Consider the following 72,089-nt stretch of genomic DNA (forward strand, 5'->3'; position numbering starts at 1 on the left):
GTTCTGTGAAGCACTTGGGGGTTCAAGGTGCTCACCACACATCTAGGTAAGTTCCTTGGAGGGGTCTAGTTTCCAAAATGGGGTCACTTGTGGGGGTTTCTACTGTTTAGGCACACAGGGGTTCAGCAAATGTAACATGACGCCCGCAGACTATTCCATCAAAGTCAGCATTTCAAAATGTCACTACTTCCCTGCTGAGCCCCAACATGTGCCCAAACAGTGGTTCCCCCCCACATATGGGGTTCCAGCGTACTCAGGACAAACTGGACAACAAATTTTGGGGTCTAATTTATCCTGGTACCCTTGTGAAAATAAAAAATTGCCAACTAAAAAATTTTTTTTTTTAGGAAAAAAAAAGATTTTTGATTTTCACTGCTCTGCATTATAAACTTCTGTGAATCACCTGGGTGTTCAAAGTGGTCACTATGCATCTAGATAAGTTCCTTAGGGGGTCTAGTTTCCAAAATGGGGTCATTTGTGGGGGAGCTCCAAAGCTAAGGCACACAGGGGATCTCCAAACACGACATGGTGTCCGCTAACGATTGGAGCTAATTTTCATTTCAAAAAGTCAAATGGCGCTCATTCCCTTCTGCGCCCTGCCGTGCGCCCAAACAGAGCCCCCCCCCACATATGGGGTACCAGCGTACTCAGGACAATCTGGATAACAACTTTTGTGGTCCAATTTCTCCTGTTACCCTTGTGAAAATAAAAAATAGCGTGATAAAAAATCATTTTTGAGGAAAAAAAATGATTTCTTATTTTCACTGCTCTACGTTATAAACTTTTGTGAAGCACTTGCGGGTTCAAAGTGCTCACTACACATCTAGATAAGTTCCTTAAGGGGTCTAGTTTCCAAAATGGTGTCAGTTGTGGGGGAGCTCCAATGTTTAGGCACACAGGGGCTCTCCAAACGCGACATGGTGTCCGATAACGATTGGAGCTAATTTTCCATTCAAAAAGTCAAATGGTGCTCCTTCCCTTCCGGGCCCTGCCGTGTACCCAAACAGTGGTTTATGACCACATATGAGGTATTGGTGTGCTCAGGAGAAATTGCCCAACAAATTTTATGATCCATTTTATCCTGTTGCCCATGTGAAAATGAAAAAACTGAGGCTAAAAAATAAATTTTTGTGAAAAAAAAGTACTTTTTTTTTTCTTACGGATCAATTTGAGAAGCACCTGGGGGTTCAAAGTGATCAGTATGCATCTAGATAAGTTCATTGGCAGGTCTAGTTTCCAAAATGGGGTCACTTGTGGGGGACCTCCAGTGTCTAGGCACACAGCGACTCTCCAAACGCGACATGGCAAGCGCTAAATATTCCAGCATATTTTCCATTCAAAAAGTCAAATGGCGCTCCTTCCCTTCTGAGCCCTGCCGTGCGCCCAAACAGTGGTTTATGACCACATATGAGGTATCGGTGTACTCAGGGGAAATTGCCCAACAAATTTTAGGATCCATTTTATCCTGTTGCCCATGTGAAAATGAAAAAATTGATGCTGAAAGAAAATTTGTGTTGGAAAAATTAAAATGTCCATTTTTTTCTTCCACATTGCTTTAGCTGCTGTGAAACACCTGAAGGGTTAATAATCTTCTTGAACGTAGTTTTGAGTAGCTTGAGGGGTTCAGTTTTTAGAATGGTGCCACTTTTGGGTATTTTCTGCCATATAGACCCCTCAAAGTGACTTCAAATGTGAGGTGGTCCCTAAAAAAAAGGGTTTTGTGTTTTAAAAATGAAAAATCACTGGTCAACTTTTAACCCTTATAACTTCCTAACAAAAAAATATTTTGCTTCCAAAATTGTACTGATGTAAAGTAGACATGTGGGAAATGTTATTTAGTAACTATTTTGTGTCAGATAACTCTCTAGTTTAACAGAATAAAAATTCAAAATTTGAAAATTGCGAAATTTTCTAAATTTTCACCAAATTTCTGATTTTTTCACAAATAAACGCAAAAATTATCGACCTAAATTTACCACTAACATAAAGCCCAATATGTCACGAAAAAACAATCTCAGAATCGCTAGGATGTGTTGAAGCGTTCCAGAGTTATTACCTCATAAAGGGACACTGGTCAGAATTGCAAAAAATGGCCAGGTCATTAAGGTCAAAATAGGCTGGGTCATGAAGGGGTAAATTAGCGCCTATGGTAATAATATCCCCCATCCTGGCCCCAGTGTGTCTCATTCCTGGCTCCTTACTGTCTTACTGTCACATTCTGCCCCCTCCTCAGTCTCAGTCACATTCTGCCCCCCCTCCTGTGTCTCTGTGGCGCCCCCAGGAGTATGGTCGCCACAGTGGCATTACCTTCCTCCTAGGAAGAGAGATGTCATGCTTGGAAGCAATGAAGGGTCTCTCTATCAGTTAAATACAACACACAGCACAGTTCCCACTCCAGGCCAGCAGAAGGAGCTCTGAATCAAATTGGGGGAGGAGCTGCTCTCTGGGGTAGGGAAGGGGAAGTTAAGTCAGTTCTGTGAGGAGGGAAAAGTGTGTGGATGTGGAAAAGAGGAGCTGGAGGATTGAGGGGAATTCAGGCCCACTTCTGGCTTCAAGCGCATGGTTCGGAGACCAGTATCCGAAGTTGTATGGATGCTGATGGTCTTGCAGCAGAAACCGGAGGAGCAGAAGGCTGTAAATGCTCTGTTCCCAACTAAGACTCGGAGGAACAGCAGTAACGTGTGTGAGCCAGAAGAGATAGAAGGCTACGGCTGCCTGCCATACGAGGGGCGTTCTAAAGAGAGCAAGCAAGGGGAACTTCAGTGTAACTCAGTACTGCAAGCACCTCAGATAAGCGCTAGGAAGGAGACTACACAACCCATCTGCATAGAGATTCCTAAGTTGCTTCCAGGCTAATCAACTCCTGTTCCATCTGTGATTTGGATCCTGGACTGCACTGACAAAGCACAGTAAAGGTAAAGGAAACTGCACCCTGTTGTGTCATTGCCTTCTTCCTGCAACCCCTTCAGCACTGCTACATCTCTGTGCCCAACACTGCACCCTCTCCCTCGACACCTATTACTACTACCCTAGGACTACAGCTCCACCTGTGGGGAGCTCCAACATCATTGCTGCACCACACCATCTGTCCTAGAGAAGCTACCCTGCAGCGCTGGTCAAACTGACCAGAAACCACAGGTGGCGTCACGAATCATCTCAATAACTTTATCCCCATCACTCTACCCCTTTTACATTGACTGCCTGAGTGTCAGGAACACCGCACTGAATTTGCTCACTGAGCCAGTGCGCGTGTTCTGAGTAAAGCGAACAGTGCTCAAAGATACCTGTGGAGCGGGCAGCAGCCGAGTACATGCGTACTTCAGAGTCGCAGGACCTGAAGCACGTGACTGCTAGGGGCGTGGCCTGAACTTCACAGAGCTAGGAGCTGCAAGATAACTCCTAGCAGGGTAACTGCGAGACAAAGTTACCAGGGGGCATAGACAGGGAGAATAGTCAAGACGTAGCCAATGAGTCACACACAGAGATAGCTGCAAAGGTACAAGAGGGGCGAGCAGAGAGTAGTCAGGTCACAGGCAATGAGTCATACACAGAGATAATAACGCAGTACAAAATCAACAGGCAAACTCACAACGGGAAACAGAACCGGGTCAGAACCATATAAACAAGCTATAGCAGCAAACAGGCACACAGGGGTCAGCACACTAGGCCAAAGGCAAAAGTATGACTGGCAGGGATTGAAGCTTCCCAGGGGTTTAAGAAGCTCTCCCAGAACCAGAAAGAGGCCACAATCATTAACCCCAGGTGTGCAGGTCAAAACCTGCACCGAGCTCCAGACATTAACCCCAGGTGTGCAGCTCAAAAACCTGCACTGGGATCATGACAGTACCCCCCTCTCAATGGGGGGCCTCTGGACCCCAGGCTTCCCCGGGTACTTGGCATGGAAAGCCCGAACCAGGCGATCTGCATGTACCGAGCAAGCAGGGACCCATGAGCGCTCCTCTGGTCCATATCCCTTCCAGTGGACCAGGTACTGCAAAGAGCGGCGCACCCGCCGAGAGTCCACAATATGTCCGACCTCATACTCCAATTGACCCTCCACCAGCACTGGAGGAACAAAAGACTTAGAGTTCTCTTTGACAGATCCTGCGGGTTTCAACAGAGATTTATGGAACACATTGGATATTTTTAAGGAGGCGGGGAGACGCAACCTATATGCCACTGGGTTGACTATCTCCATAATCTCGTACGGACCAATGAACTTTGGTCCCAACTTAGCTGATGGTACGTGTGGAGAGCCAAACCTTCACCTGAAACATGTCTCCCGAGGCTCTCTGTTTGTCAGCAAAATATTTGTATCTCCCCTGGGCCTGAGAGATATTACGCCGGACTTCAGCCCAGAGGTTTTTAACCGTTGAACGGACCCCTCTGCCCCTGGACAACCGGAATCTACCCGAGAAAACTCCCCAAAATGCGGATTAAACCCATAGTTAATCAGGAATGGGGACATGTTGGTGGACTGACTCACCCGGTTGTTAAAAGCGAATTCAGCCAACGGTAACGCATCACACCAATCCTCCTGTCTGACAAAGGTCAGACACCTGAGAATTTGTTCCAGGGATTGATTGGTGCGTTCTGTCTGACCATTACTCTCCGGGTGATATGCCGACGAGAAGGAGAGTGAGATGCCCAATTTCATACAGAACGCCCTCCAAAATTTGGCCACAAACTGCACACCTCTGTCAGACACAACATTCAGGGGTACCCCATGCAATCGGACCACATGCTGCACAAACAACCTTGACAATGTTTCTGCTGAGGGTAATGCTGCCAAGGGAATGAAATGGGCCTGTTTAGAAAACCTATCCACCACCACCCAGATCACGGTATTGCCCCGGGAATGTGGAAGGCCGGTAATAAAATCCATGGAAAGATGAGTCCATGGCCTATCAGGAACCAGTAAAGGTATGAGTTCCCCAGCCGGTCGGTTATGCGAGCTTTTGGAACGGGCACACATGCCACAAGCAGAAACAAATTCCTTGACATCGGACCTTAATGAAGGCCACCAAAAACCCCTGGCTACTGCCTCTCTAGTGGCCGTGATACCTGGATGAGCACTCAGCCTAGACTCATGAAACTCCTGCAGAAGTCTAGGCCGCAATGAATCTGGAACAAACAGTTTATCCCCTGGCCTGGTTGCCGGTGCTAGGGCCTGAGCCCTTAGAATTTCTTGTTCCAACTCAGTTGAAACCCCAGCCACTACCACCCCTGGGGGAAGAATGGAGGACGGCAGCTCAGGGGGAGACACTGGATCAAAACTTCTGGACAGGGCATCCGCTTTAACATTTTTGGACCCCGGTCGAAAAGTAATGGAGAACTGAAATCGTGAAAAAAAAAGGAGTGACCAACGGGCTTGTCTAGGAGTAAGCCTCTTAGCAGATTCAAGGTATGCCAAATTTTTGTGATCCGTGACAACCGTGATAGGGTGAGCCGCCGATTCCAAAAAGTGCCTCCATTCCTCAAACGCCAGCTTGACCGCAAGAAGTTCCCTATTAACTACATCATAGTTTTTCTCAGCTGAAGAGAACTTCTTGGAGAAGAAGGCACAGGGTTTGAGATTGGTAAGGGTGGCCAGACCCTGGGACAGCACAGCCCCCACCCCCAATTCAGGAACATCCACCTCCACAATGAATGGTTTGGATGGGTCAGGTTGTACCAACACCGGGGCAGACATGAAACATTTCTTAATCGCTGAGAAGGATTCCTTAGCGAGTACAGACCAATTTTTTACATCAGCCCCCTTCTGGGTAAGATCCGTGAGTGGTTTAACCACTTGTGAGAAACCTTTAATGAACCTCTGGTAATAGTTCGCAAATCCCAAGAAGCGCAGGAGCCCCTTGAGATCTCGAGGCTGAACCCAGTCAGCGATCGCCAGCACCTTCTTAGGATCCATACGAAACCCCTCACAGGACACAATCAACCCCAAAAAAGACAGCTCCTGTACAAAAAACGAACATTTTTCCAATTTAGCGAACAATTGGTTCTCCCTGAGTCTCTGGAGAATTGTCTTTAGATGTTGCAAGTGAGATTGACTTTCCGGGGAATACACCAAAATGTCATCCAAATAAATAATAACAAAACGGCCTATCAGATCAGAAAACACAACATTGATGAAATTTTGGAAAATAGCGGGTGCATTAGTTAACCCAAACGGCTTTACCAGGTTCTCAAAGAGTCCTTCTGATGTGAGGAATGCAGTTTTCCACTCGTCCCTTTCCCGAACCCTTATCAGATTGTAGGCCCCCCTACAATGCAGACCTAACTTGGAGAACCATTGGGCCCCAGCTAACTGGTTACATAAGTCTGGGATGAGGGGAAGCGGGTAAGAGTTCCTAACCGTTATCTTGTTCAGTTCCCGAAAGTCGAGCACGGCCGCAACCCACCATCTTTTTTCTTCACAAAGAAGAACCCTGCTGCCACAGGTGACACAGAAGGCCTGATATGCCCTTTGCGGAGACTCTCAGCTATGTACTCCTTCATGGCTTGGCGCTCAGGCCCAGACAAATTGAACAATCGAGCCTTAGGTAACTTGGCTCCAGGTACTAAATCAATGGCACAATCGTAGGGTCTATGTGGTGGCAGTGCCTCAGCCTCACTTTCGGAAAAAACGTCTTCGAAATCTTTCAGGTACTCCGGAATACCTTCCAGACCGACAGACACAGACACGGATTTAAAAGCGTTAACAAGATGTCCCAGGTTACCACATTTATTATTGCATCCCCATTGAGTGATTTCTCCTGTAACTCAATCAATGGTAGGATTATGCCATTGAAGCCAAGGCATCCCCAGTACCAGTCCTGCAGGCAAGTTATCTAGCACAAGATAACTTAGTTTTTCCACAAGTGGAACCCACTTTTAGAGAAAAAAGTTCAGACCTGCAACAGATACCGTTTTGGGTAAGAGGCGACGAATCAATTGCCACAAGTTTAACAGGATTGTGAAGCCTGACTGTCCCTATCTTATTAAGAGTCATAACCTTGGTATCAATCAGGTTCACAGCAGAACCGCAGTCAATAAAAGCAGTAGTCTGAACAGGACCATAACCAAGTTCCAGTTCCACCTGCAGCACCATTTTTGCACATGAGGAAAATTGTACCTGAAGGTCTGGGTAGCCTCCTCGACTACTACCCAGACCTAGTCGTTTCCCACCATCTTGGAGGATGACGGACAGGAGGGGCAGTCCTTCTTCCAATGTCCAGATTTCCCACAATAGAAGCACAACTGCTTTTTCCGGCGGCGTCTTCTTTCCTTTCCCTCACAGGTGACAGTGCTCACCTCCATAGCCATAAGAAGAGTCCGGGTCTCATCTCCACTGAAGAATGGTGTTTCCCATTGCATAATGCCTCTAGCCCGCAGCCTGCGATCCATGTGAACCGCTTGGATCATGGCATCCTCCAGGGAGTCAGGCGGAGGATGAAGTACCAAAGCATCCTTCAGACCTTCACACAGGCCTCTGTAGAACAGCCCCGCAAAGGCGACATCACTCCAGGAAATCTCGGCTGCCCAACGTCTGAATTCAGTACAGAACCATTCGGCCGACCGAGTGCTCCCCCTGACAGACACTCATTACCTTGTCCTCAGCCAACCGCACTCTATCAGGCTCATCATAAATAAGCCCTAAGGCTTCAAAAAACGCATCCACAGACATTCTCTCAGGGGCAGAAGAGGAAAGCGAAAATGCCCAGGCTTGTGGGGACCCCCTAAGCAGGGACATCACCACCCCCACCCTCTGTTTCTCATCCCCAGGGGAGCGGGGTCTCAAAGAGAAAAAGAGCTTTCAGCCCTCCTTAAATGCCCTGAAATCATCCTTGTTACCAGAAAATGTATCTGGCTATTTAACCGGGGATTCGGGTGGGACTAAAATGACATCTCTATTCCCCACCTGCTGGAAGCCTGCGGAAAGCAACCCCTGAACTGAGTCCTCCACCCGCCGTTGGGACTGGGCCAGAGCTTGGTGTTCCAAACTAAGCTTTTGCAGTGACTGAGTCAAGCATTTCACCTGCTCAGATAAAGCACACATTGTGTCCATGCTGCAGAAGTGAGGAGAGAAAGAAAAAAAAAATTGTAGGCCAGTTATAATGTCAGGAACACTGCACTGAACTTGCTCACATAGCCAGTGCGCGTGTCCTGAGTAAAGCGAACAGAGCTCAAAGATACCTGTGGAGCGGGCAGCAGCCGAGTAGATGCGTACTTCAGAGCCGCAGGACCTGAAGCACGTGACTGCTAGGGGCGTGGCCTAAACTCCACAGAGCTAGGAGCTGCAAGATAACTCCTAGCAGGGTAACTGCGAGATAAAGTTACCAGGGGGTATAGACAGGGAGAATAGTCAAGACGTAGCCAATGAATCACACACAGAGATAGCTGCAAAGGTACAAGAGGGGCGAGCAGAGAGTAGTCAGGTCACAGGCAATGAGTCATACACAGAGATAATAACGCAGTACAAAATCAACAGGCAAACTCACAACGGGAAACAGAACCGGGTCAGAACCATATAAACAAGCTATAGCAACAAACAGGCACACAGGGGTCAGCACACTAGGCCAAAGGCAAAAGTATGACTGGCAGGGATTGAAGCTTCTCAGGGGTTTAAGAAGCTCTCCCAGAACCAGAAAGGGGCCACAATCATTAACCCCAGGTGTGCAGGTCAAAACCTGCACCGAGCTCCAGACATTAACCCCAGGTGTGCAGCTCAAAAACCTGCACTGGGATCATGACACTGAGGCCACGGACCGGGTTACTGCCACTGTGACATCTCCCATTGAAATCAACCTGCCCGGCACCGAGTACCCTACTGCCTCCGGGGCGGGTCAATTTTTGGCGTCAGAGCAAGTCTGAGTAGCACGCCTGGCTCGCCGTGATTGCTGAGCAGCACCCGGAGCGGTCAGAGGAAAATGGGAGACCGCTGTATATCTGGCTCTGGATTCCTGCTGTGCAGTGTCCGGAATCCAACGCTTAACATTACCCCCCCTCCTAAGGCCCCCTCCCCACTGCGCTCAAAAGCCGCGATCAGGAGCGGTGCGTGGATATTCTCCACCGGCTCCCAGGTTCGAGCCTCAGGCCCATGACCCTTCCAATCCACTAAATAAATTTTTTTGCCACGGACAAACCTGCGCCCTACGATGGCATTAACCTCAAACTCGTCAGACGATAAGTCTGACGACCCGGTCGATGACTCAGAAAACCGGACCATGTGAACTGGTTTGAGGAGGGAGACATGAAACACGTCTGAAATGGCTAAATGTGGAGGAAGAGCCAGGCGGTAGACCACCGAGCTAATTCGCTCAAGGACCTTGAAAGGTCCAATATATCGCGGCGCGAACTTAGGGGACTCGACCCGTAGTTTGATGTTACGGGTGGAGAGCCACACCATGTCGCCAGGGGAGAAGCTAGGAGCGGGTCGCCGATGCGTGTCAGCGGACGCTCTCATCCTCTCCTTAGAGGCACGGATAGCATCCTGAGTGCGATCCCAGATGTCTCGGGCCTCCACTGCCCAGTCTGACACCCTGGAGTCAGTGGAGGACACTGGCATTGGGACAGGGATGCGTGGATGTTGGCCGTAGTTTAAGAGGAAGGGCGTCTGTCCAGTGGAATCAGCCACCGCATTGTTTAGGGCAAATTCAGCCCAAGGTAGCAAGGATGCCCAGCCATCCTGCCTGGCAGAGACAAAATGCCGTAGATAGGTGACCAAGGTCTGATTGGCTCTCTCAACCAAGCCATTCGTCTCGGGATGGTAGGCGGAGGACAAATTTAGCTCGATGCTGAGTAGGCTGCAGAGCTCCCTCCAAAACCGAGACGCAAACTGGGGTCCTCGGTCACTCACGATTTTGTCCGGCATGCCATGCAAACGGAATACGTGCTTAATAAACAAAGTGGCCAGACCTCGAGCGGAAGGCAGGCGTGCGAGTGGCACCAGGTGCACCATTTTGGAAAAATGGTCGGTGACCACCCAGATGACCGTACTGCCACCAGACTTGGGCAGGCCAACTATGAAATCCATGCCAACCATCTCCCATGGTCTATCCGCCACTGGCAGGGGATACAACAGCCCCGCCGGCCTCTGCCTAGAGGGTCTGTTTCGAGCACACGAGACGCATGCTTGCACGTATTCCTTGACATCTCAAGCCATATGTGGCCACCAATATGACCTTGCCAGGAGTTCGGTGGTCCGTTTATTGCCAAAATGACCACCCACCCTGGAGGCATGTGCCCAGTCGAGGACCTCCGGCCGTAGCTGAGGAGGCACCAAGGTCTTGCCTGGTGGCACTGACTCGAGAGCGACTGGAGCCACGGTCGTAAAACTCTCCGGCGGGAGAATTAACCGAGGCTCAGCCTCTCCTTCTTCCGCCGAGACCACCGAGCGTGAGAGAGCATCCGCACGGACGTTCCTCTCTCCAGAAAGGTAGTGCAGGGTGAAGCGGAAGCGGGAAAAGAGCGATCACCTACCTGACGGGAGTTCAGGCGCTGGGCAGTCTGTAAATAGACCAGATTTTTATGGTCCGTATATACCTGGAAGGGAAACCGAGCCCCCTCCAGGAGATGTCTCCATTCTGAAAAGGCCAACTTCATGGCTAGCAGCTCCCTGTCACCGATGGAGTAATTCTCTGCCGGTGAGAAGGTCTTTGAGAAGAAGAAGCAGGGATGCTTCCGACCTTGAGCGTCCTTTTGGAAAAGAACTGCTCCTGCACCGACAGAGGAGGCATCTACCTCTAGTATAAATGGCTTGTTCACATCGGGACGATGTAGGATGGGAGCGCCAGCAAAATGAGACTTTATAGCCAAGAAGGCCTTGGAGACCTGTTCAGACCAAGCATTGGGGTTAGCTCCTTTTTTGGTGAGAGCAACCAAAGGAGCTACCAGGGTGGAAAAGTGTGGTATAAACTGGCGGTAATAGTTCACGAACCCCAGAAAGCGCTGCACCGCTTTGAGTGAATGAGGTTCTTGCCAGTCCATTACCGCTTGCAGTTTGGCATGATCCATGGCCAGCCCCTGGGCCAAGATGATACAGCCCAGGAACGGCAAGGACTCCTGCTCAAACTGGCACTTCTCCACCTTGGCAAAGAGGGAATTCGCCCGCAGACGGTCGAAGACCCTGCAGACGTCCCTCCGGTGGGTAGTCAAATCTGGCGAAAAGATGAGTATATCAACCAGATATACCACCACCGAGGTAGAAAGCATGTCGCAGAAGACGTCGTTGACAAAATCCTGGAAGACAGCTGGCGCATTACAAAGGCCAAAAGGCATAACCAGATATTCGTAATGGCCATCCCTGGTATTAAAAGCTGTCTTCCATTCGTCTCCTTCGCGAATGCGGATCAGGTTGTATGCCCCTCGCAGATCCAACTTAGTAAAGATCTGGGCCCCTCGCAACCTGTCAAACAACTCAGAGATCAACGGTAGAGGGTATTTGTTTTTAACCGTGATCGCATTGAGACCTCTGTAGTCAATGCAGGGGCGTAACTCTCCGCTCTTCTTCTGAACGAAGAAGAACCCTGCACCAGCCGGTGACACCGACTTTCTGATAAAGCCTCTAGCCAGGTTCTCCCGGATGTATTGTGACATAGCTTCGGTCTCAGGGAGAATTAGTGGATACACACAGCCTCTAGGAGGTTCTGTGCCTGGCATGAGGTCTATCGGGCAGTCGTAAGGACGGTGCGGCGGGAGCGTCTCTGCAGATTTTTTGGAGAAGACGTCCGCGTATTGGTGGTAGGGTTTAGGTAGTGCGGAGAGATCCGCAGGCAATTCAGTGGAAGCCACCTGAAGACTGCCCCTCAGACATCTCCCCTCGCAGTCCTTGCTCCAGGCCAGTATCCTCCCTGTCGCCCACTCGATATGAGGAGAGTGGCACCGAAGCCAGGGAACCCCGAGCAGCACCTGATCTATGCCGTCTGGCAGGATTAGCAGGGACAGAGTCTCATGATGAGAGGGTGAGATAGTGAGCCCTAGTGGAGCTGTCTGATGGGTCACCTGAGAGGGTAACTGTTGTGAGTTCATTTTCCCCTTCGTCACTGAGGTCTGGTGAACTCCCTATTCTGGTAAAGAGCCTGATTATCAGGCACCTGAGACTAATGAGGATGACTGGCTGAGTGGAGTCACGGACTGGATATAAGGCTGCCGACGCCCTTCTGCCCTGCGGGTGATTTCTCTGTGGACTTCTAGGACACCAGTCTGATTCCTGCTTCCCTAAAGCTAAGTTTTCTGCTTTGCCTGTTTGCATTTATGTTTTGTTTTTGTTTTCCTTGCTTTTCTGGATTCTGCCATTCCCTGCAGGGGTGAGCTGAATCTCCTTTTGCCTGTTGCTCTGTCTTCAGAATATTCCTGAGTACTGACATAGCTTTTTTGAAGCCTAGCGTCTTCAGGGCCTTTTTCACTGTCAGTCTGTTGGCTCTTATTTTCATAGGGTTTTTCACGGATTGCAGACAGCAGCCTTCCTGTCCTTTCCTATCTAGGTAGGTTGGGCCCCGTCTTTGCTCAGTCTATCTTTCTGTCTGTGTTAGTGTTTTCATCTTGCTTCACCGTCATTATATGTTGGGGGCTGCCTATTGCTTTGGGGCCTGCTCTGGGGCAGTTTAGATTTCCCCTTTCTTTCTGTAGGCCTATTTAATTCTCCGGCTGTGATCGAGGGGTCTAGGGCATCGTAGGAACCCCCCCACGGCTACTGTTAGTTGTTGTGATAGGATCAGGGGTCTGCAATCCGATAGCTGCCAACTGCTCTGGTTTTCTGGACTTAGCTAGCATTTCTGTTTTTGCCTCCTACGGTGACTCAATCATAACAGGTAACGGTGCTCCGTTAACCACCCTGATGGTCAGAGGCTGAGGTAATAATACCAGGGGAATGGCGTGTTTCTGGGCGAAGGTAGAAGACAAAGTTCCCCTCGGCCCCAGAGTCCACGGTAACCTCTGCCTCCCAGGTGGAGGACCCACTGTCTAAGATGCCCCGAAATGCCGGTTTGGGTGAGAAGGGTTTCATATTGGACTGCCCACTACCTACGGCCACTGGGCACGGACGCCTTTTCGCCCGCAGAGGACACGTGCTAGCCGGGTGACCAAACTGTCGGCACTGATAGCAACGTGCAGAGCTTTGCATCGGTCGTGGCTTAGAGCCGGTGCGAGACACCTCCATAGGTTCAGAGGGTGAAAGCTCCTGTGTGGGGTATATTAGTGGTTCGGTGAATGTGGGAGCCAAGTTAACCCTACGTCTGGATTGTTCCCGTTCCAGCCCGCGCTCCGTAAACCGGAGGTCAATGCGGGTGGAAACGGCAATCAAATCCTCCAGATTTGTGGGAACCTCTCTGGTAGCTAGAGTGTCTTTAACGTGCTCAGCCAACCCTCTCCAAAACACCGGGACTAAGGCTTTGTCCGGCCACTCTAACTCGGAAGCCAATGTCCGGAACCGGACGGCATAATGGCTGACCGAGAGTGACCCCTGTGTTAGGGAGAGTAATTGTAAAGAGGTGTCGTGCGTGATCCGTGGTCCCAAAAAGACCTGCTTCAGGGCCGCGAGGAACTGCGCAGCACCCTGAACCACTGGATCATCACATTCCCACAATGGCGTGGCCCACTGTAATGCTCTGCCAGACAAAAGTGACACAATAAACCCCACCTTAGCCCGCTCTGTAGGAAACCGTGCAGCCAGTAACTGAAGCTGAATTGAGCACTGACTGACGAATCCCCTACAGGTGGCGCTGTCACCCGAAAATTTGTCGGGAAGCGGGAGGCGAGAAAGTGTCGGCATGGGCAAAAGAGCGGGCGCACGTGAGACAGCCTCGGCGACTGTCTGGGCAGCAGCTAGCGTGGTATTCGCTGCTGAGTTGGCGCTCTCAATAGCCGCCAACCTGCTCTCCAGCTGCCGAATATAGCGCTGCAACTGCTGCACGTCTGCCATTGCCAGCCAGACCCTGGCGCTAGTGTAATGTTAGGGACGGCGGAACGCACCAAATATAAATAATAGGAGGTGCGTTCGCCGCCCGGGGTCCACCGTGCGGTAGGTGACTAGACCGCTGCTGGACAATGGCAGATGCACCAGAAGGTGCCGTAGTGCGCACGGGTTAACGTCACCCGAACGCTAGGAGCGGCTCTGTTCAGACACAGTCGCTTGTCAAAAATATATGCAAAGGCGCTGGCCCTGTTAACGTCACAGGAGTCGGCGTGTGGCGTCGCAGCCGCGAACACCAATAGCTGCTGGTATTGCAGCGCAGCGGCAGCTAAAGCCGCAAGCGTCGGCGCCGAGAACCGGGCACCGACGGACGCTAGTGTAGGCTTGGATCACACAATGGCATGTAGCTTGCCACAACCTGGAGCTGACTGACCCAACACACAGTCACCAATCGTATTAGCCAAGGGAAGGGGTTTCATAATAAGTCAGTCACCAGTCCATGCATCCATCACCATACACACACAGCATAATATGCTACACTAGCGCATGGCCGAGCCGCCATGCGGGCTTTTTATAGCCATGTGCTTCCGGGACCTTCCAGTACCCTGGAAAGGACCAATCAGATCCGACGCAGGACCTGAGCATGTGACCCCTGCTCTCCAGTGAGAGGTCACCTTGCGGGCATGCCCAGTAGCACGGAATGAGGACTTAGCCTCTGGAACTGTTCCCTGCAGAACAGGATGCGCTACCATTGCTGCACCAGAGGTGGCAGCAACATCCAGGCTGTCAGAGCAAGTCTGAGTAGCACGCCTGGCTCACCGTGATTGCTGAGCAGCACCCAGAGCAGTCAGAGGAAAATGGGAGACCGCTGGATGTCTGGCTCTGGATTCCTGCTGTGCAGTGTCCGGAATCCGACGCCTAACACATGGACCTGCAGTTCCCTTGTCACCAGGAGAACAGGTCCTAAAGAGGAAAAGGAGGATGCATAAATTGGATGACCAATGGGAAGCTGAACCCTACACCGTCCTACCATCAAACTTTGACAACACCAAAGTGTGCCTTATCAGTAAGGATGGAGGAGAAACCTCATCAGCAGTATCAAGGGATCATCTGAAACTGTTCCCTGACCAACTAAAGGACAGGATGGAAGAGCAAAACAACCTTCAGCCCATAGAGGAAGAAGAAAAGGTCAGCACTGTACTCGGAGAATTCCCTGCAAATTGGACTAGAGCGAATCAGGCCATAGTGGTACCAGTTTTGACCTTTCCCCAACTGGTAGTGCAAGAAGAAGTGACTCAAGACCACCCTGAAAACCAGCAAGTACAGGCAGCGGATGCCACACCAGCAGTGGAGCAAGAGAATCCTTGCCCTGCCAGTGGTGAATCTGTCATGCCCACGGTGAGTAGAAGTGGTCCTAGGAAATCTAGTATTCCTGTGCTACACAGAACCACCAGTAGTGTAGCCAGTGCAACACACATACACCAGTAGTAGTTAACACAAGGCATCCAGTAAAGTACCCAACAACACCAATGATACGTAGGTCTGCCCCGCAGTACCCAAGGTATACCACCCCCTAAGGTTTCGAATATAAATAAGTTATTTGAATGGTAAACTGAAAATATGCAACTTTTCAAGCTTATGTGCCTACAGAGACTCTGTAAGAATCTTTTGAGCAATCTCAGTTTGTTTTTGATGGACAATTCGGCCACAGGACTATGTGTGGCCAAAACTATCTTGTATATAGTTACCAACTGCTATGGAAATGGACCATGGACATTGAGGCATGGACTAATTGTCACAAGGACTATTTTTGAGCTTTGTTTTTGTAATTTTTCACTTTTGAAATCTTGTAACAGTTACAATTGTTCATTTATTAATATGTTTTGCTTGTTTTCTTCAGTCCGGGAGTACTGAATTGCACTAGGGGGGAATGTGGCACCCCCAGGAGTATGGTCGCCACAGTGGCATTACCTTCCTCCAAGATAGAGATAGATAGAGATATCAGTTAAATACAACACACAGCACAGTTCCCACTCCAGGCCAGCAGAGGGAGCTCTGAACCAAATTGGGGGAGGAGCTGCTCTCTGGGGTAGGGAAGGGGAAGTTAAGTCAGTTCTGTGAGGAGGGAAAAGTGTGTGGATGTGGAAAAGAGGAGCTGGAGGATTGAGGGGAATTCAGGCCCACTTCTGGCTTCAAGCGCATGGTTCGGAGTCCAGTATCCGAAGTTGTATGGATGCTGATGGTCTTGCAGCAGAAACCGGAGGAGCAGAAGGCTGTAAATGCTCTGTTCCCAACTAAGACTCGGAGGAACAGCAGTAACATGTGTGAGCCAGAAGAGATAGAAGGCTACGGCTGCCTGCCATACGAGGGGCGTTCTAAAGAGAGCAAGCAAGGGGAACTTCAGTGTAACTCAGTACTGCAAGCACCTCAGATAAGCGCTAGGAAGGAGACTACACAACCCATCTGCATAGAGATTCCTAAGTTGCTTCCAGGCTAATCAACTCCTGTTCCATCTTTGATTTGGATCCTGGACTGCACTGACAAAGCACAGTAAAGGTAAAGGAAACTGCACCCTGTTGTGTCATTGCCTTCTTCCTGCAACCCCTTCAGCACTGCTACATCTCTGTGCCTAACACTGCACCCTCTCCCTCAACACCTATTACTACTGCCCTGGGATCACAGCTCCACCTGTGGGGAGCTCCAACATCATTGCTGCACCACACCATCTGTCCTAGAGAAGCTACCCTGCAGCGCTGGTCAAACTGACCAGAAACCACAGGTGGCGTCACGAATCACCACAATAACTTTATCCCCATCACTCTACCCCTTTTACATTGCCTGAGGCCACGGACCGGGTCACTGCCACTGTGACATCTCCCATTGAAATCAACGGGCCCGGCGCCGAGTACCCTACTGCCTCCGGGGCGGGTCATCTGTCACATTCTGCCCTCTCCTGTGTCTTACTGTCACATTCTGCACCCCCCGTGTCTTACTGTCACATTCTGCCCTGTGTCCATTCTCCCCCTCCTGTGTCTCACTGTCATATTCTCCCCCTCCTGTGTCTTACTGTCACATTCTGCCCCCTCCTGGGGCTCACTGTCACATTCTCCCCCTCCTGTGTCTTACTGTCACATTCTGCCCCGTGTCCATTCTGCCCCTAATGTGTCTTACTGTCACATTCTGTCCCCTCCTGTGTCTCACTGTCACATTCTGCCACCTCCTGTGTCTCACTGTCACATTCTCCCCCCTCCTGTCTTACTGTCACATTCTACCCCATGTCCATTCTACCCCCTCCTGTCTGTCACATTCTGCACCGTGTCCATTCTGCCCCCTCCTGTGTCTTACTGTCACATTCTGCCACCTCCTGTGTCTTACTGTCACATTCTGCCACCTCCTGTGTCTCACTGTCACATTCTGCCACCTCCTGTGTCTGTCACATTCTCCCCCCTCCTGTGTCTTACTGTCACATTCTACCCCATGTCCATTCTACCCCCTCCTGTCTGTCACATTCTGCCCCGTGTCCATTCTGCCCCCTCCTGTGTCTCACTGTCACATTCTGCCACCTCCTGTGTCTCACTGTCACATTCTGCCACCTCCTGTGTCTCACTGTCACATTCTCCCCCCTCCTGTGTCTTACTGTCACAATCTACCCCATGTCCATTCTACCCCCTCCTGTCTGTCACATTCTGCCCCGTGTCCATTCTGCCCCCTCCTGTGTCTTACTGTCACATTCTACCCCATGTCCATTCTGCCCCCTCCTGTGTCTTACTGTCACATTCTGTCCCCTCCTGTGTCTGTCACATTCTGCCACCTCCTGTGTCTCACTGTCACATTCTCCCCCCTCCTGTGTCTTACTGTCACATTCTACCCCCTCCTGTGTCTTACTGTCACATTCTACCCCATGTCCATTCTGCCCCCTCCTGTGTCTTACTGTCACATTCTGTCCCCTCCTGTGTCTGTCACGTTCTGCCACCTCCTGTGTCTCACTGTCACATTCTCCCCCCTCCTGTGTCTTACTGTCACATTCTACCCCCTCCTGTGTCTTACTGTCACATTCTACCCCATGTCCATTCTGCCCCCTCCTGTGTCTTGTCACATTCTGCCCCGTGTCCATTCTACCCCCGCCAATTTTTTTTGCGGATCCGTTTTTTTCCCCATTTAGTTTCATTACCGGCGGATCTTGACGGATGGCCATCCGTTGGATCCGTTTTTTTGCAGATCCGACAAATTTTTTGCGCCCGCCGGCATGCCTGGACAGACCTTGCAACGTTTTTTTTGTTGTTGGATCCGCATTTTCCAGTGCGCATGCCCGGAGAAAGGAAGTCAGGGAGAAAATTAACCCTGAAATCCTTTCTGGCTGCCGAAAAAAAAAAATCTTTCTCTCTCGGCCAGCGGTTCCTTTAAAATTCTTCATTCTGCGGATCCGTCAAAAAACGGATCCTGTGGCATCCGTTCACATCAGTTAGGAACGGATCCGCTTTTCCGCCTTTTTGGCGGATTTTAACTGACACAAAAAACTGAAGTGTGAAAGAGGCCTTACCTGGCAGCGCTCCTGCGGCGAAGCTCCCTCCACGCAGCTGAAGCACGCACTCGCCAACGACTGACAATGACAACAGACGCCGGCGACGTGAGTGCTGTGGCTGACGTTAGCTGCCAGCCTCCAATTGGCTGGTGACTGTTAACTATTGACGTGCGGGCCCGTTCGCACACGTCAATAGCGTTGAACTGCCGCAGCGCCGCTACGGGCCTGGTTTAGCCTGCCGGTAGAGGCCCGGTGAGCAGATGAAACGGGCCCCACACGCCAGTCAGGGCAGTAATACCCTGATGGCGGCCCTGGAAACTGCCCTAATCAGCAGTAGAAGATCAATGGTGCTTTATACCTGCAGCTGGAAGTCTGGCTCCTAGCCAAATGTTTTCATTTAGGACCCAGTGCAGCCACTGAGATAAACACTTTAGGCAACAGGGTCAGGGACATCTTTCCACAGCATAAAAGTCACAACCATTGCCTGACCAGAGTGCACTTTTCTACACTCTAGGACCCCCTGCAGCCTTAACCCGTAACTTAGTCCAGACCCCTCGCCCGCCTTCGAGCTGAACACTTCAGGTAACAGCGCCATCTTTTCACCACGGCCATTACCTGACCACAGCGCGCGCTTTTCTACACTGTTGCGCGTGCGCGCCATCTAGCGCTCGATCCTCGCAGCTGCGCGTCAACGAGCAGCTACGGCTTCTAAGGAAGGACTGACTGAGTGCAACCAATCACAAAGCAGGAAATTCAGGGACTGACCAATGAGAACGTTGAGTGAGGAGGAACAGGAAGTAGCAGCGGCTGGAGAAAGATGAGAAGAGAAGAGCTGGCCGTGAGAGGATCAGTCTATGTACGTCCTGCAGCCTGTGTGTCTGACCGTGTGCACGTCCTGCCGGCGGCGGAGTAGACTGCCCGGTACACGGTGTGTGCGTGGTGATTGCGGCGGCCCGCTCCCTTCTCATGTGCACAGTAGACGTGTTGTCTAAGCCATCACTTGTGTCCACTGTGAGTGTGCGGGTGTTGTGGATTGTGTCTGTAGCAGTGTGCGTACAGCACAGACGGGTCTCTACAGGGTGTATATTGTGTGAGCAGTGGACCAGTTATTGTATAGTATCGCTGTCAATGTGTGTATATACAACATATGTTTTAGTGTGTGTGTATATATATACACAATTAGTGTGTGTATACAGTATGTTTTAGTGTGTGTGTGTGTGTGTATATATATACACAATTAGTGTGTGTATACAGTATATGTTTTAGTGTATGTGTATATAGTTATACAGTTAGTGTGTATACAGCAGTGTATGTACAATATGTATTAGTGTATCCATTTTTGCATAGTGTGTCAGTTTCTGTGTATATATAATTGTATGCATGAATTTACCAGGGCTCTGTAGACACGGCTTCACATTGATTTGAGGCCGTCTGATTGACATCTGGGGCTTGTGCTTGTAATTTGCAGACTGTCGCGTCTCATGTGAGCCTGTGGCCGCATGGCAGGACACCGTGCAGGGTGGGTCGGTGGCTGAGCCAAGTGTTGGGCTCGGAGGTGGTGGATATGGGATTTTCATAAGCATTATTGAGGTGGTGAAAAAAATATTCAGGATATTTGCTTGCCAAAAAAAATAGTGTGTCAAATGAGGGTCCGACTTACAGTCTGAATTATTCAGCTTACCTGGGGGTAGGGTGTGATAAGGGAGCACTGGAGGAGCGGGGTCACAGGAGGTGTTAGGTGGTCTGGCTCATCCCAGGCTGGTGCAGGTGGTTCGGGGGCTCCTCGATTTTGTGAAAGCCCCCACACATCCATCCCAGGCTGATGCGTGGCAGTTTGCAGCTGATCTGTTGTAAAGGGGGCACCGCTGGCATTTGTGGAAATCCCAGAGCCCCCGCACATCCATTCCGGGCTGGTTTTACAGATGATTGGTGGTGCAGGGGCTCCGCCGGCATTTGTGGAAATCCCGGAGCCCCCCGCACTTCCATTTCTGTAATGAATCTCATGAGTTTATCTTTGTGAAAATGGCCGCCGGAGGCGGCGCATGCGCAGAATGAGATCTCTGCGCTGAGATCCGGCAGAGCCCCCGCACCTCCGATCTGCCAAACTGCCGCGCATCAGCCTGGGATGTGTCTCCTGGTGAGTGCATCCCAACCATAAGATGCACCCCCATTTTCCCCCAAAATTGTTTGGGGGGAAAAATGCGTCTTATGGTCTGAAAAATATGGTACATTAAAAGCTGGAACAGCCCTATTTAGGTGGTGAAAAAAAAAAAGGACATTTTCTGAGACTCGTAGTGTGTCCATTTTTGGGGGGGATGGGTGAGGGCTTATTTTTTCACACAGAGCTGAAGTTTTTATTTTTCCTATTTTGGAGTAGATAAGATTTTTTTTTTGATCTGATATAGCAAAAATGGATTCTTTAACCCCTTCACTACCAAGGGTGGTTTGCACCTTAACTACCGGGCCAATTTTTACAATTCTGACCACTGTACCTTTATGAGGTCATAACTCTGGAACGCTTCCATGGATCCCGGTGATTCTGACATTGTTTTCTCGTGACATATTGTACTTCATGTTAGTGGTAAAATTGCATTCAAATAACTTGCGTTTATTTGTGAAAAAAACGGAAATTTGGCGAAAATTTTGAAATTTTCGCAATTTTGAATTTTTATGCCCTTAAATCACAGCGATACGGCACACAAAAAACTTAATGCATAACATTTCCCACATGCTTACTTTACATCAGCACAATTTTGGAACCAAAATTTTTTTTTGTTAGGAAGTTATAAGGGTTAAAAATTGACCAGCGATTTCTCATTTTTGCAACACCATTTTATTTTTAGGGACCACTTCACATTTGAAGCCACTTTGAGGGGTCTATATGATAGAAAATACCCAAAAGTGACACCATTCTAAAAACTGCACCCCTTAAGATGCTTAAAACCACATTCAAGAAGTTTATTAACCCTTTAGGTGCGTCACAGGAATTTTTTGAATATTAAAAAAAAAATGAACATTTAACTTTTTTTCACAAAAAAAATACTTCAGGTTCAATTTTCTTTATTTTACCAAGGGTAACAGGAGAAATTGGACTGCAAAAGTTATTGTGCAATTTGTCCTGAGTACGCTGATACCTGATATGTGGGGGGGAACCACTGTTTCGGCGCATGGCAGTCCTCAGTAGGGAAGGAGCGCCGTTTGACTTTTTCAATGCAAAATTGGCTGGAATTCAGATCGGACGCCATGTCGCGTTTGGAGAGCCCCTGATGTACCTAAACAGTGAAAACCCCCCAAGTGACCCCATTTTGGAAACTAGACCCCCCAAGGAACTTATCTAGATATGTGGTGAGAACTTTGAACCCACAAGGGCTTCACAGAAGTTTATAACGTACAGCGGTACAATTAAAAAATCATATTTTTTCCACAAAAATGATCTTTTCACCCCCAATTTTTATTTTTCCAAGGGTAATAGGACCCTAAAAGTTATTGTGCAATTTGTCCTGAGTACGCTGATACCCCATATGTGGGAGATAACTACTGTATGAGGACACGTCGGGGCTCGGAAGGGAAGTAGTGACGTTTTGGAATGCAGACTTTGATGGAATGGTCTGTGGGTGTCATGTTGCCTTTGGAGAGCCCCTAATGTACCTAAACAGTGGAAACCCCCCACAAATGATCCCATTTTGGAAACTAGACCCCCTGAGGAACTTATCTAGATGTGTGGTGAGCACTTTGAACCCCCAAGGGCTTCACAGAAGTTTATAATGCCCAGGCATGAAAATAAAAAAATCGTATTTTTTCCACAAACATGATCAATTAGTCCCCAATTTTTTATTTTCCCAAGGGTAACAGGAGAAATTGGACCCCAAAAGTTGTTGTCCAATTTGTCCTGAGTACGCTGATACCCCATATGTGGGAGAAAACTACTGTATGGGCACACGTCGGGGCTCGGAAGGGAAGTAGTGACGTTTTGGAATGCAGACTTTGATGGATTGGTCTGCGGGTGTCATGTGCGTTTGCAGAGCCCCTGATGTACCTAAACTATTGAAACTCCCCACAAGTGACCCCATTTTGGAAACTAGACCCCCCACGGAGCTTATCTAGATGTGTGGAGAGCACTTTGAACCCCCAAGTGCTTCACAGAAGTTTATAACGCCTGGGCGTGAAAATAAAAAAAACATTTTTTTCCGCAAAATTTTATTTTTGCCCCCAATTTTTTATTTTCCTAAGGGTAACAGGAGAAATTGGACCCCAAAAGTTGTTTTGTAATTTGTCCTGAGTAGGCTGATACCCTACATGTGGGGGTAAAACACTGTTTGGGCGCATGGCAGAGCTTGGAAGGGAAGGAGCACCATTTGACTTTTTCAACGCAGAATTGGCTGGAATTGAGATCAGACGCCATGTTGCCTTTGGAGAGCACCTGATGTGCCCAAACAGTGGAAACCCCCCAATTATAATTCCAACCCTAACCTAAACACACCCCTAACCCTAGCCCTAACCCTAGCCCTAACCCTAGCGGGAAAATGGAAATAAATACATTTTCTTTTAGTTTTATTATTTTTCCCTAACTAAGGGGGTGATAACGGGGGGTTTGATTTACGATTTATGGCGGTTTTTATGTTTGGTGGCTGTCGCACGCTAAAAGACGCTTTTTATTGTAAAAATAGTTTTTGCATCACCACATATTGAGAGCTATAATTTTTCCGTATTTTGACCCACCGAGTCATGTGAGGTCTTATTTTTTGCGGGACGAGTTGACGTTTTTATTGGTACCATTTTCGGGCACGTGACATTTTTTGATCGCTTTTTATTTCGATTTTTGGGACACAGAATGAACAAAAACCAGCGTTTCATGAATTTCTTTTGGGGGGGTGCGTTTACACAGTTCCGCGTGTGGTAAAATTGATAAAGTGGTTTTATTCTTCGGGTCAGTACGGTTACAGCGATACCTCATTTAGGTCGTTTTTTTATGTTTTGTCGGTTTTTTGCAATGAAAACAATTTTATATAAAAAATAATTATTTTTGTTTCGCTTTATTCTGCGAGCTATAACTTTTTTATTTTTTCGCTGATGATGCTGTGTGGCGGCTCGTTTTTTGTGGGACAAGATGACGTTTTCAGCGGTACCATGGATATTTATATGCGTCTTTTTGATCGCGCGTTATTGCACTTTTTGTTCGGTGGTATGATGATAAATCATTATTTTTTGGTTTGTTTTTTATTTTTATTTTTTAAGGGGTTCGCTAAAGGGGTTAACTAATGGGACAGTTTTATAGGGCAGGTCATTACGGACGCGGCGATACCAAATATGTGTACTTTTATTGTTTTTGGGGTTTTTTTATTTTGAAAAAATGGATTTATTGGGGAATATATTTTTTTTTTTTTTTTTTTTTTTTTTTTACTAATTTAGCGATTTTTTTTTTTTTTTTTTTTTTTTTTTTTTTTTTAAATTATTTTTAACACTTTTTTTTTTTTTTTTTTTTTTTTCTTTATTACCTTGTCCCAGGTGGGACATCACTGTCCTGTGACAGATCGCTGATCTGTCACATCACAGATCACTGTGACAGATCAGCGATCTGTCACAGGCACTGCTGCAGACTTCCTCATGCCTGCGCTTTGCAGGCACTGAGGAAGCCAGCTTCCTCAGGCCCCCGTTGCCATCTTGGATTCGGGGGGCCTGGAGGAAAGGAGCCCCCCGCAGCAGCGCTGCACATTGCGCTGCCGTGGGGGGCTCAGGGAAGCACGGAGGCAGCCCCCTCCCTACCGATGCTTCCCTTTAACCCCCGGTACACCGCGATCACGTTTGATCGCGGTGTGCAAGGGGTTAACGTGTCGGGGGCGGTCCGTGACCGCCCCTGACACATTGTGCCGGGTGTCAGCTATGATAATTAGCTGACACTCGGCCGCGATCAGCGGCGCTCACCACGTGGGCGCCGCTGATCGCGATGACGTAATATTCCGTCCATGGTAATTAGGTCCATGGTCACATGGACGGAATATTACGTCAATTGTAGGTAAGGGGTTAAAAGTTAACCTTTAGGCCGGAGTTACACTAAATGTATGAAAAATCGGTCCGAGTGTCCCTGCCGAAAGTCATGTGAGTACGATCTGGTTTTCCACACCTAGCATCTGATTTTCATCCGAATGCAGTGCAACTGCTATCTGATTGCAATGTGATTTTACATAGATCAATTCTCTGTCATTTACACATCGTTTTCAAAGGAAATATTCGTCAAAACACAAACACATATTTTTTATAAAAGCCGGCAATTCATGTGCCTCGTACAGTAAAATCATAGTGACTGGGATACAGTAGATAGAAGAAAAGCCGGCCATTCATCTGCCGTGTACTGTAAAATCACTGCAGGAGTCGACGGGATAGAAGAGATGGATTGCATACAGAATAATAATAATAATCTTTATTTTTATATAGCGCTAACATATTCCGCAGCGCTTTACAGTTTGCACACATTTTCATCACTGTCCCCGATGGGGCTCACAATCTAAATTCCCTATCAGTATGTCTTTGGAGTGTGGGAGGAAACCGGAGTGCCCGGAGGAAACCCACACAAACACGGGGAGAACATACAAACTCCTTGCAGATGTTGTCCTTGGCTAACCACTGAGCCACCGTGCTGCCCAGAATAGGTAGATGTCAGTGACAAATACCATTAGTACAGTGTGTGCAAATTACTGTACATGTGTTTATTTAAAGTATATTTTTTGGAAAAAAAAAATGGCGTGGGCTTCTGTGCAATTTATCCATCTATCTGTGTGTGTGCCACTGACATCTATATATCTATGTATTCTATGTGTATATATCCTATTCGAATCTGTCTGTGATTTTACTGTATGCGGAAGCTAAATTGCCGGCTTTTCAAAGGACACCAGTGCATATAAATTGGACAGCACTTGCATGGTCCAAGTGCTGTGCGATAATTTTTTTATTTTTTTTTTCTCTTGCGACCATAGGCTTGCATTGGCGAATCTTGGTGACAATCGCAGCATGCTGAGATTTACACGCGTGTGAATACGCCCGAGAAAATAAACGGTGATGTGAACTACCCCATAATTAACTCTGGGCCGAGTGCTATGCAGTGTTTTCTCACATAGCACTCGCCCGTATTCTACGGTATTGTGACTCTGGCCTTATGCTGAGTTCAGCACTTGAGACACTATAGGTACCATATACCCCACTGTCCATTGGATAAAGTTCACTTTTTTCTATACGTGGGTCCCTTTTTTGTTTTTGTAATTGTGGTGGTGGTCATATTTTTTTAATATACCTAGTAAAGGTTAAGTTTTAACCCCTTCATGACCGGAGGTTTTTGGTTTTTTTTGTTTTGCATTTTCGTTTTTCATTCCCCTTCTTCCCAGAGCATTAACTTTTTTATTTTTCCGTCAATATGGCCGTGTGAGGGCTTATTTTTTGCGGGATGAGTTGTACTTTTGAACGACGCCATTGGTTTTACCATGTGGTGTACTAGAAAACAGGAAAAACATTTCAAGTGCGGTGAAATTGCAAAAGGTGCAATCCCACGCTTGTTTTTTGTTTATCTTTTTTGCTAGGTTCACTAAATGCTAAAACTGACCTGCCATTATGATTCTCCAGGTAATTACGAGTTCATAGACACTAAACATGTCTAGGTTCTTTATCTAAGTGGTAAAAAAAAAATTCCAAGCTTTACTAAAAAAAAAAAAATTGTGCCGTTTTCCAAGACCCGTAACGTCTCCATTTTCCAGGACGTTCCTCCTGACAGCACCACTAGTAGGTTTCTCTTCATATCCTTGATAGGGACAGGAACACAGAAGAAGTTAAATAGCCCCTCCCCACCATCACCCTTCAGTGGTTTTCCTGTCCCTATCAGGGACAGAAACAGAGGATCAAAGAGGTACGAAGATACCTGTATCGGACGATTTCGTGTCAGTCATGGTCGAGCTGCAGACTCCTGGGAATAGCTGCATCCCTCTAGAGGGCTGTGGGCAGTAGAGTATTGGTCTGTGGATGAACTCTGCAAGGGCACTGACGCCGAGAGGTCCCTCAGCGCCCGGTTGAGCTGGTTACTCCCATCCTCTGCCGCATCCCTTCCGGGGGACTCTGGGCGGCAGCTGCTGCACATGGCCGGTGTCTCGTGCCTGGTACTTCTGGCCGTGTCATCAGGCGGTGTGCTGGTGACTACTTCCGGGGGAGGATCTATAGTCTGGGCTGGTGTCTCGCCCCCTCATCTCTGGAAGTTCCGGCACGGTGCCAGAGCGAATCAGAATCCTGGCACCCGGTGGGGGCTGGGCTTCTGATGGCTCTGATCTCTGAGATAATGGTGGCCAGCGTGCGTTCCAGGGGGAGCGTGCACAGTACGGTCGGAGATCGGTGATGGAGATAATCAACAGCAGCTGGACTCGGAAGGATGATGTATCAAATGTCTTGAAGCCGGGTAAGGCGGACTATTTAAAGACGGACAACTGACAGCACCCCTGACTTGGTAAAGATGGAGAGTGCTAACCGTCCTGACGTTCAGCCCTTTGAGCCAGCCCCGGTCCACATGAGTAGGGGAACAGTCCGGCCTGAAGGACCCAATGGACAAGAGATCGGAGGACCTCCTCAAGAAAGCCTGGGAGCCATCGGCGGCCATCATGAAGGCGAATATTGCGGCTACCTCAGTGGCCAGGTCGATGAGTCCATGGGTCGACAAATTAGAAAACCAGATCAAGAACAAGTCTCCCAGAGAGGAAATTCTGAGGTCATTACCCCTATTGAAAATGGCAACCGACTTTATGGCAGACGCCTCAGCGGAATCGGTCCGCTTTTCTGCAAGAAACCGCACTGTCCAATGTGGCTTAGGTTATGGACAGGAAACGCCCAATCAAAGGTATTTGTTCAATACCCTTCTCTGGCCTACATGTTTTCGGACCTGTACTGGACAAATTATTTGAGAAAGTGTCTGATAAAAAGAAAGGCTTTCCCATAGAAAAGCCAAAGGGGATACTGTCCTCTCAGAGGACTTGCTCCCACCCCAGGCAGGACTATAAGGGGAGGGGAAATCTGGAAGGTGGAGTTACCCCAAAGGCGGCAAAGGGAAAAGTTCTTTTCAGGATCAGAGGCCAAGACCCAGCAGACAGATGCCAGAAGGGTTGGGGGGAGACTCCAATACTTCCTGGAAGGCTTGCGAGAGATCTCCCAGAATCCATGGATTCTGAGTACAGTGGCGCAGGGGTACAGAATACAGTTCACCCAGTTACCTCCCCCCACCCCCCCAGGAGATATTGCCTAACCCAAACTCAGTCCCCAGCAGTCCATCAAAGACTCCTGAGAGACGTTCAGGGCCATCGTTCAGGTTTCTCATTTCCAGAAGTTCCGGGGACATTATGCAACCCTCTTCTTCTTTCTTTTTTTTTTTTTTTTTCTTTTTTTCTATTAAAAAAAGAGGTAGAATATCTGACAATAATAAATCTCAAACCACTAAACTGGTGGGTGGCCTACAAACAACTCAAGATGGAGTCTCTCAAATCCGTTATACCATTGACAAAGAGGGGGGACTCTGTAATGAGCACACTAGATTTAAAAAGTGCTTTTTACCATGTTCCTATCCAAGCCTCACATCAGCAATACCTCCGGTCGGCATAAAGGACCAGAGTGGACTACAGCATTTTTAGTTCAGATGTCTGCCGTTTTGGTCTCTCGTCTGCCCCTTGGATCTTCACAAAGCTCATGGCTGAGGTTATGGCCTGCCTAAGGGTATGTGCACACTGTGCGGATTCTGCTGCGGATCCGCAGCGTTTCTGCAGCTGCGGGTCCGCAGCAGATTTAGGGGCATTGTATAGTACCATTGTTTTCAATGGTAAACTGTAAAACGCTGTGCACGTGCTGCGTTTTTCCGTGTGGTTTTGCTGCGGTTTACAATCTGCAGCATGTCAGTTCTTTAGTGCAGAAACGCTGCAGTTTCACACCTCATCCATTATGAGGTGTGAAACCGCAGGGCAAAACTGCAGGACTTGAGTCCTGCGGATTTATCTGCGGTTTTCACTACAAAATCCGCAGATGCAAAAATCTCTGTGCACATAGCCTAAGAGAAAGAAACATTCTTATTTTCCCCTACTTAGATGACCTGCTGCTGGTAGCAGACTCTCCACAACAGATGGAGGAATACTTAACAATGGTGTCAATCCTGGAGAAGCTGGGATGGCTGATAAATCAGATCTCAGGCCAAAGAGAAAGTTGTTTCTCGGATTTCTCCCGGATTCAAAACAAGAACACTCTAATCTCCCGCTGCTCAAACAGCAGACAATCACAGAAGAAATTCTGACGATACAGAAACGGAAATACATCTCCATATGGAAAGCCGTGAGAATCCTGGGTCTGTATTCCCAGTGTTCAATGGAGTCAATTCCACTCAAGAAACCTACAGCAGGAGGTCCTTGCGGCATGGGACGGCAGAGACTCGTCATTGGACAACAAGATATGACTATCTGAAAACTTTAAGAGGTCACTGTCATGGTGGACCAGTGCAAGGAACCTCGAGAAAGGAAGACCCTGGAGGACGTCTCCGTGTGAGAACATCACTACGGATGCAAGCCTCAAAGGCTGGAGGGGCTCCCATGGGAGGGAGTTACATCCAGGCTACTTGGCCCGCATCAGTACACAACAGATCTTCCAACCACAGAGAGCTCAGAGCAGTCTGGGAAGCACTAAGGAGATATCAGGAAGAGTTAAGAAATCAACACGTCAGGATCTTCTCAGACAACTCAACAGTAGCCCTCCTTCTACAACAGGGAGGGCAGAGGCACTTGCAGGAGTTGTCAGATGCAATGTCTTTCTGGGCAGAGGTGACCGCAAAAATCAATTACGGCAGTACACATCAAAGGCTCAAAAAATCAGGTGGCAGACTTTCTGAGTAGGGAAAAAGTTCAACTCAGAGTGGTCTCTAAACCAGGAGGTCTTTTTCCAACTAACCCAACACTGCGGGACACTGGAAATACTTATTCGCATCAAGGAAAAATACAAAAAATGTGTTTTCTTTAAATCTAGGAGACAGCCCGACAGGGATAGACCCTTTAGCACAGGGTTCCCCAACTCCAGTCCTCAAGGCCCACCAACAGAGATCATGTTTTCAGGACTTCCTTTTGTATTGCTCAGGTAATAATTGCTTCACCTGTGCAATACAAAGGAAATCCTGAAAACATGATCTGTTGGTGGGTCTTGAGGACTGGAGTTGGGGAACCCTGCTTTAGCATATATCTGAAATATGAGACTCGCTTACGCCTTTCCACCACTTGCCCTAATACCAAGGGTCCTGAGAAAGAGCCAGGCATCTGTAATCCTAATAGTTCTGTACTAGCCCAAGAGAAGCTGGTTCTCCCTATTAAAGTGGATGGCTGTGGAAGACCCAATCCTTCTACCAACAAGACCAGAACTCTTAGTTCAGGGCCCTCTAGTTCATCTCATCAAAACCCAGAGATGTTACAGCTGTCGGCTTGGATCCTGAGGTCAAAATGGTGGTTGGAACTAGTCATGGCTACCGTAAAAAAGAGCAGGAAACCGGTGAATTCAACAATATATCTGAAGATCTGGTAAAAAGTTCTGCTCACAAAGTACAGTTCCAGTATCCACCTTTCAGGGTCCAGATATTCCACAGATTCTGGACTTCCTTCAGTCTGGCTTTGATAAAGGCTTAAGGCCTAGTACGTTGAAAGTGCAGATTTCAGCCCGGAGTTCTTTTTTTTTTTTTTTTTTTTTTTTTTTTGACTCTCCAATAGCTAATCATTCCTGGGTATTCATTAAAGCTACTCAGCGTATTAGGCCCACAATTTGTAGCTCAGTTCCCCCGTGGGATCTCAACTTGGTTCTGAATGAGCTGTGCCCAAAAACATACGAGCCTCTAGTTCAGGCACACCTGAGGTCGGTGACCTTCAAAGCCCTCTTCCTAGTAGCGATAACATTGACGTTGCGTATTGGTGAGATTCAGGCCCTCTCCATAAGAGACCCATACTTGAAGATTCAGGAGGACTGTATTGTCTTAAGACTGGATCCCACCTTCCTTCCCAAGTGGTTTCAGACTTCCACAGGAATGGGGAAATTGTGCTACCAACTTTTTGCCAAAACTACACCAATGAAAAAAACTCTCTCTTCACTTGTTACAAGTAAAGAGGATAGTTCACCACTACATAAAGATCACAGAGAGCTGGAGAGTGGACTCTAACCTCTTCGTCCAGATGGCTGGAAAGAACAAAGCGAAGAATGCGTCCAAGGCTACTTTAGCTAGATGGATAAAATTTGCTGTTATCTGGCAGGAAGACCCTGCCAGAAAGCCTCAAGACTCACTCGCTGAGAGTAATCTCTGCTTCATGGGCACAGTTCTGGGGCCTCCATAGACCAAATATGCAGAGCCGCAACTTGGTCTAAGGCTAGTTTCACACTAGTGTATGGAAGAGCTGTGGAGGGATGCAGACTTCCTCCGTGAAGCTACGCTCACGGCCGCACCTCCGGTCAACTCCGTCAGCGTGCGGCCTGCGTACCCATCTTTAGCATTAGGTACGCAGGCCATGCCGATGTATGCGGATGCCTCCACATGCGTAGTTTTGACGGTGCAGCGACTGTACTAAAATGCAACATGTTGCGTTTGGCGCAGGTCGCCGCACCGTCAAAACAACGCATGAGGAGGCATCCGCATACATCGGCAAGGCCTGCGTACCTAATTCTAAAGATGGGGTACGAAGGCGGAGTTGACCGGAGGAGGTGCAGCTGTGGGCGGAGCTTCACGAATGAAGTCCGCAACTCCTTCATACTCTAGTGTGAAACTAGCCTACGTTAAATACCTTTTGCAGACACAATAAGCTGGATGTTCTGTCAAAACAGACGGCCTTTGGGAGGAAAGGCCTCCAGGCAGTAATCCTGCCCTAATAAGTTATTTGGTATTTTTCTTGGTGCTGTAAGGAGGGACATCCTGGAAATTAGGAATTAGTCCTACTGGTATTGGTGGTTCCAGGAGTCCATCATGACAGCACCCCTTATATACCCTCCCTTGGATTTCCTGTCTTTGTGATATGAACATGGGTAGAGGGGAAGTTCAATAAAATAGCGTTGCATCCATGCTGGTGTGGTACATGGGAAAAATCACTGAAGGGTGGTGGTGGGGAGTGGCTATTTAACCTCTTTTGTGTTCTTATCAAAGATATGAAGGACAACCTCCTGGTGGTGCTGTCGTGATGGACTCCTGGAAACACCATTACCGATAGGATTAATTCCTACTTTTCACGATCTCGGGTTGGGTGAGGGCTTATTTTTTTTTGCACGCCGAGCTGAAGTTTTTAATGATACAATTTTGGTGCAGATATGTTCTTTTGATCGCCCGTTATTGCATTTTAATGCAATGTCGCGGCGACCAAAAAAAATGTAATTCTGGCGTTTGTTTTTTTTTTTTCCCCCCGCTACGCCGTTTAGCGATCAGGTTAATCCTTTTTTTTTTTTTTTTTTTTTTTTTTATTGATCGGGCGATTCTGAACTCGGCGATATGTTTTGTTTTTTTTTTGTTTCCGTTTTATTTTGAATGGGGCGAAAGGGGTGATAGCAATTTTATTTTTTTTTTAACGTTTTAAAAACTAGTTTTCTTTAACTTTTGCCATGTTTCAGTGCCCAACTGCGGGCAAAGCTGAAAAGCATTAGTGCTCATGCACTTTGTCCAGGAAGTATTTCGCTGTGTTCCGGGACATAGTTCACCGCCCATCTGACCGGACCGAAATCATTTACATTGACTGCCAAAATGAGGTGACAGATTCCCTTTAACTGATCCATGAGTCCATTGGACTAAGGCTGGTTTCACATTGGCGTTTCTGTGCGTCAAAACGACGCATGTGAGAACGTATCCGCATACAACGCATGTCCCTGCATACACAATGTTAAATATAGGTACGCAAGACGCATGTGGATCTATGCGGATCTTAAGGAAAGAAGTACGCAGGCCTACGCTGCGTACAAACGCTAATGTGAAACCAGCCTAAGCTCATTGTGTTCTGTTCATAGGTTAGGCATCAGTATCGCATTGAATGGAGGGGGTCCCATACCCTCACAGATCAGGCAGGTGCAGGCAAGCGTGTATTCTCTCAATTTTTCAAATCACATTCTGATCAGAGTGATCACAGTGCAAACCGATTTTCTCGGATGAGAAGATTGACTCAAATATGGAAATGGGACTGCACTCAAATGTTATCTGAGTGCAGTCTGATGATTTCCATTGTCTTACTGACTTGCATGGTTGAGAGCTCTCCGAATAGCTGATCAAACTCTGGCAAGCTACGATATTTTTTTTTTTTTTTTTTTACCCCAGGAATCTTCAGCTGTTATCTGCTCTGGTGGCAGCCGGATGTAAACATTGAATGGAGTGTAATAGCACCACTAAACTAAACGTGCCGCAGTTGCTGCAGATCAATTCCTGTTCTACTGAACAATCGCGGATGTCCACTACCCGATCCCAGTCACTACACATTGAACGAAGCTGTTGAGTGCGGATCCACTGGTTGCTGACATTTGGCTGCCGCCAGCTGTTCAGTAGGGGTCTGACACTCAGCACCCCCACCAAATCTCATAGTGATCACCCATCCATGGTTAATAATTCGCCCAGAGATCCACCATGAATGTAGTCTAAGTAGCCTTGTATGTAAGCTAACATGGTGGCAGAATGAAGAAATTGGCTTTTTATCTTCCATGTGTCTTATGGACCAGCCATAGTTGCAGAACTCATATTTTTTATTACTCATTTTTTTGGAAAATTTACAAGATGCCCTGCAAAACTCTTGACAAGAGAATGTACCTGGGTCTGTGCTGCAGCCTTCAGCCATAACATTTGTTAACCCTTCCCACTAGTGGTATGGTAAACTTCTTACTTAATCATCCATTATTATCGCATTTGGGGAGTTGACTGAGGCCATTACAGCAGTGCTACAAAGAACATCTTGACCTGTTTTTATGTTAACGTGAGCTAGACAAGCAGTAGCACATCTGAGCTTGTTGGTTTGGGATGGTGCCAAATCCTAATTATTGAAGTGCTACTATTCTCAGTGGTGCATGGTGTGATATCATCTGTCCATGCATGTAGAGAGAAAATGCCCATACAAGTTCAATATGAATCTATCCGGACCATCACCTTCTGCGCCCATTCACAAGCTGGTGAAGTAGGCAAATGTAATGCCTCAATTAGATGTCTGGATTTTTTTTTTTCTTCCATTTGGGGAAAAAAGAACGAATTTTAATCGGTGCATAGGATCAGACTTTCATCGTTAGTTTTATGGACACCGGGTTTTTGGAGGAGTTTGAAGCAGAAATTGATCTGCCTCAAAAAATGCTAAACTCAAAAACTTGGAGGCTCTGTTTCCGCTAAAAAAAAAAGACTCTGGAAAAAGATTCCGTGTGCACATAGCCACTGTTTGTTTTACTGTATAGAAACTGACAAACGGTTGTAAAAATGGACTTTTGGACTTCTTCTGAAGAGGACAAATAGGTACATTACACTATGTGCCAGGGGAAAGCGCTCAATGTATGCTGCAACGTAAATGCACAGATCCAGTGTGCACTTAGCCTTATTTTCTTTCTGAACTCCTCTCAGCTGACTTATGATCAGAGTTCGGCCATCTTTTATAGCTCAGCTGTGAGGAGCTCAAAAGGAGGAAAAGTTACAATCCGAAAGAGCTCACTTACTGATTCTCAGTGTAAGGCTGAGTTCACACGTGGCTGTTTTTTCACGTTTCCGCAGCGGTTTTAACCGTGCGATTTTTGCCGCAAAAAATAAGCATCCCATGCATTCCTATGGGATTCCGCAATGCTGTGCTAATGCTGAGGTTTTTACTGCGGCGGAATCGCTTCGCGGTAAAAACCGCAGCATGCTCATTAACCCCTTCACGACCAATGACGCCACATAGGCGTCATGAAACCTGGTTCAAATCTGACCAGTGACGCCTATGTGGCGTCATGACTTCAAAGCCCCCCTGCGGGTCGGGTGACCGGGGTCACTGAAAGGTCACCCGACCCGCAGATACAGGGGGCTTTGTAATTCACCACAGGGGGCGTGGCTTCGCCCCCACGTGGCTACGATCGCTCTGATTGGCTGTTTCACTTTTAACAGCCAATCAGAGCGATAGTAATATTTCATCAATGAAAATCCAGCCATAGCATCGGACATGGCTGGAGACACCGATTCCACCCCCCCACCGGCGATCGCCCCCCGCAACTGAATGACAGCGGCGATCTGCCCCCCTCCCATTCCCTCTGCTCCCCGCCAACCTCCGATCCCCCCCGGTACCTCCTGAGTCCCTCCCGGTGTCCCTCGGGTCCGGATGATGGGCGCCGCCATCTTTGAAAATGGCGGGCGAATGCGCAGTGCGCCCGCCCGAGTCTGCCGGCTGCAGATTCCATTCTTTCATTTTGATCACTCTCACAGTGATCAAAATGAAAGAAAAAGTAAATAAACCCCCCGATTATCACCCCCATAGGTAGGCAGAACTAATAAAATAAAGAAAATATTTTTATTTTTACTTTTCCATTAGGGTTGGGGTTGAAAAGAGGGTTGGGGTTGAAAAGAGGGTTGGGGTTGAAAAGAGGGTTGGGGTTGAAAAGAGGGTTGGGGTTGAAAAGAGGGTTGGGGTTGAAAAGAGGGTTGGGGTTGAAAAGAGGGTTGGGGTTGAAAAGAGGGTTGGGGTTGAAAAGAGGGTTGGGGTTGAAAAGAGGGTTGGGGTTGAAAAGAGGGTTGGGGTTGAAAAGAGGGTTGGGGTTGAAAAGAGGGTTGGGGTTGAAAAGAGGGTTGGGGTTGAAAAGAGGGTTGGGGTTGAAAAGAGGGTTGGGGTTAGGCTTGTGATTAGGGTTAGGCTTGTGATTAGGGTTAGGCTTGTGATTAGGGTTAGGCTTGTGATTAGGGTTAGGCTTGTGATTAGGGTTCGGGGTCTGTTGGGGTTAGGGTTATGGTTAGGGATGTGTTGGGGTTAGGGCTGTGGTTAGGGGTGTTTTGGGGTTAGGGCTGGAGTTAGAATTGAGGGGTTTCCACTGTTTAGGCACATCAGGGGGTCACCAAACGCGACATGGTGCAACCATTGATTCCAGCCAATTTTGCGTTCAAAAAGTTAAACGGTGCTTCCTCCCTTCCAAGCCCCGACGTGTGCCCAAACAGTGGTTTACCCCAACATATGGGGTATCAGCGTACTCAGGAAAAATTGCACAACAACTTTGGGGGTCTAATTTCTCCTGGTACCCTTGGAAAAATAAAAAATTGGGGGCTAAAAAAATATTTTTGTGAAAAAAATTTTTTTTTTTAAATTTTCACGTCTCTGCGTTATAAACTTCTGTGAAGCACTTGGGGGTCCAAAGTGCTCACCAGGCATCTAGATAAGTTACTTGGGAGGTCTAGTTTCCAAAATGGGGTCACTTGTGGGGGGTTTCTATTGTTTAGGCACATCAGGGGCTCTGCAAACGTAATGACGACCGCAGACCATTCCATCAAAGTCTGCATTTCAAAACGCCACTACTTCCATTCCGAGCCCTTACGTGTGCCCAAACAATAGTTCCCCCCCCATATATGGGGCACCAGCGTACTCAGGACAAACTGTACAACAACTTTTGGGGTCCAATTTATCCTGCTACCCTTGTGAAAAAAAAAATTGCTGGCTAAAAATCTTTTTTTTTGAGGGAAAAAAAATATTTTTTATTTTCGCGTCTCTGCGTTATAAACTTCTGTGAAGCACTTGGGGGTTCAAGGTGCTCACCACACATCTAGATAAGTTCCTTAGGGGGTCTAGTTTCCAAAATGGGGTCACTTGTGGGGGGGTTCCACAGTTTAGGTACATCAGGGGTTCTGCAAATGTAACATGATGCCCGCAGACCATTCCATCAAAGTCAGCATTTCATAATGTCACTACTTCCCTTCCGAGACCCGACGTGTACCCAAACAGTGGTCATCCCCCACATATGGGGTATCGGCGTACTCAGGACAACAAATTTTGGGGTCTAATTTATCCTGGTACCCTTGTGAAAATAAAAAATTGCGCACTAAAAAATAATTTTTTGAGGGAAAATTTTTCTTTATTTTCACGGCTCTGCGTCATAAACTTTTGTGTAGCACTTGAGGGTTCAAGGTGCTCACTACACATCTAGATAAGTTCCTTAGGGGGTCTAGTTTCCAAAATGGGGTCTTTTGTGGGGGAGCTCCAATGTTTAGGCACACAGGGGCTCTCCAAACACAACATGGTGTCCGCTAACGATTGGAAGTAATTTGCATTTCAAAAACTCAAATGGCGCTCCTTTCCTTCTGAGCCCTGCCGTGTGCCCAAACAGTGGTTCCCCCCCACATATGGGGTACCAGCGTACTCAGGACAAACTGGACAACAAGATTTGTGGTCCAATTTCTCCTGTTAGCCTTGTGAAAATTAAAAATAGTGTGCTAAAAATCATTTGAGGAAAAAAAAATTTATTTTCACTGCTCTGTGTTATAAACTTTTGTGAAGCACTTGGGGGTTCAAAGTGCTCCCTACACGTCTAGATAAGTTCCTTAGGGGGTCTAGTTTCCAAAATGGGGTCACTTGTGGGGGAGCTCCAATGTTTAGGTGCACAGGGGCTCTCCAAATGCGACATGGTGTCCGATAACGATTGGAGCTAATTTTCCATTCAAAAAGTCAAATGGTGCTCCTTGCCTTCCGGGCCATGCCGTGCACCCAAACAGTGGTTTATGACCACATATGAGGTATCTGTGCACTCAGGAGAAATTGCTCAACAAATTTTAGGATCCATTTTATCCTGTTGCCCATGTGAAAATGAAAAAACTGAGGCTAAAAGAAAATTTTTGTGAAAAAAAAAGTGTTTTTTTTTGTTTTTTTTTTTTACAGATCAATTTGTGAAGTACCTGGGGGTTCAAAGTGATCACTATGCATCTAGATAAGTTCCTTGGGGGGTCTAGTTTCCAAAATGGGGTCACTTGTGGAGGAGCTCCAATGTTTATGCACACAGGGGCTCTCCAAACACGACATGGCAACCGCTAAATATTCCAGCATATTTTCCATTCAAAAAGTCAAATGGCGCTCCTTCCCTTCTGAGCCCTGCCGTGCGCCCAAACAGTGGTTTATGACCACATATGAGGTATCGTTGTACTCAGGAGAAATTGCCCAACAAATTTTAGGATCCATTTTATCCTGTTTCCCATGTGAAAATGAAAAAATTGATGCTAAAATAAAATTTTTGTTGGAAAAATTAAAATGTCCATTTTTTCTTTCCACATTGCTTTAGTTCCTGTGAAACACCTGAAGGGCTAATAATCTTCTTGAATGTAGTTTTGAGTAGCTTGAGGGGTGCAGTTTTTAGAATGGTGTAACTTTTGGGTATTTTCTGCCATATAGACCCCTCAAAGTGACTTCAAATGTGAGGTGGTCCCTAAAAAAAAATGGTTTTGTAAATTTTATTGTAAAAATGAGAAATCGCTGGTCAACTTTTAACCCTTATAACTTCCTAACAAAAAAATATTTTGTTTCCAAAATTGTGCTGATGTAAAGTAGACATATGGGAAATGTTATTTATTAACTATTGTGTCACATAACTCTCTGGTTGAACAGAATAAAAATTCAAAATTTGAAAATTGCAAAATTTTCTAAATTTTCACCAAATTTCTGATTTTTTGACAAATAAACGCAAAAATTATCAACCTAAATTTACCACTAACATGAAGCCCAATATGTCACGAAAAAACAATCTCAGAATCGCTAGGATCCGTTGAAGCGTTCCTGAGTTATTACCTCATAAAGGGACACTGAAAGAATTGCAAAAAATGGCCTGGTCATTAAGGTCAAAATAGGCTTGGTCATGAAGGGGTTAATTTTGCGGAATCGCGGCGATCCCGCACCCATAGGAATGCATTGTTCTGCTTTCCGCATGTGGCTGTGCACACCATGCGAAAAGTAAGCAGAACATTTGCGGATGGTACCCATGGTCCGGAGGAGAGGAGACTGTCCTCCGGGCTTTGGGTACCATATCCCTGTAAAAAATAGAATTATAAAATAAAAAATATTGTTATTCTCACCTTCCGATGTCCCGCGCAGCTTTCCCGCCTCTCTCCACGCTCCCGGTCCCAGTAATCCTTTGCGAGCGATGATGTCCGTTCTCACGGGATCGCGAAGTCTCGCAGTCATTCGCGCGACGTCATCGCGAATGACTGAGACGTCGCAATCCCGCGAGAACGGTCGTCATCGCGGTAACTCGCGCAAAGGACTACTGGGAGCGTGGAGAGAGGCGGGAAGGCTGCGCGGGATGTCGGAAGGTGAGAATAATTTTTTTATTTTTTTACATCCTATCTTTTACTATTGTTGCCGCATAGGCGGCCTCAATAGTAAAGAGTTGGTCACACTCGTCAAACACTGTTTGACGAGTGTGACCAACCTGTCAATCAGTTCTCCAAGTGATCTGTAGCTAATTACGCTTGCAAAATGCTAGTTTTTCCGCGGGAATTTAAAATGCGATTTTTCCCGTGGAATGGAATTCCGGAATTCTCGCGGTAATTACTGCGAGCGTTCCGCTACGTGTGAACCCAGCCTAGCTTTTACTCATCTACGTTTAAATCGGGCTCATGCAAGCCGATAAAAAAAAAAAAAAAAAAAAAAACTAGTAAAGGCTACACAAACAGCTGGTAGCTGTTATTAATAACCTGGAAAGATCCATGGGGATAGTGGCCCCTTCCCAGAATAGTATCAGCCCTCAGCTGTCTGCTTGTCCTCAGCTAGTTAGTAGAAATAAAGGGCACCCTGCACCATTTTTTGTTAAATGTTTAAGGTTTAAAAAGGCTTTTAGTGACACATGAAGGGCACTAAAGGCTATTAATTTATTATATGTAGGGTGCTTGTGACCATAAATATCTACAGGACATCTAGCCTTTTTATTCTTATTTATATAGCGCCATTGATTCCATGGTGCTGTACATGAGAAGGGGTTGCATACAAATTACTGATCACTAACAATGACAGAATGGTACAGAGGGAAAAGGACCCAGCCCTTGGGTGCTTAACGTCTACAGGAGAAGGAGACAGTAGGTTGGGGGTTGCAGTATCTGTGGTGGCAGCATGGTCAAGTGATTTTATTTACGCAGATGAATGCGAGCCCTAACCCGTATTTCAGCCAATAATCGACAAGTGCAAGATAGAGTACAGAAGTCAAATGATGCAACATTTTTAATAAAACCTAACTGCAAAAAATATTTTAGCCGCTTGGTATGCAGAAAATCGCAGATATGTCCAATCTTGATCCGAGGGTGAGATCTAAATTAACAATGTAAGTCTATAAGTTTGTGAAAAAATTAGACCACGCTTGGATGACACCTGAGTGCTGTCTGATTTTTCACTGACTTGCAGAAAGGGGGAGGAGAAGCTTTTTTTTTTTTTTTTTTTTTTTTTTTTTTTTTTTTTTTTTTTTTTTTTTTTTTTTGTCCCTCCTCGTACAGGAGAAACTGATTACACTCAGACCATAGGGTAAGCAAAATAATCGGTTCATTTATCTCATTCGTGATAAAAACAGATGTCTGAATAAGACCTAACTCTAAGGCTGTGTTTACACGTAGCGTTTTTTTTTTGCATTTTTGCGGCGTTTTTAAACACGCGATTTTGCCGCGAAAACGCAAAAAAAAACATCCCATGCAATCTTATGGGATTCTGCAATGCTGTGCTAATGCTGCGGATTTTTCTGCGGCGGAATCGCATCGCGGAAAAATACGCAGCATGCTCCTTAATTTTTCAGAATCACTGCGATTCCGTCCACATAAGAATGCATTGTTCTGCTTGCTTTCCGCATGTGGCTATGCCCACCATGCAAAAAGTAAGCAGAACATTTGCAGATGGTACCCAGGGGGTGGAGGAGAAGATTCTCCTCCAGGCACTGGGTACTATATCCCTGTAAAAAAATTTTATCAAAATAAAAAAAAATTGTCATATTCTCACCTTCCGATGTCCCTCGCAGCGTCACCAGGCTTCAGCGATGCTGCCGGCAGGTCCCGTTCCCAGTGATGCAATGACCTTTGACGTCACGATACCGTAGCGGTCTCGCGAGACCGACGTCATCAAAGGTCATTGGCGCAATGCATCACTGGGAACAGGACCTGCCGGGAGCATCACGATGATCGGGAACGCTGTGCGGGTCGCCGGAAGATAATAAAAAAATCGTGTTTTTCTTAACATTAGGTGAGAATAATTTTTTATTTTTTTTACATCCTATCTTTTACTACTGATGCCGCATAGGCAGTCTCAATAGTAAAAAGTTGGTCACACTTGTCAAACACTGTTTGACAAGTGTGACCAACCTGTCAATCAGTTTGCCAAGCGATGCTACAGATCGCTTGGAAAACGCTAGCATTCTACAAGCTAATTACGCTTGCAAATCACTAGTTTTTCCGCGAGAAATAGGTGGAAATTAAAATGCAATTTGCTCGCATATTTCCCGTGGAATGGAATTCCCACGGAAATCTCTGCAGGAATTCCGCAACGTGTGCACATAGCCTAAGTTTGGCAAGGATCACAGGTCACATCCCCACTCATTGCACACAGCGGAGAGCTGCTGGCTAAGCTGCTCAAAGTACAGACTTGAAATCTTTGCTCTGTGCTTTGAATGATTTTAGCAGGAAGTAAGGAGCTGGAGGTCCCATCACCACATGTCATGTGACAGCACAGGAACAGCAGACTTTTAACAGCAAGTAAATGATAGTTTCTTAATTTCTGATAAATAATTGTAAAGACTGTATGCTTCGAAGACACCATTATAGAAGCCCTATTAACAGGTTAAAAGTGACCAGCTTTAGATCTCGTCTTATCCCCACTGTTCACTGTGTTTGTCGTTTTGTTATATTTTCAGAATCCGCCATACGGTTCCATCCAGAGCTTTGGCCCTTTTTATTTAGCGTTAATTTGTGGTCTTTACAAAGGGGGAATGGCTCACGTTATTCTCTAGGGGCGTCTTCAGACTTTTTCATTATTACCCTGTGAGCTCCATCCCCTTGGTAAAGACCACAGAAATAAGTGCTAAATAAAGAGGCCTATATCTCTGGAACCGTATGGATAATTTAAAAAAAAAAAAAAAAAAAGGCACCCGGAGAAGCAGCGAGAAACAAAACCAAAAACTGCTCATTTTTTTTACCTGATGACAGGTTCTCTTTAAGTAAAAAAAAAACTGAAGCTGCCATTATTCTTTGTCATTCTTCCTGAATTTACATCTTCTACATATGGTTTTGTTGCAGGGCCGGGAATTTTGCTTTGGTGAAGATAGAAAGCCTTATAGATGTGAGATTGGATACTGCTGTGGGGACACTGAATGCTGTACATATTACTATGAGCTGTGGTGTAAGTATACAACACATTCATTTATTCTACTATTTGCTTTTATAGGGAACATACCAGTCAATTCCTTCTGTTTAAACATCAGGCGGGAATATGAGGCAGGGCGGGTGGCGAGAAGGGAGAGAATGTGACCGCAGGGCGGGAGGCGAGAAGGGAGAGAATGTGACCGCAGGGCGGGAGGCGAGAAGGGAGAGAATGTGACCGCAGGGCGGGAGGCGAGAAGGGAGAGAATGTGACCGCAGGGCGGGCGGCGAGAAGGGAGAGAATGTGACCGCAGGGCGGGTGGCGAGAAGGGAGAGAATGTGACCGCAGGGCGGGTGGCGAGAAGGGAGAGAATGTGACCGCAGGGCGGGCGGCGAGAAGGGAGAGAATGTGACCGCAGGGCGGGTGGCGAGAAGGGAGAGAATGTGACCACAGGGCGGGCGGCGAGAAGGGAGAGAATGTGACCGCAGGGCGGGCGGCGAGAAGGGAGAGAATGTGACCGCAGGGCGGGCGGCGAGAAGGGAGAGAATGTGACCGCAGGGCGGGCGGCGAGAAGGGAGAGAATGTGAGGCCAGATGGCACTTATGGGGGAGAGTCTGAGGCTGACAGACCCAGCATATGATAAAAGGGCAAAGATATAAAGCAAGTTTTCTAGTATTTACGAACTGATACTTCCATATGTACATGACTTAAGCCAATGTTGCACAATAAGCACATAGCGATAAACCTGTTGTCGATGTTATTATTAAACAATGAATTTGCATACACTCATCGGTAATGACCTGTGCTGTGTTTTGTGGAAAGACTTGGCCAGGTAATTGTGTAGATGTTTTTAATGAATATCTTACCGTTGATGCTCCAAACGTGTAATTATGCCTTTTTTTTTCTACTCAGGGTTCTGGTTGGCCTGGACTCTCATTATCTTGGCCGGCTGCTGCTGTGCTTATCGTCACCGCAGAGTTAAACTGAGACATCAACAGGAGCTGAGACAACGGGAGATCAGCCTCATGGCCTACCAGGGGGTCACTCCATCAGCATCTGCTGCCACCGCCATAGGTATCCATCTTACATACTGCAATGTAATGGTGGCTCTGATGAATTTGCAGTTTATACAGTGAGGTCCATATATATTTGGGCAGAGAAAACATTTTTCTAATTTTGGTGCTAGACATTACCACAATGAATTTTAAACAAAACAATTCAGATGCAGTTGAAGTTCAGACTTTCAGCTTTCATTTGAGGGTATCCACATTAAAATTGGATGAAGGGTTTAGGAGCTCCAGCTCTTTAACATGTGCCACCCTGTTCTTAAAGGGACCAAAAGTAATTGGACAATTGACTCCAAGGCTATTTCATGGACAGGTGTGGACAATCCCTTCGTTATGTCATTCTCAATTAAGCAGATAAAAGGCCTGGAGTTGATTTGAGGTGTGGTGCTTGCATTTGGAAGATTTTGCTGTGAAGAAAACACGCGGTCAAAGGAGCTCTCCATGCAGGTGAAACAAGCCATCCTTAAGCTGCAAAAACAGAAAAAACCCATCCAAGAAATTGCTACAATATTAGGAGTGGCAAAATCTACAGTTTGGTGCATCCTGAGAAAGAAAGAAAGCACTGGTGAACTCATCAATGCAAAAAGACCTGGGCGCCCACAGAAGACAACAGTGGTGGATGATCGCAGAATAGTCTCCATGGTGAAGAGTAACCCCTTCACAAGTCAACCAAGTGAACAACACTCTCCAGGAGGTAGGCGTATCAATATCCAAATCTACCATAAAGAGAAGACTGCATGAAAGTAAATACAGAGGGTTCACTGCATGGTGCAAGCCACTCATAAGCATCAAGAATAAAAAGGCTAGACTGGACTCTGCTAAAAAACATTTAAAAAAGCCAGAACAGTTCTGGAAGAACATTCTTTGGACGGATGAAACCAAGGTCAACCTCTAGCAGAATGATGGAATGAAGGCGTGGTACAGCTCCAAAGCATACTACATCATCTGTAAAACACGGCGGAGGCAGTGTGATGGCTTGGACATGCATGGCTGCCAGTGGCATTGGGTCACTAGTGTTTATTGATGATGTGACACAGGACAGAAGCAGCCGAATGAATTTTGAGGTATTCAGGGCCATACTGTGTGCTCAGATCCAGCCAAATGCAGCCAAACTGGTCGTCGTTTCATATTACAGATGGACAGTGACCCAAAACATAAAGCCAAAGCAACCCAGGAGTTTATATTAAAGCAAAGAAGTGGAATATTCTTAAATAGCCAAGTCAGTCACCTGATCTCAACCCAATTGAGCATGCATTTCACTTGTTAAAGACTAAACTTCAGACAGAAAGGCCCACAAACAAACAGCAACTGAAAACCACTGCAGTGAAGGCCTGGCACAGCATCAAAAAGGAGAAAACACAGCTTCTGGTGTTGTCCATGTTTTCAAGACTTCAGGCAGTCATTGCCAACAAAGGGTTTTCAACCAAGTACTAGAAATGAACATTTTATTTACAATTATTTAATCTGTCCAATTCCTTTTGGTCCCTTTAAAAACAGGGTGGCACATGTTAAGGAGCTGAAACTCCTAAACCCTTCATCCAATTTTAATGTGGATACCCTCAAATGAAAGTCTGAACTTCAACTGCATCTGAATTGTTTTGTTAAAAATTCATTGTGGTAATGTCTAGAACCAAAATTAGAAAAATGTCTGTCCAAATATATATATATATATATATATATATATATATATATATATATATATATATATATATATATATATATAGACCTAACTGTATAATAACTTACCGTATATACTCGAGTATAAGCCGAGATTTTCAGCCCATTTTTTTGGGCTGAAAGTCTCCCTCTCGGCTTATATGTGAGTCATATAGCCAGGGGGTAGGTGGGGGAGCGGGGGTGTCAGATCATACTGACCCCCCCCTCCCCCCGACGCATCTCTGCAGCCCCCCTGCTTGTCCCACGGTCTCCCTTCCTACAGCCGTCACATGGTACTGCTCATTAAAGTCATGAATATGCACATATTTATGACTTTAATGAGCGGTACCACGTGACCACTGAAGGAAGAAAGGGAGACCGTGGGTAAAACGGGGCCGCAGAGATGCGCCAGGGGAAGGTAAGTATATGCTATATTCACATGTCTGGGTTCCAACGATGCTCGCCGGGTCCCTCTGTCAGTGACGTTCAGGCAGCAGAGGGCACGATGACAAAGTCTGCGCGCCCTCTGCCTGTACAGTCATTGACAGAGGGAACCGGCGGGCAGACGGCGGCGAGCAGCATTGGAATCGGGACAGGTGAATATCTCAGGTGCTGGGTCCTGAGCCTGTGGCGACACCTGTCCCCCATAGCGCGCCGGTGTCTCTGCCTGCTCAGCACAACAGCACCTGGCCCCCAGGGACAAGAGGTGAGCATGTGGTGTTTTTTTTTTTTTTTTTAAATACCTGCCGTAGCGGCAGCAGCAATATATGGGGGCATAATCTATGGAGAATCTTATGGGGGGCATATTCAATGGAGCATCTTATGGGGGCAGCTTATGGCGGCATATTCAATGGAGCATCTTATGGGGGCAGCATATGGGGGCATATTCCATGGAGCATCTTATGGGGGCAGCATATGGGGGCATATTCCATGGAGCATCTTATGGAGGGCAGCATATGGGGGCATATTCAATGGAGCATCTTATGGCGGGCAGCATATGGGGGCATATTCAATGGAGCATCTTATGGGGGCAGCATATGGGGGCATATTCAATGGAGCATCTTATGGGGGCAGCATATGGGGGCATATTCAATGGAGCATCTTATGGGGGGGGGGCAGCATATGGGGGCATATTCCATGTAGCATCTTATGGCGGGCAGCAAATGGGGGCATATTCAATGGTGCATCTTATACGGGGGCAGAATATGGGGGCATATTCAATGGAGTATCTTATGGGGGGCAGCATATGGGGGCATATTCAATGGAGCATCTTATGGGGGCATATTCAGTGGAGCATCTTATGGGGGCAATTCAATGGAGCATCTTGTGGGGGCATATTCCTTGTAGCATCTTATATGGAGTCATATTCAATAAAGCATCTTATGGGGGCATATTCTATGGGGCAGCATATGGGGCATAATCTATGGAACATTTTATGGGGCTATAACCTTTATGGAGCAGCATATGGGGCATATTATTCTATGGAGCATCTTATGGGCCATTATTAACCTTTGTGCAGCATTATATGGGGTGTATTTTGGAGCATCTTATGGGGCCATCATGAACTGTATGGAGCATTATATGGGGATCCTTATTCAATATGACTATTCAGAAACATTTAACCTACTGATGTCTCAAGTAATTTTACTTTTATTTGTTTCTATTTTTATTTGTGAAATTTACCAGTAGCTGCGGCATTTCCCACCCTAGGCTTATATGCGAGTCAATAAGTTTTCCCAGTTTTTTGTTGCAAAATTAAGGGGTCGGCTTATACATGGGTCAGCTTATACACGAGTGTATACAGTACATAAAATAGTGAATTTAAGGAACCCTGACAGCAGATGTATTCTGCCTGATCCATGGACAGCATGTATCATACACTGGCTGCATGATTTCAGATATCTTTGACTCTGGAATACTGTGGCATTGTAGAGTAAAACATACTTTAAAAGCCTCCAGGGACACTAATCGGACATGTGGGTCTCCAGTGGCTTCTCCTCACCCACTCCCCTTTAAGTGAAAGGTTGCTCCCTATACACACAAGCAGGGGAAAAGCCGCTAGAGAGACTTGCTTGCCTTGCTAGCCAACATTTAAAATATTTTTCTCTGAAATGCCACAGTTTTTAAGAAGCCTTGCAGGATTTAACAATTCACCTCCCTGACCAGGCTAAATTTTTAAATTCTGACCAGTGTCAGTTTATGTGGTAATAACTCTGGAACGCCTCAACATTCTGAGCTGAGACTGGTTTTTCATGATAAATTGTACTTCATATTAGTGGTAAATTTAGATCGTGTTTTTTTTTTTTTTTTTTTTTGTTTTTGTTTTGTTTTTTTTTGCATTTATGAAAAAAATCGTAGTTTTGGCAAAAATTTAGATAATTTCTCAATTTTCAAACTTTGCATTTTTATGCTCTTAAACCAGAGAGTTATATCACACAAATTAGAATCATAGAATCGTAGAGTTGCACACAGCCCCCCGAGGAAGCCCTATAGCGAAACGCGTCGGGGCAGAGGCAGGACCATCCGACCGCCCACATCGGTAAGGCAATGATTGTGGTGTCATGTTAGGCCTGTTTCACACTTCCGTTTTTGTGTCCGCCAAACGGATCCGTTTCCGTTTTTTTGACGGAAACTGATGCAAACGGATCCGTTTTTAAAAAACGGATCCGTTTTTTTGACGGATCCGCGGTAACCACTAATGGAAGTCTATGGGACAAAAAAACGGATCCTGCAAAAAAATGGCGGATCCGTTTTTTTACGGAAACCAACGGATTTTGACGGATTTGAAAAAACGGAAGTGTGAAACAGGCCTTAGTGGTATTGTCCACAGTTTTGAATGAGGAAATTTAGAACAAATAGGAGGCTATGAAGCCTAACAGATGTACGAGCAATTGCCTTTTTCATGTTCCCCCATCCATTCAGGTGTGTTAATGATAGGACATTTTTTTATTTTACTACTGATCTGTTGGAATTTGGGGAGCATTGTTCTTGCATGTACTTACGTTAATCACCTTCTGATGGAGATCCTTCTAATGTGACTTTAACCGCCATGTGTTGGGTGGTCTGTGCCTTGGATCTACCACCTTACATATACTCATATTTGTATGTCTGCCTTTTATAGCACACATGTATTTATTAAAATCGAAGACTTTTTGCACGGTAAAATCTTTTTCTTTATGCGTAATATTGTATCTCAAGTGGTTGGGCTTGTTTGAACTATTTCTTGTAGGTTCTAATAATTTTTGAGTTGCCCATTTTCTATATATTTAGTCATACATGATAACTTCAGTTAAAACCTTTCCTCATAAGACAGGGTTTGCAGACCGGTCACCACTCTGGTCGCTCTTTTCTGAACTTGCTCGAGTTTGTTGATGTGTTTTTTTTTTAAAATGTGGCGCCCAAAACTGGACACAGTACTCCAGATGAGGTCTGACCAAAGAAGAGTAGAGGGCAATAATGACTTCACGTGATCTAGACTGTATGCTTCTGTTAATACATCCTAGAATTGCATTTTCCTTTTTTGCTGCTGCAACACACTGTTGACTCACATTCAGTCTGTGATCTATTAGTATACCCAAGTCTTTTTCACATGTGCTGTTGCTTAGCCCTATTCCTCCCATTCTGTATATGCTTTTTTCATTTTTATTGCCCAGATGTAGTACTTTGCATTTTTCCCTGTTAAAAACCATTCTGTTAGTTGCTGCCCACTGCTCCAGTTTATATCTTTTTGAATCCCCTCTCTCTCTCTCTTCTCTAGTATTAGCTATCCCTCCTAGCTTTGTGTCATCAGCAAATTTAAACCGTTTACCCTCAATTCCTTCATCTAAATCGTTGATAAATATGTTGAACAATACAGGGCCCAGGACAGAGCCCTGTGGTACCCCACTTGAGACATTCTTCCAACTGGATGTGCAGCCATTTACGACCACTCTTTGGGTCCGATCACTAAGCCAGTTATGAATCCACCTAACAGTTGCCTTGTCCATTCCATATCTAGTCATTTTTTCAATAAGGATTGTGTGAGATACTTTGTCAAATGCTTTGCTGAAGTCAAGATATATCTACAGCATTTCCCTGATCCACCCAATCAGTGATTCCGTCATAGAAGGAAATTAAGTTAGTCTGACATGACTTATTAGTTACAAACCCATGCTGTCTCTGTTTAATCACTTCATTCTTATCCAGGTATTGACATACATGTTTAATAATTTGTTCAAAGATCTTTCCTGGTATAGAAGTCAGACTCACCGGCCTATAGTTGCCTGGGTCCACCTTCTTAGTTCAGTATATACTCGTGTATAAGCCCCCCCAATTTTGCCACAAAAAACTGGGAAAACTAATTGACTCATGTATAAGCCGAGGGTGGTGCTGCACAAGGGTTAATGGTGGTCCAAAAAGATGCTCCATAGATAAATACCCCCATATATATTGCTGCACAAGGGTTAATGGTGTCCCAAGTTAGAAGCTCCATAGATAAAATACCCCCCCATATGCTGCTGCTATATAAAAATAAATAAAAAAAAAATACTCGCTTTTCTGTCGCTGGGGGCCAGGTGCCAGTGTAGCCGCTGGCTCAGGCCTTCGGCACTGGCTATTTTTACCGTTCCCCTCTCCATCGCTGTCTCCCGGGTTCTGTGCAGTGATGTTAGCAGAGGGCGCGCACTGACTACGTCATTGCGCCCTTCGCTGAATGTCCCAGCCATAGGACCCGGGAGACAGCGATGGAACGGGGACCGGTAAATATTGCTCTGCTCCCCGTCCTCCCCCTGTTATACTCGCCCCCCTCCTGGCGCACGGTCTCTTCAGCCCCTGATTCCTGCATGATCTGTGTCCCAGCTGTTCCTGCATTCAGCGGTCACGTGGTACTGCTCATTAAATATGCGCATATTCATGAGTTTAATGAGCGGTACCACGTGACCGCTGAATGCAGGAACAGCTGTGACTCTAAGATCAAGGGGGAGGCAGGGGCTGAAGAGACCGTGCCAGGAGTGGGCGAGTATGGTCTCTGACACCCCCCACTCCCCCGCCGACCCCCGTATGATTCGCGTATAAGCCGAGAGGGGGACTTTCAGCCCAAAATAACTCTGTTTATACACAAGTATATACGGTAATAAATAACATTTTCCACATGTCTACTTTACATTAGCATCATTTTTTAAACATTCTTTATTTTTGTTAGGAAGTTAGAAGGATGAAAAGTTGATGAGCAATTTCTCGTTTCTACAACAAGAATTTAGAAAAAACAATATTTTTAGGGACCACCTCACATTTTGAGGGGCCTAGATGGCAGAAGATACACAAGTGACACCAGTCTAAAAACTGCACCCCTCAAAGTGCTCAAATCCACATTCAAGAAGTTTATTAACACTTGAGGTGTTACACAAGAATGAAAGCAATTTGGAAGGAAAAAAATTAAAACTTTTTCCCACAAATGTTGCTTTAGTCCCAAATTTTGCATTTTCAGAAAGGTAACAGAAGAAAATGCACAACAAATTGTATGGTCCATTTCCTCCTGAGTACTGCGATACCCAATGTGTGGTGGAAAACCACTATTTGGAAGCACAGCAGGGCTCAGAAAACAAGGAGCCCCATTTGACTTTTAGAGTGCAAAATTGGCTGTAATGGAGAAATGGATGCCATATTGTGTTTGCAGAGCCCCTGATGTGCCCAAACAGTGAAAAACCTCCACAAGTGACCCTATTTTGGGAACTAGACCCCCACAAGGAATTTGTTTAGAGTTGTGGTGAGCACCTTGAGCCCACAAGTGCTTTACAGAACTTAACGTAGAGCAGGGGTGGGGAACCTCAGGCCCCAGGGCCATTTACGGCCCTCGATGGCCTTTTATCAGGCCCCTGAGCAGATTCTCAGGGACTGCATTCTTGGGCAGGGTGCTGTATTTTGATTGCCACAATCTCATTAATTTCTTCTTGCTCTGTTAGCACACACACGCAGTGTTCACTACTGAACATTGAAGGGCATGCAATGAAAGATTAAGTCATGAAACCAGTGCCAGAGTCAGGATGTACTTTGTGGGCGGAGTTTGTACGGCCCCCGAAGGATGGTATAAATATCTAAATGGCCCTAGGCAGAAAAGATTCCCCACCACTGACGTAGAGCCTTCAAAGTAAAAAAATCACATTTTTCCCACAAGTGTTGCTTTAGACGCAATTTTTGTATTTTCAAAAGTGTACAAGAAGAAAATTTGACCAATTTCTCCTGAGTGCACTGATATGTGGTGGAAAACTATTGTTTGGGCAGACAGCAGGGCTTGGAAGGGAAGGAGCACTGTTTGAATTCTGGAGCGCCATAAGTGACTCCAGTTTACAAACTACACCTCTTCGTGAATTTATCTGAGAGTGCAGTGATCATATTGACACCACAGGTATGTCATATAATTTTATACCACTGAGCAATAAAGAAAAAAATCACATTGTTACCACAAAAAAATTTTGGCTTCAAATTTTACATTTTCACACTGGAAAATGGCACCAAAATTTGTCACAATTTCCGCTAAACGTGGCAATACCCCACATGTAGCTGTACAGTACTGCTTAGCCACACGGTGAGACTCTGGAGGGACGGAGCACTATTTCACTCCTGGACAGCACATTTTCATAGACTGGTTTGTAGACTTCATATAAAGAGCCCCTAAGTGCTAGAAGAACAGAATCCCTCCCCTCAAGTGACCCCATTTTGAAAATTACACCCCATCTGAGAATTTGTCTTCTGGCTGTAGTGATGATTTTGACTCAATGGGTGTGTTCCTAAAGAAGCAACAATGGATGCTGTGGAGTGAAAATTACAAATCTGCCATTGTAGTGCCCAGTACATTATGTCCAGCTTGTGCTTCTGGAGTCATGTACCCCATAAAGTAAGCGGGCTCTCATCACTATAGAAATGCCAAACATGAATGCTAACTGCACACTGTGGGTCTCAGAAGGGAGGGGGAAATTAGAATTTTGAAGAGCAGAATTCAGATTTCTTTTGGGACTGAAGTGCCATTTTGCTTTTCCAGAGCATTTGTACTGCTAGTCAAATGGAAGCCCCTATATTTCCATTGACAGATGACAGACCTGAGTGGGAACTTGTATTTTTGTGGACTGAGTTGAAGCTTTTATCAGGAACCTTTTACATAACGTTTTGGATCAGTTATCTGGTGCTCTACGCCAAGCACATACTTCCAAATCTCTGAGTGACGTGATTCAGATGAAACTCTCGAGAGATCCATTCACTATGAGGCAGCAGTTACTCTGGACTCCGTCTGGCCTCTGTTCAGCGGGCTTCTTCTTTCCAGAAGTGCACAAAACTGTGGCTGACAGCACATTTAAGCAATCCTAAAAAGACGGACACTGCCGAATCACAGGTCCTATGGCGTGCTCAGTGCCTCCATATGCCTCATTATAAGGAATCTTCTGCCAGAGGTTTCATTTGAATCATGTATTTTAGAGATTTACAGGGAAACCCCAGTGTAAGCGCTCAATACAGAGCGCAGGATAAATGTGCACCGAGCCTTACTGCGATCTTTGGGAGGCAGAATTAATAAATCAACAGCAGGTGAAGAATTGGTTTTATTTTTTTTTACGCCGTTACTCGTGCAGAATAAGTGATTAGGCGACTTTATTCTTCGTGTCGATGTGAATTACAGCAATACCAGATTTATATTGGGTTTTTATGTTTGGCTGCTGTCACACACTAAAAAATGCTTTTATTGCGAAAACTGGATTTTGCATCAAAATATTTTGAGAGCTATAATTTTTTCCATATCTTGGCCGACAGTCATGTGAGGGCTTATTTTTTGCAGGACAAGTTGACTTTTTTATCGGTACCATTTCCGGGCCCATTACGTCCTTTGATTTTAGGGGGGTGAGTTGTCGTTCCGCTTGTGGTAATATTGATAAGGCAGTTTTATTCTACGGGTCAGCATGATTACATTTATATATATTTTTTTTTTTTTTTAACGTTTTGGTGCTTTTACACAAACGTTTATGGAAAAAATAATTTTTGCATTGCTTTATTCTGAGAGCTTTAACTTTTTTCCGCTGATGCAGCTCTGTGGTGGTTTGTTTTTTGTGGTTTAAGATGATGTTTTCAGCGGTACCACGTTTATTTATATCCGTCTTTTTCATCGTGTTTTATTCCACTTTTTGTTCTGTGATATGATGATAAAGCATTGTTTTTTGCCTCTTTTTTTTATGGTGTTCACTAAAGGGGTTAACTAGAGGAACCGTTTTATAGGTAGGAACGTTGCAGATGCGGCGATACCAAATGTGTATTGTTTATATTTTTTTTTCATGCAAGTATTTACTTATAAATACAATATCTTTTAGATTTTTTTACAATTATTTAAACAACTTTTTTACTTTAATTTTTAAAAATGTATCTACGTTATTAATCATTATAAAACCATAGAACATCAAAAGAAAAAAACAAGCAACTTTAATGCTGATCAAAACTCCAACCATAATCAACGTGTTAGAGAAATACCAGGACAGGGGGATGGATAGCCTATATATCCCTAATAGGCCCTCTACTGCCCCCTACCTAACAGCGGAGGTTGACACCCTCTTGTGACGCAAATGGCGCCCCCGCTCCACGGTGGCTGTCCATACTCACCCTGTTGAATACTGTTCTCAGGATGAATACCAACACGACCAATCAAAAAGACATATGAGCTACCTGGTCAATTGAGTAGAAACAGTCAAATATAATATACCATTCCAATGAACTTCAATTATCACAGACCACCACAGCTTATGTGAAGACGGGTACAAGCAGTAACCGAAAAAAAAATATTTTTTACTTTATGGGAGAAACAGGAGGGAAACTTTCTAACTGGATTCCCAATTTAAACAGTCCCTGCCTACCAGCGGAGCTTTTTCACCCTAATTTGTGCTGGTGCCCCCGCTCCGCGTCTGCTGTCCCTTAATGACCCTAATAACACCCTTTTTTAATTATAAAAATTATTCTCACAGGGAGAAAAGAAGGGGCCAATATAGTGTGTAGGGATTTAAAATGGACTGTCGACCAGTACCCTCCTGATTCTGTCAGGCAACTAAATGAGGGCTATCGTGTATGAAAGCTCTAAACCCTCACAGGGAAAAAAGCATATAGCATTAAATCTCTAGCAAATTTTAATGATATTGCACATAAAAACCGTGCATCTAATCCTATCCTGTGTGATACTGACTGCTGAGCCATGTATCTAATCCTATCCTGTGTGATACTGACTGCTGAGCCGTTTATCTAATCCTATCGTGTGATACTGTGTGCTGAGTATCTAATCCTATCCTGTGTGATACTGACTGCTGGGCTGTGTATCTAATCCTATCCTGTGTGATGCTGACTGCTGAGCCATGTATCTAATCCTATCCTGTGTGATAGTGTGCTGAGCTGCGTATCTAATCCTATCCTGTGATGCTGACTGCTGAGCCGTGTATATAATCTTATCCTGTGTGATACTGTGTGCTGAGCTGCGTATCTAATCCTATCCAGTGATGCTGACTGCTGAGCTGTGTATATAATCCTATCCTGTGTGATACTGTGTGCTGAGCTGTTTATATAATCCTATTCTGTGTGATACTGACTGAGCCGTGTATCTAATCCTATCCTGTGTGATACTGTGTGCTGAGCTGCATATCTAATCCTATCCTGTGATGCTGACTGCTGCGCCGTGTATCTAATCCTATCCTGTGTGATACTGACTGCTGGGCTGTGTATCTAATCCTATCCTGTGTGATGCTGACTGCTGAGCCGTGTATCTAATCCTATCCTGTGATACTGTGCTGAGCTGCGTATCTAATCCTTTCCTGTGTGATACTGTGTGCTGAGCTGTGTATCTAATCCTATCCTGTGATACTGACTACTGAGCTGTGTATCTAATCCTATCCTGTGTGATACTGACTACTGAGCTGTGTATCTAATCCTATCCTGTGTGATACTGACCCGTGTATCTAATCCTATCCTGTGTGATACTGTGTGCTGAGCCATGTATCTAATCCTATCCTGTGTGATACTGACTGCTGGGCTGTGTATCTAATCCTATCCTGTGTGATGCTGACTGCTGAGCCGTGTATCTAATCCTATCCTGTGTGATACTGACTGCTGAGCTGTGCATCTAATCCTCTCCTGTGTGATACTGGGCTCCCCCTGCAGTCTGTGTCAGAGGGTGGTCTGTGTTGGCACGGTAATTGTGTTATTTCCAGCTTTACAGAAGGACGATAACACCATAGAAATGATAAGAATAATAGGCCTCAGTTACCACAACTGTCTGCAAAGAAAACTGTTGCTCATAGCAATCACAGCTCATTTTTCATCTTTTAAACAGCTCTGGGACAGCATGGCGAGTTTTGAGTGGCGACTTTTGTGTTTGGACTTTTATGTGGTGAGGTTGGTGTATGTGTGGTGAAATGTGTGCTGAGGGTGGTATATGTGTTGAAGCACGTGGTAGTGTGACGCATTTTGTGTGTGTTCATATCCCCGTGTGTGGTGAGTATCCCATGTCAGGGCCCCACCTTAGCAACTGTACGGTATATACTCTTTGGCGCCATCGCTCTCATTCTTTCAGTCCCCCTTGTTCACATCTGGCAGCTGTCAATTTGCCGCCAACACTTTTCCTTTCACTTTTTCCCCATTATGTAGATAGGGGCAAAATTGTTTGGTGAATTGGAATGCGTGGGGTTAAAATTTCGCCTCACAACATAGCCCATGACGCTCTCGGGGTCCAGACGTGTGACTGTGCAAATTTTGTGGCTGTAGCTGTGACGGTGCGGATGCCAATCCCGGACATACACACCCATATTGAGCTTTATATATTAGATGTCTTTTTGATCGTGTTGGTATTCATTCTGAGAACTGTATTCAACAGGGTGAGTAGGGACAGCCACCGTGGAGCGGGGGTGCTATTTGCGTCACAAGAGGGTGTCAACCTCTGCTGTTTGGTAGGGTGCAGTAGAGGGCCTATTAGGGATATATAGGCTATCCATCCCCCTACCCTGGTATTTCTCCAACACGTTGATTATGGTTGGAGTTTTGATCAGCATTAAGTTGCTTGGGTTTTTTTTTTGATGTTCTATGGTTTTTATAATGATTAATAAAGTATATACATTTTTAAAAATTAGTTTTTTTTTTTGTTTAGGAGCCGTCAGATAGCTAATTTACTTTGGACTTGTTTTTTTTTTTTTTAACTTGTTCCCATATTGGACAATCATTTTTTGCAGGCTGATCGCTTGTATAGTATTGGAGATGCAGCAACATCCCCATGCTGTACAAATTGTCATCTCTGCACTGACAGGGAAACTTGCTGATCATGCACTGCGCATGATGAGCAACTTTCCTAGCTCTGGTGTCCTGGATGCTGTCATGATGACATCGAATCACCATGGCAACGATCAGAACCCCGTGTCACGCTGCGGGGTCTCCCATCCAAAGGCAGAAGGGCTGTCAGCCCTCTGCCAGCTCCCGGATTGCTGCGATCATGTTCATTCGCAACATTTCAGGGGTTAAAGTGCCTGGAGTGGTGTGCAGAATCAGCTGACACCTGGCGGCGCTTGACCACACACCACCCTTGGGCGTTTTCAAGGACGTAATAATCCGACACTAGTCAAATAGGCCCAGGGCACATGTACTGATTATTACGTCCGATGTCAGAAAGGGGTTAACTTTCATTACTCTGATCGCTGGTATAATGCATTGCAATCCTTTATACTGGTTAGTACTGCACTGACAGACCATGCTCAGGGCATGGATTAAGAGGCTTCTAACAGGCTTGCCATAACTGGCAGACCCGGAGGTTGTCATGACTACCTGCAATGATTGGGCCCTCGTGATGACGTCACAGGGGGCGCCGATTGGAAGGGATTGGAAGCCCCCTCCTAGGTTCCTAAATGTTGCGATCAATATCGATTTTTGGCATTTAGGAAGTTAAATGGCCTGGGGCAGAGACAGCCGGGTCTCTCCTATTGCTTACATCACTCTTGTGCGTGCACGCTCACCATGACGTAAGTTTACGTCATAGGTCGTGAATCCTTATCCTACCATGACATAGTGGACAACCTCTTTTAAGTAAAGCATGTGGTGTGACATGAAGGCTGTATATAAGAACAATCAGGGGCAACTATAAACTTTTTGCATTCTCAGCAGGAAATATCTTCAATCTTTTCTACCCTTTTACTTCCAGAGCCTTGGCCCAACTGCAAACTACCTACCTATGATGAAGTGACACAAGACCCCCCTTCACCTCCACCACCTTACTGCGAGATTTTGGATGAGTTTCCCACTGATCTTGTTCCTACAGTCACTTCCACAGGATTAAATGTTGCATGGTCTCAACAAGATCCTTTCCCTGAGACAACAGAGAGATCTGCTGAAGAGCATCAGCAACGTGACGATGGCGACCAGGAGAGCTCAAGTGCCTTAGAGAGAAGACGTCATATCACGGGGGACTCTGGGATTGTGTTGTGTGACGAGAAAGTGGCCTGTCTGACTGAGAGAGAAGAGACTGACTTATGTCCCCGAATAGAATAACTGATCTGTCTGTGCTTTATAGGCTGTAGCGGGCGTATGTGAAGATAGGGGCTGTGTATCACAGACATTTACACTCAAGGGCTGTTACAAAGGGGGAGCAGAGGCCTCGCCAACCCTGACAACCCTCTATTTCCTGGCACTATCCTTGCACTGATGGCATCTTCTTACAGAGCTTTTGCACTTTTTGTATGTTTGTCAGCGGATTTCACAAAAAATCCAAGTTTTTGTTTCCTTGTTATTATTTTTTGTATATTTGTTAGAAACGTTTTGTTATAGACATTAGGAAGCTTCGTAATCTTGTATTTACCTGAACTTGTTCTCACGTGACAGAAGGTGATACTGAAAAATAAACCAACTCAGTTCAGCAATCAAGTCTGCTTGTTCTTTAAAGAAACACGTACTAAACTCATAGAACAGTTGCTGATCTTTAGGATGTCTGGTATGGAGACCTTGATTATGACAGCATATTCATATATACTTCTATACGGGCAAAGTATGTCCTATGGGTTGAAAAATCTCAATGTGCAGAGCTTGTCAACTTGATCCACACCAAGAAGCGGTCATTGTATTGTAATATTTGTTTTTGTTTTTTTCCCTATCCAACATTAGATGCATTTGTTTTAGCTTAAATTATATATGTAAATATATAAATGTATGGGTTTTTTTTTTTTTTTTCTTTGTGAGCCACACTTAAATCTGGCAGATGCAGTATTTTTTCCTCCACAAAGCTGCAAATATAAAAGTGTTAATAGTGTATATTTTAGCAATTAGCAAAATGCTAAAGCCCCCGTTACACACTGCGATATCGCTAGCAATATCACTGTAAAGTCACCGATTTTGTGACGTTGCAGCGATATTGCTAGCGATATCGCTGCATTTGATACTTACCTCCGACCGGCTCCCCCGCTGGTTATCGCTGATCGTGCGAGAAGCTCCTGGATCATTCCTCGTCGGCCACTTCCTGCTGGGGCTTCCTGTGGCGCCGACGAGCGACGCGTGGAGCCGGGCGGGAGGACGCAGGATCGCCCCGTCTGACAGGTAAGTAGCGATCCCCGTCCCCAGCGATGTCGCTGGTGAGATCTGCCTGTGTGGCAGCTCACTAGCGATGTACCAGCGATCCTGACCGCGTCATATCGCTAGTCGGGATCGCTGGTGCATCGCTAGGTAACGGTACCCTAAGTGAATGAACAAAAAGAAATCTAAAACAATATTCGATTTAACTGCCCACTGCCTTCATCGGTTCTCCTAGGTACTTGTTACTTGTAGTTTTTGAAGGAACTCTGTAGGGAGGTTATTCCAAACATCTTGGAGAACTAACCACAGATCTGTGGATTTCACTTGTCCAAATCCTTCTCTCTTCATGTAATCCCACATAAACTGAATGATGCAGATATCAGGGCTGGACCATCACTCCTAGGACTCCTTGTTCTATTTTATGCTGAAAATGGGTCTTAATGACAGTGGCTGTATGTTTGGGGTTGTTGTATTGCAGAATAAAGCTGGAGCTGATCAGATGTCTCCCTTACAGTATTACATGATTAATTATCTGCCTGTGTTTCTGACCATTGAGGACACCATTAATTCTGACTAAATTTCCATCTTCATTTTCTGAAATGCAGCCCCAGATGTGCTAGGAGCCTTGTGTTTTCCTGTTTATAGCTAAATATTTCACATGTTGACTCCTCAGTCCAGGGCACCTTATGCCATTTTTCCAGTTCACCAATACTAACAGCACCGTGGAGGATGTCCTTCTTATCCTCATTGGGACAGGAAACAACGAGAGGTTAAAAGGACCCTTCCATCTCCACCCTTCAGTATTTTTCCTGTCCCACTGAGGATAGGAATAACGAGAGGAAGCTACCATCCCTGGCTGTACCAGGCAGATCAGCATGGATCGGGGGGGCAGCCTTTCTTTTCCTGCTACCAAGAGATCTGTGGCCGACACCCTCCGCTTACCCATACCTGGGGGGCTGTCGGCTGGACGTCTGCTTCCGGCAGCGTCATCTCGTCAAAGCCAGGTGCATGTAAGTTACAAAAGGAACAACCGCTTTTAGCCCTTACCCTACACTTAGAATGCATGGCATATACTCTATGTATTCTAGCGGAGGGGGACACCTGTCTCGGCAACTACAAAGAAGGATAATAAGATGGCAGGGAGAATTAAAAAATGTGCTACTGCAGCGCTAAACTACCAGAGACCTGGCAGAAACACCTATGTGAACCCTGCACTTCAAAAATCAGAGAGGAACAGACTTCTTTGCTGTCTGACATGAAGTCCATAATAAAAGAGGAAGTCCAGGCATCCAACTTCGGGACAGCGTACTCTCCTACCTCACAGTCCGAATCCCAGGGAGTGTTGGTAAAAGACTAAGGGAGACAGAAGTGTCACCAGATGGCCCAGGAGGTCCCTTCCAACTCTAAGATTCTATGATTCTATCTGAAGATGACATGTCAGATGAATCTGACCAGGAGGAAGGGGAAGTCTTTACTGACCCACCAGAGGGAGGGAAGAGGTATCTCTTTTCCTCTGAGACACCATGCAGGTCGAGGAAACCCGAAAACCCCTCTCTGTACAGGACAAGATGTTTGGGGGTTACAATCCCAGAGAAGTAGTGTTCCCGATCAAGGCCCACATTCATTCTATGATCATGGAGGAATGGGAGGATGCGGAGAAAAAGCTAGTCATCCCAAGAGACTTTAAGCTCCTTGTACCCTTTGAGCCAGAGGCCCGGGAAGACATCCCCAAGATAAATGTTCCGATGGCGAAGAGAACTTCCATCCCATTTGAAGATTCCTCCAGCTTGAAAGAATCCATGGACCGGAAGGCAGTTGGTCTCCTATAGAGGACCTGGGAAACCTCGGCAGCCATAATCCGAGCCAACATTGCAGCAACCTTGGTGGCTCGGTCCATGTTCTTATGGGTCGATGAACATTTGAGATCTAAGACTTCCAGGGACACCATCCTAAAATCCCTTCCCCTCCTAAAACTGGCAACCGGCTTCATGGCTGACACGTCTGCAGAATCAGTACGATTCGCAGACAGGAATAGGTCTTTGTCCAATGCCGCTCAAAGAGCTATCTGGTTAAAGACTTGGTCGGGGGACACAATAAAAAAAAATAAGCTCTGTTCCATTCCCTTCTCGGGTAATAAGGTGTTTGGGCTTGTTCTGGAAGATATTCTGGAAAAGGCTTCAGACAAAAAGAAGGGGTTCCCTGAGGAGAAACCAAAGAAATACCAGCCCTTTCGTAGGCCCCAATCTAGCCAGAAGTCAGGCTATAAGGGGAAAAGGAAAATGGGCAGATGAAGTTACCCCAAGGGAGGGAGGGGTAAGAACTCCATTTTTGGCACAGGCAGCAAGTGACGCCATGAGAGTGGGGGGACGGCTAGGATGGTTCCTGGGGGGGCTGGCAGGAGATCTCACAGAATCTATGGATCTTACAGATAGTCTCTCAAGGCTACAAGATGGAGTTCTTCCAGGGTTCATAATAACGAACTCCCGGTTTCACTCGACTGCTTCCCCCATGTGGACAGACATCCAGGACTTACTAAAAATCGGGGCAATCGTCCCGGTTCACGAGCAGAAAAAGTGCAGGGGCCATTATTCCAAAGTCTTTTCAGTAAAAATAAAAACCCTCAGGAGAGAGGAGGACGATAATAAACCTCAAGCCCTTAAACAAATGGATAATGTACAAGAAATTCAAGATGGAATCCATCAAATCTACAATTCCTCTTATAGACAGAAATATAGTGATGTGTACCCTAGATTTATAGAATGCGTACTATCACATATCGGTCCATGCTTACCAGAGATTCCTAAAGTTTCCTCTGATGGTCCAGGGGAGGGTTTGTCACTACCAGTTCTGGTGTCTTCCCTTTGGCCTATTCTCAGCACCCAGGGTATTCACCAAGCTGGTGGCAGAAGTAGTCACCTACGTAAGGAAGTGCGATGTCATCATAGTACCCTATCTAGACCAGGAATCCCCAACTTCAGTCTTCAAGGCCTACCAACAGATCATGTTTTCAGGATTTCCTTAGTATTGCTCAGGTGATAATTGCATCACCTATGCAATACAAAGGAAATCCTGAAAACAGGATCTGTTGGTGGGCCTTGAGGACTGGAGTTGGGGAACCCTGATCTAGACAACTTCCTGATGATGGCCGGCTCTGAGGAACAGCTTAGGGACCATTGTTAGATCTCTATCTCCAAGCTTCAGAAGCTGGGATGGGTCATAAGTGGGGAAAAGTCGGACCTGGTCCTAGATCCCAGGAAGAAATTCCTAGGGGTCCTACTAGACAACTAGGTTAATCGACAACTTCCTTTCTCCTTATTTACTGTGCGCTAATACTACCAGTTCCAAGATGCATTGCACTGCCCTGTAAGCCAGCACCTAGCACACCCACTCCAAAACTCACCCAAATCCCTCCCTCCTCTACATCTTATTGTAACACATTGCAAGCATCATGAGCACACACACGCACGAGTATGCACATGCATGAATGCATGCACAAGCACAGACAGAAAATAATGAATATGTACCTATGTACATACCTTTATAGTTCTGAAAATTATAAGGGTGTGTGCACACGTTTCCGCACAGAATCCACATCTCTTGGCAGAAAACGCAGGTGCATTTTTATGCGGATTTGATGCCTTTTTGATTCGGTTTTTCAGGCCGATTTGATGCGTTTTTGTAAGCTAAATAAAGATGTTATTTAACAAAAAAAAAAAGATTTGTGATGTCATTTCTGTCCAACCTCCTCTTTTACATTTGTCCAACCCACACTCCATTACACAGACAGATGATGATAGATATGAGATAGATAGATAAATAGATATAGGATAGATGGATATGGGATAGATATATCTATGTTTATTAATGAACAATGTTTCATTTAAAAAAAAAAAAAACGACGTGGGATCCCGTGCAATTTTCTGTGCCAAAGGGGGAAAGCCAACGGCCAAGGGCCAATATTTGAACCATGCGAAGAGGGTAATACCCATGGATCTTCCCAGGCTATGAATATCAGCCTGCAGCTGTCTGCATAGCCTTTACTGGCTATTAAAATAGTTGGAGTCTGCAAAAGAACTGAGACTGGGATGGAGATTTGTCTTCCAACAAGACAATGATCCCAAACATAAAGCAAAATCTACAATGGAATGGTTCAGAAATAAACCTATCCAGGTGTTAGAATGGCAAAGTCAAAGTCCAGACCTGAATCCAATCGAGAATCTGTGGAAAGAGCTGAAAACTGCTGTTCACAAACGATCTCCATCCAACCTCACTGAGCTCGAGCTGTTTGCCAAGGAAGAATGGGCAAAAATTTCAGTCTCTTGATGTACAAAACAGATAGACATACCCCAAACAAAAATTTAAAATAACCAATAAATTTCGTTTCAGCTTCACAATTGTGTCCCACTTGTTGTTGATTCTTCACCAAAAATTTACATTTGGTATCTTTATGTTTGAAGCATGATATGTGGGAAAAGTTCAAGGGGGCCGAATACTTTCGCAAGGCACTGTATGTTCTGTTTTTTTTTTTGTTTTGTTTTTTTTACACTCAACACATTAGCCGGATGATGGGACTACTACTGTTCCATCATTGGCTAATGTGTCACTGTCAGTGTAGCAGGCATCACCCGATGGGACTTGTAGTCCCATTGGATGATGCCTGCATACACATACACACACAGCCCGCAGACCCCCCTGCACAGTCCCGCAGACCCCCCGCACAGATCCGCAGACAGCCCGCACCCCCCCCCCCCCCCGCACAGACCAGCAGACAGCCCACAGATCCGCAGACTGGGGGTTAAATATAAAGTAGTGGACAACCCCTTTAATCTGGTACTAAACTCACTGTGTAAACACCCATATGAATCAGCAGACGACATGGACATTAGTAGGCACTCATTCAAGACTACCTTCCTGGTAGCAATCACATCGGCAAAAATTTTAGGGGAACTACAAGCCCCATCTATTCAGGACCCATACTTTCAGGTGTTTGAGGATCGACAGGTCTTGAGGCTCGACCCAGCATTTATCCCTAAAGTCGTTTCAACCCCAAACATAAATCAACAGGTTGTTCTCCCCTCCTCCTGCCAGCACCCTAGAAAGCTGAAGGAAAAATCCTTTCAATGCCTAGATGTTAGGGCTCATACTCACTTGCGACTCGCACGATTCTCATAGTCTCAGGGCAACTAGCCTTTGGTAGAAAAGTGCTTCATGCAGTAGTCCCGCCCTAGATTATCATACTTTGGTATTATCCATGGTGCTGTCAGGATCGGTGAACTGGAAAATGATCATTAGACCTACCGGTAATTTTATTTTCAGGAACCCATCCTGACAGCACTACTAGTTCCCTCCCTGCTGAGAAGATTCTATACTAATGTGATGTAACTTTTGTATAAAGAAAGTCTAATAAAAATTTTTGTTGCATCCATCCAGATGTTGTACTTTGAAAAGCCAGTGGAGATGGGAAGGTTCTTCTAACCTCTCGTCTCCTGTCCCAATGAGTATAAGAAGGACGTCCTCCATGGTGCTGTCAGGATGGGTTCCTGGAAATACAATCACCAGTAGGTCTAATTACCGTTTTCTACCCTCCAGTTGGTATTGGTTTTCGCATAGTTGAATTGCTTGGCCTAGTGTCCACATCAAAGGCATGGCTATTTGGCCACAATTCATCAAAAATGGCCACTTCTGGACAGACTTATCAGGACAGCAGATGGGGGTAGCTGGGCCCCTCTAGTTTCTGCCAGTTCAGTGCTGATGGCGCTGCTGGGCATCTTCCAAATTCAAAAGCCAGTATCTATGATGTGTCTTTCATTTGCTACACTAAATTTTCTTGGCTGACCTTTGTGTCTACAGTCCTCACTGTTTCCCATTTTTTGGTGCCTTTTCAAAAGAACTTGAACACCACATCTTCAACCCCAGTCTTCTATGAAATTATTGCCTGGGAGAAACCTTGGTGATGCAGTATAACTATCTTGTGTGTCATATTGCTGTGCTTACTCTTCATGGCCTATAATCTGTAGCTGTCTTCCACAACCTCACCTTTTATAGCAGATTTTTCCTACTCGGCTGTTTTTGGTTCAATAAATGGCGTTGTTTAAATCTACATATGAAAATTATGATCATCATTGTCTGTCTGGTATAATTGGTTACTCATGCACCTAGCTATAAGCCTAAAAAATCTATGTACAAGTGTTTCTAGAAGATGCTGTTTTTGAAGGTAAAGGGTGGTCACACCAAATACTGATGTGATTTAGATTTCGCTTTTCTTCATTCACTTTGCATTTTGAACAATTAACATTTCTATTTCTTGTAAGCAATCTCACATTGTAGCATTTTTGTATATATTTGTGCAAACAAAAAGGCATGCTGCACTGAAAACTACATATTTAAATAGCTCTATAATATATGGAATTATTTATTTCATGTGATATTCTTATAGAAATTGGGTTTGTTCTCCCCCTCAAATCTCTGTTCTCTTCACTGTACCAATAAGAAACCTCATATGGTCCCTTGTAGGTGAGCATGCTCCCCTAGACCACCCCTTTGTTAGCCAATATGTAATTGAATAGAATGGTTCCCAGATTCTGTATTACCATGTACAATTTGCCCAAGAACTCATAAACTGGCCAAAATAGAAATGGAGAAGCAATATATGGACGGATAAAAGTAAAATTGTCCTTTTTGGGTCCAAGGCCGCAGTCACTTAGTCAAAATTGTTCTTTTTGGGTCCAAGGCCGCAGTCACTTAGACGACCCCCAAACCCTGCATTGAAGCCACAGTATACTGAGAAGACAGTAAGGCTGTGTGCCCACGATGCAATTTTCAAGCGTTTTAGCCGCGATTTTCGGCGCAAAAACGTTTAAAAATCGTGTACAGAACGCACCCCATGCATTCCTATGGCATTCTGCACATGCTGTGCTAATGCTGCGCTTTTTTCCGCCGCGGAATCGCATCGCGGAAAAAAATCGCAGCATGATCATTCTTTTGTGCGGAATCGCAAAGAATTGCCGCGATTCCGCACCCATAGGAATGCATGAGAATCGCTGACTTCCCGCATGTGGCTATGCCCACCATGCGCAAAGTTAAGCGTCTCATGTGCGGTTGGTACCCACGGTGTGGAGGAGAGGAGACTGTCCTCCTGGCCCTGGGTACCATACCCCTGTAAAAAAAAAATAAAAAAATCAGGGTATATTTACCTTACGGCGTCCCGCGCTGCATTCCCGGCCTAAGCGTTCCCAGTAATGCCTTGCAGCAAGGCCCTGTAATGACGTAGTCTCGCGTGACTCTAGCAGTCTTGCGCGATCGCTAGACTAACGCGAGACCAACGTCATCACAGGTCTCGCAAGGCATTACTGGGAATGCTGAGGCCCGGGATGGCAGCGCGGGACGTCAAAAGGTAAATATACCCCGATTTTTTTATCATTTTTAACATTTTATCTTTTACTACTGATGCCGCATAGGCGGCCTCAATAGTAAAAAGCTGCTCACACTTGTCAAACACTATGTTTGACGAGTGTGACCAACCTGGCAATCACTTTCCAAGCGATGCTTCAAATCACTTGGAAAGTGCTTGAGAAAATCGCGGCAAAATCGCGAACAGAATCGCGGTGAAATCGCGCGGAAAAAAACGCGCGATTTCTGGGAAGGAATCCGGTTTTCAGTGTGCGTTTTAACATGCAACGTGGGCACATAGCCTGAAGCACGGTGGTGCAATCATGATATGGGCATGTTTCTCTTACTACCTTTCCAACCACACATTCAGCTTCTCCCACTACCTCCTCATCCCACCCTCTCTCTGTTGGAGTCCCCCAAGGCTCTGTTCTAGGACCCCTACTTTTCTCAATCTATACACTTGGCCTGGGGCAACTCATAAAGTCCCATGGATTCCAATACCACTTTTATGCCGATGACACTCAGATCTACCTCTCTGGCCCAGATGTCACCTCTCTGCTGTCCAGAATCCCGGATTGTCTATCAGCCATATCCTCCTTCTCCTCTCGCTTCCTCAAACTCAATGTGGACAAATCTGAACTGATCATCTTTCACCAATCTCACAGATCTTCCTTACCCGCCCTATCTATAACAATTGACAACATCACGCTTTCCCCCATACCAGAGGTCCACTGCCTCGGAGTAATCCTTGACTCTGCCCTGTCCTTCAAACCGCACATCCAAGCTCTCTCCACCTCCTGTCACCTCCAGCTCAAAAATATTTCCAGAATCCATCCCTTCCTCAATCCACAATCTACTAAAATGCTTGTGCATGCCCCCTTTTCTGTGGCCTCTCTGATAACACCCTTGCACCCATCCAGTCCATCCTTAACTCTGCTGCCCGACTAATTCATCTCTCTCCTCGCTACTCCCCTCTGCAAATCTCTTCACTGGCTCCAATTCGCTCAGCATATCCAATTCAAATTACTAATACTGACCTACAAGGCCATCTATAACCTGTCTCTTCCATATGTCTCTGAACTAATCTCCCGATATCTTCCCTCACGTAATCTCCGGTCATCCCAAGGCCTCCTTCTCTCCTCCACACTTATTCGTTCCTCACCCAACCACCTCCAAGACTTCTCCCGAATATCCCCCATCTTCTGGCATTCTTTGCCCCAACACGTCCGACTATCAACCACACTCTGATCCTTCAGACGGAACCTGAAAACCCACCTCTTCAGGAAAGCCTACAGCCTGCAATGATCCCTGCTGCCCCCTCACCACTACTGGAGCTACCGCCTCGCCATCACTGGAGCTGCTGCAACCCCCCCAACCTACTGTCTCCTTCCGCATCATCCTGTAGAATGTAAAGGTCCCGTTATACTAAACGATGCACCAGCGATCCCGACAACGATACGACCTGGTCAGGATCGCTGGTGAGCTGTCAAACAGGCAGGTCTCACCAGCGATCAGGACCAGCGAGGACGCTGGTATCCAAGGTAAATATCTGGTAGCTAAGCGCGAGTCACTTAGTTACCCGCTGTGTACCTTGGATACCAGCTCCTAGCGCGAGCACCCAGGTATCCAAGGTAAATATCGGGTAACTGAGCGCGCGCGTGGCTTAGTTACCCGCTGTGTACCTTGGATACCTGCGTGCTCGCGCTGGTATCCAAGGTACACAGTGGGTAACTAAGTGACGCGCGCTTAGTTACCCGATATTTACCTTGGATACCAGCTCCTAGCATCTGCTTACAGCGCTGGGAGCTCGCTGGTCACGCTGGCCAGCGGGAGACCAACAATCAAAAAATGGCCCAGGACACTCCTGCACGATCAGCGATACCTGACTGGGGGGGTGGTGGTCACTGATGCATGTCACACACAGCGATATCGCTGGCGAGATCGCTAATGCGTCAGAAAATCAGCGATCTCGCTGTGTGTGACGGGGCCTTGAGCCCAAAAGGGCAGGGTCCTCTCTCCCCTCTGTATCAGCCTGTAATTGTTAGTTTGTTTACTGTAAGTGATATCTATAACTTTGTATGTAACCCCTTCTCATGTACAGCACCATGGAATCAATGGTGCTATATAAATAATACTACTACGGTGCCGGACCTATTTACCACATACCAGGGATCATGGACGGATCCTGAAAATGAAGAAATTTCAAGGAATTGCTGGCCGGGGGGGGGGGAAAGAATTTTGGGTTAAATGAGTGTCTGGAGGATCCGCCAGAGAAAAAAAACGTTACAAGCTCCGTTTTGCAATCTTTGAGGATGGTGACGGACAGCAACTTTTGGCGGATCCTCACAAAAAACGGATGCAATGGCCGGCAATCCGTCACAATCCGCCATTAATGCAAGTCAATGGGAAAAAACGGATCCTCAAAAAAAAATTGAGGATCCGTTTTTTTTCAAAACCTGGCGGATTGTGACTGATTGTAAAAAACGGAAGTGTGAAAGAGGCCTTACGCTGAAGAGGATATGCCCTCGAAATGGGCGTGTCAACAAGACAACGACCCTAAACACACCAGTAAATGAGCAAAATCTTGGTTCCAGTCCAACAAAACTTAAGTTGTGGAGCAGCCAGAGTTGGTTGACTCTATGCAACATCGATGTGAAGCAGTTCTAAAAAAAACTGTGGGTATACAACTAAATATTAGGTGATTCACAGGAATGCTAAATTCTCAAACAATATTACATATTGTGAGTTTGTCCAGAAGCAGAAAACACCTGTAAAGAAAAGACTATGGTGCTGATTTCTGGCGTTTTATACAAGCATGCGCCTCTCAATGATTCTGGCGCATCTCTCTGTGAGAAACGGTTTCGCTATATTTTACACCTCTTGTGGCGTAAATTATGATTTGTTGCCTGTGGTTAGCCACGCCCTCTCGCAGCTAAGCTCCACCCCAATGACTTTTCAAAAAGTTGGAAGAGCTGCTCAGGACACGGTGAAACCAAAAGAAGTCAACATTACAAGTTGCGCAAAAATTTAGAAACCTTTGTTAGGCATAAGGCTTATCCAGGACACATGCATGGAGAGCCTAACAAACAGGCTGTCCATGCATGTGTTGCGACTGTCACACAGCCGCCACACGTGCAGATGCGGCGGTCTTACCTTCTGTGGGGGAGTATTCCTTTTTCTCTGCGCGACAGCTCCTAATAATAATTAGTAAACCTCATGCAGGAGGAAAATGTCATTTCTGGTAATGGGCTTAAAAAAAATAAATAAAAAAGGAGCTTGGACTGCACCCCCCAAAAAAGGGGTTCCATCCTATTTTTTGCTCTCTCGCTTGAGGAAGGGGAGTCACAATGCTCCTTTCATTTGGTGTGGGTGCTGTGTGGCGGCCATTGTTGCTGTGGATTTGTGCTGGTGGGGCGGCGTGATCTGGAGTCATGGGGACTGTGTCTTGCAGCGTGGGCGCTGTGAGGCACCAGGCCGTCCGCTCTGCTGGTGCTTTGTCACTGTGACGATGGTTGGAACACAAGTTGCTCCTTTAAGGTAATAGAAGTTAGGACCCACTTAGAGGTTTGCGGTGATCTGGCCCTGGGCTTCATATAGTCTGATCAAAATGTTAAGCCAAGAACCTCATGTGCAGTAATAGATTTTTGCCTAGCAGCAATAGATCAATGTATTTTTTGGAGGTGCGGTCCATGCATTTTTTTGTGTAATTTCTGGTAATGTCTTAGTAAAAGGAGTATTCCCATCTCCAATTTCCAAGGTGTAATATTGGCAAACACCTCCAATTAGAAATGCAGTATAGTTTTTCTGATGCACTGTCTCTTTACTCAGGTGCAGGGCATTGCAGTAGCTTAGATATCCATGGTTGCAACCACTAACCGACTGCAATGCCCTGCACATGGGGTAAGCGACATAGCGAATCAGAAATATACTACATTTCTAATTATTATAGCGCCATTTATTCCATGGCACTTTACATGTGAGGAGGGGTATACATAATAAAAACGAGTAATCTTAAACAATACAAGTCACGACTGGTACAGGAGGAGAGAGGACCCTGCCCGCGAGGGCTCACAATCTACAAGGGATGGGGGAGGATACAGTAGGCTAGGGTAGAGCTGGTCGTGCACCGGTTTGGTGGATCGGTGGTTACTGCAGGTTGTAGGCTTGTCGGAAGAAGTAGGTGTTCAGGTTCTTTTTGAAGGTTTCGATGGTAGGCGAGAGTCTGATATGTTGGGGTAGAGAGTTCCAGAGTAGGGGTGATGCACGAGAGAAATCTTGTATGCGATTGTGGGAAGAGGAGATAAGAGGGGAGTAGAGAAGGAGATCTTGTGAGGATCGGAGGTTGCGTGCAGGTAAGTACCGGGAGACAAGGTCACAGATGTATGGAGGACACAGGTTGTGGATGGCTTTGTATGCCATGGTTATGGTGTCTTTGGGTAATGGGTAGCCAGTGCAGGGATTGACAGAGGGGAGAGGCCGGGGAATAGTGGAGGGACAGGTGGATTATTCAGGCAGCAGAGTTTAGAATAGATTGGAGGGGTACGAGAGTGTTAGAGGGGAAGCCACAGAGCAGGAGTTTGCAGTAGTCAAGACGGGAGATGATGAGGGCATGGACTAGGGTTTTTCAGATTCTTGGTTGAGGAATGTACAGATTAGAGGTATTTATTATTATTACACTTATTACATATTGGGATAGGATCTTGGAGATGGCAATACCCCTTTAAAGAGGAAATTATAATTAAACTTTACAAGCCAATATCTCTGCAATATACAGAAGTTAAAATTAAACTGTTTTACTCAGTTCTGTGGCTACTATTCCATGTGACCAGTTTAACAAGCTCAAAGTGGTGAATGGTCCTTTTTATTTCCAGAATAAAAGTTAAGATTGCTTGTCATCTCAATAGTTAAGTTTCACAGTGGACATCCAGGTTTCTAAAAGAAAAAAAAAAAACAGCCCATTGTCACTACTGTCGCCCAAACAGTCTTTGCTTCGCAAAGTGACATCACCGACCACTGATGACTGGATGCAGAGGTCACATGACATCCTCTGCTGAACGAGCAAGGCAGGAGGCCGACGGGATCTTGGTAGCCATATGCTTTTTTTTGTCTCTTTAGGATAACATAGTGGTGGACTACACCATTAAAAGCAATATGGAGGATGTTTTGTATAGTGGCAAGTAAAGGTATGTCAGTGTGGGAACCGTGGAGCGTCGTATGGAAATAATGGGCCTCCAACGCCTTAATAACCATATAAGACAAGGCACACAGGCGCTGCGTCCACGGGGTACAACATAAACCGAGGTCCAATGTTCAGAGCGTAGATATCACACGAGAACCATCCTGGAACATAGTTTATTGAATCGTACAAGCAGAAATAACATGAAGGCAGCAGAAAATGCATTGAAAATTCACAGTAAAATCAAACAGTGCTACACCCAGATAGATTTTCTCCCTGAGCCAGAAGTGGAAGCAATCCTCCGTAGACATGGTGAGGAGATGCTCTCCAGCTCCTGTAGAGTGCATGGGCCACTATGGATTATATTCTGACTTGTGATGCAGAATACAGAACGTCGTGTAAGAGAATCATGTACGGCGACCAGAAGCCGACAGACAAGAACGGCGCGGCAGAGGTGACCAGGAGGTTTTCAGTCTTACTTAGTCATCATCTATCAACCATTCTGACATGTAGGTTTAAAGGGGTATTCTCAAGTTTGGAAGTTATCCCCTTATCTGTGTGTGGAACCGGGGTTAACGTCCCAGTTGCTGTGGGTCCAACTCCCACTGGTCTCCGGTAGTCCCATAGAAATGAATGGAGTGGCATTTGAATCAAATCTCTGTGCACATGGGGCTCTTCACAGCCGTTTCTCTGGATTAGCAAGGATCCCAGAGGTCAGACCCCCAGTGATGAGAACAATTTCCATGGAGGGGATTATAACTTTAAAACTTAAGAATACCCTTTAACTAAATACCTTTAAAAGGATATTGGAGATGGGGAATACCCTATCCAAATATGTAGTAGGTGTAATAACAGTAATATAAGCAAATACCTCCAATTAGAAATGTAGTATAGTTCTTCTGCTTCGCTATGTTGCTTACCCTATGTGCAGGACATTGCAGTAGCTCAGGTATCCATAGTTACGATGGCTAACAGCTATATGAATGGTCATAACCATGGATCCTGAAGCTACTGCAATGCCCTGCACCTGGGGTAAGTGACATAGTGTATCAGAAGAACTATACTACATGTCTAATTGGAGGCATTTGCTAATATTATTACACATACTACATATTGGGATAGGATCTTGGAGCTGGGAATACCCTTCTAATTAATCATAAAATGACTTTGAACAGTTCATTATGACATCCCTCCTGGAAACATATGAGCAAATTGACAAAATGGCGGTACAATCGCCTATAGAGCCTGACACCATCAGCGCTGATTGGACAGGCTATACAGGGAGACACCTCTATACACAAGGGGAGTAAAAATGCCCAGTTAGTCCCCACTCCCTCCCATAGGACAGCCGATTGCATTGTACAAGGAGCACAGAGTAAAACCCATCATCCCAAACACCTGGGCAGAGCTACGGTATGAATATATGAGCCACCAGGACAGCTAGCCCTCCTTCCTTTAGTAGTTCATCTCCAGGCGGATGTCCGTACGGCACATACAATACCGGCAGCACAGCTTAGTAGTAGAAGCAAATGCCCCCGATTTCCATTAAAGGGACAAT

General features: G+C 45.9%; 1 protein-coding gene across 2 annotated transcripts; it reads left to right on the plus strand.

Moving 5' to 3' along the window:
- The first annotated feature begins 19,120 nt into the window (after positions 1-19,120).
- On the plus strand, positions 19,121-57,324 carry LOC141070533 (WW domain-binding protein 1-like). 2 transcript variants are annotated; one of them, XM_073559542.1, is made up of 4 exons: positions 19,121-19,269; positions 41,644-41,746; positions 42,620-42,781; positions 56,606-57,324. In XM_073559542.1, the coding sequence occupies exons 1-4, from the start codon at positions 19,231-19,233 to the stop codon at positions 56,950-56,952; spliced, it is 651 nt and encodes a 216-aa protein (XP_073415643.1). In that variant the 5' UTR covers positions 19,121-19,230; the 3' UTR covers positions 56,953-57,324. The 2 variants fall into 2 exon arrangements, with proteins under 2 accessions (XP_073415643.1, XP_073415642.1); XM_073559541.1 differs by lacking the exon at positions 19,121-19,269 and adding an exon at positions 19,276-19,424.
- Positions 57,325-72,089: the final 14,765 nt, after the last annotated feature.

The sequence above is a fragment of the Dendrobates tinctorius genome, unplaced genomic scaffold (assembly GCF_039654945.1).
Source record: "Dendrobates tinctorius isolate UK_male_01 unplaced genomic scaffold, ASM3965494v1 ptg000272l, whole genome shotgun sequence".
Taxonomy (NCBI): Eukaryota; Metazoa; Chordata; class Amphibia; order Anura; family Dendrobatidae; genus Dendrobates; species Dendrobates tinctorius.

Excerpts from the sequence above, each read along its gene's own strand:
- LOC141070533 (XM_073559541.1), top strand. The coding sequence starts at position 19,380 with ATGTGCACAGTAGACGTGTTGTCTAAGCCATCACTTGTGTCCACT. Across the intron at positions 41,747-42,619 it reads ATATTACTATGAGCTGTGGT|GGTTCTGGTTGGCCTGGACT; the intron begins GTAAGTATACAA and ends TTTTCTACTCAG. Across the intron at positions 42,782-56,605 it reads ATCTGCTGCCACCGCCATAG|AGCCTTGGCCCAACTGCAAA; the intron begins GTATCCATCTTA and ends TTTTACTTCCAG.